The sequence below is a fragment of the Pristiophorus japonicus genome, chromosome 2 (genome assembly GCF_044704955.1).
Source record: "Pristiophorus japonicus isolate sPriJap1 chromosome 2, sPriJap1.hap1, whole genome shotgun sequence".
NCBI classification, from domain to species: Eukaryota; Metazoa; Chordata; class Chondrichthyes; family Pristiophoridae; genus Pristiophorus; species Pristiophorus japonicus.
The window spans coordinates 215380405-215452493 of NC_091978.1; the positions used below are offsets into that span (position 1 = coordinate 215380405).

General features: G+C 45.1%; 1 protein-coding gene across 1 annotated transcript; it reads left to right on the top strand.

The window, feature by feature from the left end:
- The first annotated feature begins 37454 nt into the window (after positions 1-37454).
- LOC139229792 (stanniocalcin-like) lies at positions 37455-55412 on the top strand. The gene is made up of 4 exons (XM_070861379.1): positions 37455-37599; positions 38376-38518; positions 43148-43359; positions 55127-55412. Exons 1-4 carry the CDS (start codon positions 37455-37457, stop codon positions 55410-55412), a joined length of 786 nt encoding a protein of 261 aa, XP_070717480.1.
- The last annotated feature ends 16677 nt before the right edge of the window (positions 55413-72089 follow it).

The following is a 72089-nucleotide window of genomic DNA, read 5'->3' on the forward strand; positions in this document are numbered from 1 at the left end:
CATATCCCCTCTAAACCTCCCCCCAATTACATTGAATCTATGCCCCCTGGTTGTTGACCCCTCTGCCAAGGGAAACAGGTCCTTCCTATCCACTTTATCCAGGCCCCTCATAATTTTATACAGCTCAATCAGGCCTCCCCTTAGTCTCCTCTGTTCCAAAGAAAACTGACCCAGCATCTCCAATCTTTCCTCATAGCCAAAATTCTCCAGTCCAGGCAACATTCTTGTAAATCTCCTCTGCACCCTTTCCAGTGCAATCACATCTTTCCTGTAATGTGGTGACCAGAAATGTGCACAGTACTCCAACTGCGGCCTAACTAGTGTTTTATACAGTTCAAGCATAACCTCCTTGCTCTTGTAATCCATGCCTCGACTAATAAAGGCAAGTATTCCATATGCCTTCTTAACCATCTTATCTACCTGGCCTGCTACCTTCAGGGATCTGTGGGTCTGCACTCCAAGGTACCTTTGTTCCTCTACACATTTAATGTGTAATCCCTTGCTTTGTTAGACCTTCCCAAATGCAGTACCTTATCTGGATTGAAAAGCATTTGCCACTGTTCTGTCCACCTGACCAGTACATTGATATCTTCCTGCAGTCCGCAGCTTTTGTCTTCATTATCAACCACACAGCGTATTTTAGTGTCATCTGTAAACTTCTTAATCATACCCCCAACATTTAAGTCCAAATCATTGGTATATACCACAAAAAGCAAGGGACCCAGCACTGAGCCCTGTGGAACCCCACTGAATACAGCCTTCCAGTCACAAAAACACCCATCAACCATTACCCTTTGCTTCCTGCCTCCGAGCCAAATTTGGATTCAACTTACCACTTTGCCCTGGATCACATGGGCTATTACTTTTGTGACCAGTCTGCCATGTGGGACCTTATCAAAAGCTTTGCTAAAATCCAAATACACTACATCATAAGCACTGCCCTCATCGACCCTCCTGGTTACCTCCTTGAAAAATTCAATCAGGTTAGTCAGACATGACCTTCCCTTGACAAGTCCATGCTGACTGTCCTTGATTAATCCATGTCTTTCCACATGAAGATTTATCCTGTCCCTCAGGATTTTTTTACAATAATTTTCCCACCACTGAGGTTAGGCTGACTGGCCTGTAATTACTCGGTCTATCCCTTTCTCCTTTTTGAAACAAAGGTACAACATTAGCTGTCCTCCAGTCCTCTGGCACTGCACCTGTAGCCAGAGAGGATTGGAAAATGATGGTCAGAGCCTCTGCTATTTCCTCTTTTGCTACGCTTAACAGCCTGGGATACATTTAATCTGAGCCTGGGGATTTATCCACTTTCAAAGCTGCTAAGCCGCTTAATACTTCCTTTCTCACTATGTATATCTCGTCTAATATTTCACACTCCTCCTCCCTCATTGCAAAGTCTGCATCGCCCCTCTCTTTTGTGAAAAGAGATGCAAAGTATTCATTAAGAATCCTCCCACGTCTTCCGCCTCCATACACAGATTTCCTTTATGGTCTCTATTAGGCTCCACTCTTTCTCTAGTTATCCTCTTGCTCTTAATGGGGCCGAACTTGGTGCACTCACGGCCTGTTGCCGCCTGCTGCCGCCTAGTTTTCTGGGCGATTTCCCGTCCGAGCGAGTTTGGTAGAGGCCTCCCGCCGGCAGGGAGGGAAGACCGCTGGGGACCGTCCGCATTGCGCATAAGTGTCCTCCCGCCCACCGAGCTGCCAGTTTGGTCCGGGCAGGAGTCCGCTGCAGCATGGGAAAAGACGGCCGCATGGAGGCAGGTCTAACCTCAATGGTGAGTAAGAAGACCTGCAAAAAAAGGTTAGTAAACTTTTTTTCTTCATTTTTTCCCCCCGCGATTCAGGCGGATGGGGTCCCCTGAAGATTTTCCAACGTTTTATTTTAATTTACTGAAAATTTTAATTTTTATCTGTTCGCCCTTCCCTCAATCCTCGATGGTACTTTGCGAGGATTGCATTTCCCACCAAGATTGGGAACTCCTACCCGCTGCGCCCATATTCAGGGCATAAATCGCTTTTTTGCCGCTGGGTGGTCTTTCCAGGAGTTTTTCAAGAAACTTCCGGCTTAAAGTACTGTCCGGATCTCAGCGGTCCTTTGGGCAGAACTTAGTTTCCACCAGGGTCAGGACCAATGTATTTATAAAACATCTTTGGATTTTCCTTGATTTTACGTGCCAACATTCTTTCATGCCCTCTCTTTGCTTTCCTGATATCTGTTTTAATTATATCCCTGCACTTCTTATACTCCCCTAGACTCTCTGCAGCGTTGAGTTCTCGGTATCTGTCATATGCTTCCCTTTTTTCTTTATCTTACCCTGTATGTCCCTTGACATCCAGGGGACTCTCGATTTGTTAGCCCCAACCTTTTTCTTTAAGGGAACATACTTGCTCTGTACCCTCAGCATCCCCTCCTTGAATGCCTCCCACTGCTCTGACACTGATTTACCATCAAGTAGCCGTTTCCAGTCCACTTTGGCCAAATCCCATCTCAGCTCAGCAAAATTGGCTTTACCCCAATTGAGAACTATTATTCCTGGTCTATCTTTATCCTTTTCCATAACTACCCTAAATCTTACTGAATTATGATCACGAGCACCAAAATGCTCTCCCATGGATACCCCTTCCACCTGTCCATCTTCATTCCCCAAAACCAAGCCCAGAACCGCCCCTCCCTTGTTGGGCTTGTTACATACTGGCTAAAGAAGTTCTTCTGAATGCATTTTTAGGGATTCCGCACCCTCTATACCATTCACACTACCTTTTTCCCAGCTAATATTAGGGTAGTTGAAATCCCCCGCTATTATAGCTCTATAGTTTTTGCACTTCACAGCTCACATATTTGTTCTTCTATCTCCCTCTGACTGCTGGGGGTCTATAGTACACTCCCAGTAGTGTGATCGCCCCTTTTTTGTTCTTTAATTCAATCCAATGGCCTTGTTTCATGACCCCTCTAACATATCATCCCTTCTCACAGCTGTAATTGTTTCTTTTATCAATACTGTGACCCCCTCGCCCCCTCCTGTTTTACCCCCCTCTCTATCCCGTCTGAAAACTCTGTAACCAGGAATGTTGAGCTGCCACACCTGCCCTTCTTTCAGCCATGTCTCAGTAATAGCTATAATATCGTACTCCAAAATTGTAGATGGGGTCATATTACTTAATGTTAATATTATTTAAATATTTCCTTGTCATTCATTTATAACTTAAATTATATTATTGTAGAGTAAAGATTTAACAAACACTTTGTTAGATTAAACTTCAAATGCAATGCGGCCAGTGTTCTTTTAAAGATCCCGGCTGAAAACTCGTCATGAACGACGTCACCAGACCCACTCCATCGAATTGGGCCGGGTAACTCGCTGGGCAGGCTTAATAGGCTTCATTAAGGTAAGTTAATTTTCAACAGAGGGATGGAGCCGATGGTGGGGTTGGGGCCCAACATGGCCACCACCTGCACCGGACGCGCCGACGTAAAGAAAATTCCGGCCCATGTCTTCCATTCAGGTTTTTCGCTCACATTTAGATGGAACAACAGTCAAATTTTAACACCTGGTTCTTGTAACAGCATCTGACAATTACCTATGGAAGTATCGTTTTGGTATTGCCACCCTTGCAGAACTGCAAACTGCTAGCACCACTAGAATAAGTATTGTAATGCAGCAAGAATCAGAATGACTGAGGTGATCACCCAACACTATCTAGGTAGAAACACAAATATCTGTTAAAGGCTCCAGGAATAAGTCCGGAACATTGATAGTTGCAGATAGACCCTGGTCGCCGTTTTGGAGCGTGGGCAGGAACATTAGCAGGGCCCAGGTACAGAGGAGTGGGAAGGTCGGTGCGGATGAGCGGCGAGAGGTCGTGGCGGAGGTGCGCCAGATGAGGGTACGGGGCCCAGAAGAGCCGAGGGCCCAGGGGCAGCACGGGCCAGCCCACATTACGGCAGATCCATGCAGCAGAGCAGGTCTCCAGTCGTCCTGGTTAATCCTTGCCACTGAACCAAGACCGAGCTCTGTCAAGCCCGTGTGGTGGCTGGTGTGCAACGGTCACCACACGTTAAAAAAATTCACGCACAGGCATCTTCCCCCTCTCAATTGGAGTTCAGGACTAGAACATCGGGTCCTTCATCGAAACACCTGTGGAAGCAAGTCATCCTCGTTCGAGGGACCGCCTATGATGATGATGATGACTCAAAATGTATGTACAACAAATACCTCATCCTTCCTCACAACTCCAAAACTGTGTGCAAACCTATTCTCCACAATTTAATAAGGATAATTATGGGCTTAGTTCAGAATCTTTGCATGTATTATTTTAAGCTTCACCCTCAAGGCAGATCTGTGGGTCAAATTCCACTTCTGCTGAGATATATCCACACGGTGGACCTGTGCCCATATTTTTAAGTGCAATGAACCACAATGAAACTTAAGCAGAAAGTTTATGTAATTTAGGTGCTAAATACTGTACCAGCCAAATACTTGCACAGATTTTGCAAGTTTAGATGGGGAGGTTATTATTTTAAAGGAGAACATAAATCTAGTAAGAAAAACAGAAAATGCTGGAAATCTCAGCAGGTCAGGCAGCATCTGTGGAGAGAAAGCAGAGTTAACATTTCGGGTCGACAATCTTTCGTCAGAACTCAATCCAGCAATAAATACTTTGAATGTTAATTCATCTGAGCCGAAGAAAAAAGATTCAGATACCTCTATAGGATCTCTTCTTAGATGCCTCTTTTACAGGCTGAAAAGCATGAGAGTCCGCAATTCAGTACTGCTGGAAATCTGCTGCTCCCCCCACCTTTTTGTGGCCATTAGCACCGAAATTTTTTCGTGGCTGGGCCACATCTTATTCAGCTCCAAAAGTGAACAAATGGGTTTCAGCGCTAATGAATCCTTCCAAAGTGGATTTTTCAGTGGTGTGGCTGTCTTAGTTTGAGTGTTACCACCACTGAGAAATTCAGCATGGAGGTAAGGGTTTCTAACGAGCCAGCTACCCCCTGGCCTTTTAAAGGTCAGGGTTTGCAGCAAGGCCTTGAGAGGGGAAGGAGTTTGGAAGGATGGTTGGTGTAAGAGGTACAAGGAGAGCCAACAGGTTCACTGATATGGAGCTGGAGATACTGATGGACGGTGTGGAGGACAGAAGAAGAATACTATTTCCTGACATGGGGAGACCTGGGAGACAGGCAGTACATAATGCATGGAGGGAGATTGTAGGGGAGGTGTCAGGTACCTCCATATATATGAGGACGCACCCTCCCAGGAGGGTGCTGGCCAGTCTGCACCCGGCCCTTCCAGGGTGGCGTTGGGTCGACGCCTCCTTGCTCTGGGGATCCTCCTCCTCCTGCACCTCCTCCTCCTCCTCCTCAGGTGGTACTTCTGGCTCGACCTCCAGCTGCTGTCCCCTCATGATGGACAGGTTGTGCAGGTTGTGCAGCATGCAGCAGACCACGACGATTTTGGAGATCTGTTGAGCAGAGTACTGCAAGGTGCCACCAGAGTGGTCCAGCACCTGAACCTCTGCTTAAGGATGCCTATGCATTGCTCGATGATGCACCTGATGGCACAATGAGCGTCATTGTATGCATGCTCTGGCGCTGTCCTGGGGTTCCGCAGTGGAGTGAGCAGCCAAGTGGACAAGGGATATCCCTTGTCCCCAAGCAACCAACTGCAATCCTGATTTGGGCCAGTGAAGACTGTGGGCACACTGGTCTGGCACAGAATGAACGAATCATGGCTGCTGCCTCCCTTGCCCGCTGCCTGTCTGCACGGTGCTGACGGTGATGCCTTCTCCTGCGTGCCGCCCTGCTTCTGAGCAGGTGTACCAGGTGTCGCCTTCCCAACACTCCTCCCATCCTCAGGGTGAACCCTGCCAAGCAGATCTCTGCAGCCCACAGGCCTCCACTAAAGTGTCAGACCTGAAAGTTGTACAAAAGTATATGCAAACTTCTAAGCAGCACTCAGCAGGTTGAATGGAGCCAAAACAATTAATAAAATTATTAAAAGATTAATATAGCAGATACCGTAATCTTAAATAAAAACACTAATAATTAATAAAACTATTAAAAAAGATAAATACAGTGGATACTGTAATCTTAAATAAAAATACTAAAATCAATAAACTATTTCCCTACCAAAGGGCCCCAATCGCGATAACACTCCAACGGTGTCCCGTTCGAGCACCGACTCAAGTACCTTGCGGGCTTACCTTTTTGCTGCTGAAAATCCCGGTCCTTGCCGCTTTCCAGCGGCCCGCATGCTGTAGAGCTCTCCGATGGAAAGTCTCCCTTACAGCGGCTTCACCACGCCGTTTCCAGCGGAAGTGCACAACACTCAAATTCCTCCCGCGCTTAATATGGCTCGGGGAGGGAAAATCATCCAACCACAGCGGCTGATTGATTTTATCGGTCGCCTGCCCAAACTCCACAGTATCTGGCCCTTTGGGGAAGGTGAATTTTGGCCCTTGAGTCTCTACAGTCATAACTCCCATCTTTGACTACTGTCACCAGGGGCCCGATAATAACTCGGAGCAGGAAGAGAGTGGGGGTGGGGTAGGAAGATTGGGGGAGGATTTGTGGAGGTAAGGGTTTCCTACAGGTCCTGATGAATTCAATGGCAGGACCTGTTTTAAATTATCTCAATAGGTTTCCCGCCCAACAGCATGCCAGACACACAGGCCAATTGCAGGGTATATAAAAGGTCAACTCTGTGGTTGGGGGGAACACAAACAGTGTAATAAAGACACTTCATGGATCTGGCCCTTCTCACCTCCTTTCTCTGCCAGGTTTTCTGAGTCCTGGGTAGGTTAGCATAATGGTTATGTTACTGGACTAGAATGTAGGCTTAGACTAATGATCCAGAAACATCAGCTCAAATCCCATCATGGCAATTGGGGAATTTAAATTCAGTTAATTAAATCATTCTGAAATAAAAAGCTAGTATCAGTAAATTACCGCACTGTTGTAAAAACCTATATGATTCACTAATGTCTTTGGGGAAGGAAATCTGCTGTTCTTACCTGATCTGGCGTATATGTGACTCTTAACTGCCCTCTAAAATGGCCTAGCAAGCCACTCAGTTGTATAGGGTGGCTCACCACCACCTTCTCAAGGGGAATTGTGGAGGGCAATAAATGCTGGCCTTGCCAGCAATGCCCACATGTCATTAGTTAATTTTAAAAAGGCCCACAGAAGTTAAAAATAAAACATTAGTTAAAATGGAGGCAAGCAGCCTTCTTAAAGTATTTTAGTGACTGACCCGCCTCATGAGAGCAGATTGGTCACCCACCTCCAACCTGCCTTCGTTAAAACCGTAAGTGGAAGGGTTAGAGGTGGCTTGGATCGGGTTTGTTGTATTTATGTTATTAATCCCCGCCACCCCCTCAACCACCCTAGGGGGTTAAAAGTATCCCCCAGGAATCAGCCTTTTCTCTGCATTGTCTCCAACGTTTGAATGTCTCCCTTGTTTCTCAGTGACCAGAACCAAATGCAGCAGGGACACAGGAATTGGAGAACGCCATTCAGCCCCTCGTGCCTGTTCTGCCATTCAATTAGATCTTGGATGATCTCTATGTAAACTCCATTTACCCGGCATTGCTCCATATCCCTTGATGCTTACATTACAACATACATCAAAGTACTTAATTGATTGTAAAGTGCTCCAAAGCCAATTTACTTTTCCTGAAGTTCGTTGCCCAAAAGCGAATGCAGAATTCGAAATTGGGTCTGACCAAGGCTGTATACAATGAAAGCATCACTTTCTCACTTTTGTATTCCAACTCCCTTGTGATAAATGCCAATATTCCATTAAGCCTTTTTGATTACTTTTTGCACAGGTTTTTGGTGATTTGACCATGCGGACACCCAAATTATTTTTGTTATGTATGCATGCCAACAATGTTATGATGTACTGTAACACTGAATGTACCTTCACCCTGTACACACCTTACCTGTACACCAGAGGGTGCTGCTGCTGGAGACCTAAGGGTTACCTGCAGTGTGCAGGTAACCCAGTATAAAAGGGAGCTCACCTCTTGGTGTCCTCACTCTAGGAGCTGCAATAAAGGACTACAGTCTTCACAGTTCAAGTGCCATACCCCTGCCTCGTAGAGTCATTAACAGAGTGCCTACATATACAACTGGCGACGAGGTCACGAACTACACGCACAACATGTCGAATCTCAGCAACTTCCAAAAATTCACTGATGGGGAAGATTGGGACGCCTTCGTGGAAAGGTTAGAACACTTCTTCATAGCCAACGACCTGGATGGGGACATACCGGTCACACTGGCGAACAAGCGCAGGGTAATTTTTTAAAAAATGTTTCTTCAGACTTACCATCGGGGACAGACCTCCCGCCCGCTGCCGCCCAGATTGGCAGAGTACGACTTCCATTTGCCGCCCGCCGACCTTCGAGGGACCTTCTTCATGAATATCGTGCCCAATGTACCATCCGGTACCTCGCCGGCCATCAGCGGCACTTTGGGCGGCAGTTGGGCGGGCGGAGACCTTGCTGAAAATCGGCCCCATTGACATTTACGGCACGGATGGAGGCCATTTCAGACCATCGTGTCCATGCCGACCGACAAACAGCTATCCAGTCTAATCCCACTTTCCAGCTCTTGGTCCATAGCCTTGCCGATTACAGCACTTCAAGTGCATATCCAAGCACCCCTTAAAATGTGGTGAGGGTTTCTGACCCTGCCACCCTTTCAGGCAATGAGTTCCAGAAACCCACCACCCTCTGGGTGAAGAAATTTCCTCTCATATCTCCTCTAAACCTCTTACAAATTACTTTGAATTGACGTCCCCTGGTTGTTGACCCCTCTGCCAAGGGAAATAGGTCCTTCTTATCCACTCTATCTACGTCCTTCATAATTTTATACACCTCAATAAGGTCCCCCATCAACCTCTTCTGTTCTAAGGAAAACAAACACTGCGTATTCAATCTTTCCTCATAGCTAAAATGTTCCAGACCAGGCAACATCCTTGTAAATCTCCTCTGTACCCTCTCCAGTGCAATCATATCATTCCTGTATTAATGACCAGAACTGCACACAGTACTCTAGCTGTGGCCTAACTAGTGTTTTATATAGTTTAAGCATAACCGCTCTGCGCTTGTATTCAATGCCTCGGCTAATAAAGGCAAGCATTCCATATGCCTTTTTAAGCACCTTATCTACCTGGCCTGCTTCCTTCAGGGATCTGTGGACATGCACTCCAAGGTCCCTTTGTTCCTCTACACTTCTCAGTGTCCTACCATTTGATGTGTATTCCCTTGGCTTGTTAGCCCTCCCCAAAATGCATTACCTCACACTTCTCCAGATTGAATTCCATTTGTCACTGTTCTGCCCACCTGACCAGTTAATTGAAATCCTCCTGTAGTCTGCACCTTTCTTCTTCATTATCAGCCACACAGCCGATTTTATTATCATCTGCAAACTTCTTAATCATACCCCCAACATTCAAGTCCAAATCATTGATATATACCACGAAAGCAAGAGACCTAGTATTGATCCCTGCGGAACCCCACTGCAAACATCCTTCCAGTCACAAACATACACATCAACCATTACCCTTTGCTTCCTGCCTCTGAGCCAATTTTGGATCCAACTTGCCGCTTTGCCCTGGATCCCATGGACTTTTACTTTCATAACCAGTCTGGGACCTTATCAAAAGCCTTGCTAAAATCCATATACACCACATCAAATGCACTATCCTCATCGACCCTCCGTGTTACCTCTTCAAAAAATTCAATCAATTTAGTCAGACACGATCTTCCCTTAACAAATCCATGCTAGCTGTCCTTGATTAATCTGTATCTTTCTAAATGAGGATTTATCTTGTCGCTCAGAATTTTTACCAATAATTTTCTCATCACTGAGGTTAGGCTGACTGGCCTGTAACTACTCGGTCTATCCCTTATCCCTTTTTAAACAAAGGTACAACATTAGCAGTCCTCCAGTCCTCTGGCATCACACCGTAGCCAGAGAGGATTGGAAAATGATGGTCGGAGCCTCTGCTATTTCCTCCTTTGCTTCTCTTAACAGCCTGGGATACATTTCATCTGGGTCTGGGGATTTATCCACTTTCAAAGCTGCTAAGCCCCTTAATACTTCCTCTCTCACTATGTTTAATTCATCTAATATTTCACACTTCTCCTCCCTGATTGCAATGTCTGCATCGCCCCTCTCTTTTGTGAAAACAGATGCAAAGTATTCATTCAGAACTATACCCACGTCTTCCACCCCCACACACAGATTACCTTTTTGGTCTCTAATAGGCCCCACTCTTTGTCTAGTTAGCCTCTTGCTCTTAATGTATTTATAAAACATCTTTGGGTTTTCCTTGATTTTACTTGCTAACATTTTTTTATGCTCTCTCTTTGCATTCCTAATGTCCTTTTTAATTTCACCCTGGACTTTCTATACTCCCCTAGATTTTCTGCCGTATTGAGCCCATGGTATCTGTCATAAGCCTCCCTCTTTTTCTTTATCCTATCCTGTATGTCCCTTGACAGCCAGGAGGCTCTAGATTTGTTAGTCACACACTTTTTCGTTTAGGGAACATACTTGCTCTGTACTGTCAGGATCTCTTCATTGAATGTCTCCCACTGCTCTGACACTGATTTATCTTCAATTAGGTGTTTCCAGTCCACTATGGCTAAATCACCTCTCTGCTTAGCAAAATTGGCTTTTCCCCAATTGAGAACTTTTATTGCTGGTTTATCTTTGTCCTTTTCCATAACCACATGAAATCTAACTGAATTGTGATCATTAGTCGGGAGCAGCAGCAGGAGTGGGTGGACCAGTGAGGGAAGCGGCGGCAGCGAAGCATGTCAATAAAGTCCGAGGCTCGAGGCCCAGTCCGAGCTAGTCGGGAGCAGCAGAGAGAGCGGGCGGACCTGTGAGGGAAGTGGCAGCAGCGGGGTCAAAATAAGAGAGAAGTAAAAATTAATCGAAGTGTGATATCACAGCCAAGAGGGTAAGTGAGTGCCTGGTTGATTGGTGAGAAATGTTCTTTTTCTTTATCTTTTTTCATGTTCTTAGCAGTAAGAAACCTTGTCATTGTTGCCAAATTAAGTAATGTAAGTGTTAAGACATGGAGAGCCCAGACCCATGTCAAGCTCCTCCTGTGCTATGTGTGAAGACAGGGACGCTTTCAGTGTCCCTGATGACGACATGTGCAGAAGTGCATCTTGCTGTAGTTCCTGACAGACCACATTGCGGTACTGGAGCTGAGCATGGATTTGCTCTGGAGCATCCGCGATGCTGAGGATGTCGTGAATAGCATGTTTAGTGAGTTGGTCACACTGCAGACAAAGGTTACAAAGACAGATAGGGAATGGGTGACCATCAGGAAGAGCAGTGGAAGGAAGGTAGTGCAGGGGTATCCTGCGGTCACCTCCCTCCAAAACAGATGCACCGCTTTGGGTACTGTTGGTGGAAATGACTCGTCAGGGGAAGGCAGCAGCAGCCAAGTTCATGGCACCATGGGTGGCTCTGCTGCACAGGAGGACAGGAAAACAAGTGGGAGAGCTATAATGATAGGGGATTCTATTGTAAGGGGAACAGATAGCGTTTCTGCGGCCACAATCGAGACTCCAGGATGTTATGTTGCCTCCCTGGTGCAAGGGTCAAGGATGTCTCGGAGCGGCTGCAGCACATTCTGGAAGGGGAGGGTGAACAGCCAGCTGTCGTGGTACATGTAGGAACCAAGGGTGTAGGTAAAAAACGGGATGAGGTCCGACAAGCTGAATTTAAAGAGCTAGGAGTTAATTAAAGAGTAGGACCTCAAAGGTAGTCATCTCAGGATTGCTACCAGTGCCACGTGCTAGTCAGAGTAGGAATGGCAGGATAGCTAAGATGAATACGTGGCTTGAGGAGTGGTGCAACAGGGAGGGATTCAAATTCCTGGGACATTGGAACCGGTTCTGGGGCAGGTGGGACCAGTACAAACCGGACGGTCTGCACCTGGGCAGTAGGACCGGAACCAATGTCCTAGGGGGGAGTATTTGCTAGTGATGTTCGGGAAGGGTTAAACTAATATTGCAGGGGGATGGGAACCTATGCAGGGAGACAGAGGGAAGTAAAATCGGGGCAGAAGCAAAAGATAGAAAGAAGAAATGTAAAAGTGGAGGGCAGAGAAACCCAAGGCAAAAATCAAAAAAGGCCACATTGCAGCAAAATTCTAAAAGGACAAAGTGTGTTAAAAAGACAAGCCTGAAGGCTCTGTAACTCAATGCGAGGAGTATTCATAATAAGGTGGATGAATTAACTGCGAAGGCAGCTATTAACAGATATAATGTAATTGGCATCATGGACACTTGGCTCCAGGGTGACCAAGGCTGGGAACTCAACATCCAGGGGTATTCAACATTCAGGAAGGATAGACAGAAAGGAAAAGGAGGTGGGGTAGTGTTGCTGGTTAAAGAGGAAATTAACACAATAGTAAGGAAGGACATTAGCTTGGATGATGTGAAATCTGTATGGGTAGAGCTGTGGAATACCAAAGGGCAGAAAACTCTAGTGGGAGTTGTGTACAGACCACCAAACAGTAGTAGTGAGGTTGGGGACAGCATCAAACAAGAAATTAGGGATGCATGCAATAAAGGTACAGCAGTTATCATGGGTGACTCTAATCTACATATCGATTGGGGTAACCAAACTGGTAGCAATACAGTGGAGGAGGATTTCCTGGAGTGTATTACGGATGGTTTTCTAGACCAATATGCCGAGGAACCAACTAGAGGGCTGGTCATCCTAGATTGGGTGATGTATAATGAGAAAGGACTAATTAGCAATCTTGCTGTGCAAGGCCCCTTGGGAAAGAGTGACCATAAGATGGTAGAATTCTTTATTAAGATGGAGAGTGACACAGTTAATTCAAAGACTAGGGTCCTGAACTTAAGGAAAGGTAACTTCGATGGTATGAGATGTGAATTAGCTAGAATAGACTGGCGAATGATACTTAAAGGGTTGATGGTGGATAGGCAATGGTAAACATTTAAAGATCACATGGATGAACTTCAAAATTGTACATCCCTGTCTGGAGTAAAAATAAAATGGGGAAGGTGGCTCAACCATGGCTAACAAGGGAAATTAGGGATAATGTTATATCCAAGGAAGAGGCATATAAATTGGCCAGAAAAAGCAGGAAACCTGAGGACTGGGAGAAATTTAAAATCCAGCAGAGGAAGACAAAGGGTTTAATTAGGAGCGGGAAAATAGAATATGAGAGGAAGCTTGCTGGGAACATAAAAGCTGACTGCAAAAGCTTCTATAGATATGTGAAGAGAAAAAAGATTAGTGAAGACAAACATAGCTCCCTTGCAGTCAGATTCAGGTGAATTTATAATGGAGAACAAAGAAATGGCAGACCTATTGAACAAATACTTTGGTTCTGTCTTCACTAAGGAAGACACATGATGTCATGTATCTTACATTATTATATATAACTGTATCCTAACATGCTATACATGACTGTAATAAGATATGACCTGTAACCACCAGCATACCTAACCACCAGGGGTGCACTTGCAAGAGACAGGTATATAAGGACAGGTCTCAGGCAAGTGCAGCATTCCAGAGCTGTGAAATAAAGGTGCAGGTCCAGAGTGACCTCGACTTCACTATATGCCTCGTGTGAATCTGTACTGAGGGGACAGGACTTTACACATATAACCTTCCGGAAATACTACAGGACCGAGGGTCTAGTGAGAAGGAGGAACTGAAGGAAATTCTTATTAGTCAGGAAATTGTGTTAGGGAATTTGATGGGATTGAAGGCCGATAAATCCCCAAGGCCTGATAGTCTGCATCCCAGAGTACTTAAGGAAGTGGCCCTAGAAATAGTGGATGAATTGGTGATCATTTTCCAACAGTCTATCGACTCTGGATCAGTTCCTATGGAATGAAGGGTAGCTAATGTAACACTACTTTTTAAAAAAGGAGGGAGAGAGAAAACGGTGAATTATAGACTGGTTAGCCTGACATCTGTAGTGGGGAAACAATTATTAAAGATGAAATAGCAGCGCATTTGGAAAGCGGTGATAGGATCGGTCCAAGTCAGCATGGATTTATGAAAGGGAAATCATGCTTGACAAATCTTCTAGAATTTTTTGAGTATGTAACTAGTAGAGTGAACAAGGGAGAATCAGTGGATGTGGTATATTTGGACTTTCAAAATGTTTTTGACAAGCTCCCACACAAGAGATTGATGTGCAAAATTAAAGCACATGGTATTGGAGGTAATGTATTGACGTGGATAGAGATCTGGTTGGCAGACAGGAAGCAGAGAGTAGGGATAAATGGGTCCTTCTCAGAATGGCAGGCAGTGACTAGTGGGGTGCCGCAGGGCTCAGTACTGGGACCCCAACTATTTACAATATACATCAATGATTTAGATGAAGGAATTGCGTGTAATATCTCCAAGTTTTCAGATGACACTAAGCTGGGTGGCGGTGTGAGCTGTGAGGAGGATGCTAAGATGCCGCAGGTTGACTTGGGCAGGCTAGGTGAGTGGGCAAATGCATGGCAGATGCAGTATAATGTGGATAAATGTGAGGTTATCCATTTTGGGGGCAAAAAGATGAAGGCAGAATATGATCTGAATAGCGGCAGATTAAGAAAAGGGGAGGTGCAACGAGGCCTGGGTGTCATGGTACATCAGTCCTTGAAAGTTGGCATGCAGGTACAGCAGGGGGTGAAGAAGGCAAATGGCATGTTGGCCTTCATAGCTAGGGGATTTGAGTATAGGAGCAGGGCGGTCTTACTGCAGTTGTACAGGGCCTTGGTGAGGCCTCACCTAGAATATTGTGTTCAGTTTTGGTCTCCTAATCTGAGGAAGGACATTCTTGCTATTGAGTGAGTGCAGCGAAGGTTCACCAGACTGATTCCCGGGATGGCTGGACTGACATATAAGGAGAGACTGGATTGACTGGGTCTATATTCACTGGAGTTTAGAAGAATGAGAGGGGATCTCATAGAGACAAATAAAATTCTGCTGGGACTAGACAAGTTAGATGCAGGAAGAAGGTTCCTGATATTGGGGAAGTCCAGAACCAGGGGTCACAGTCTAAGGATAAGGGGTAAGCCATTTAGGACTGAGATGAGGAGAAACTTCTTCACTCAGAGAGTTGTTAACCTGTGGAATTCTTTACCGCAGAGAATTGTTGATGCCAGTTCGTTCAAGAGGGAGTTAGCTATTGCCCTGACTGCTAAAGAGATCAAGGGGTATGGAGAGAAAGCAGGAAAGGGGTACTGAGATGAATGATCAGCCATGATCTTATTGAATGGTGGTTTAGGCTTGAAGGGCCGAATGGCCTACTCCTGCACCTATTTTCTATGTTTTTATGAAGCACCAAAATGCTCTCCCACTGCTACCCCCACCACCTGCCCAGCTTCATTCCTATAACTAAGTCCAGAGCCATCCACTCCCTTGTTGCGTTTGCTACATACTGGCTAATAAAGTTCTCCTTAATGCATTTTATGAATTCCACACCCTCTATACCTTGCACACTCATTTTATCCCAGTTAATATTAGGGGAGTTGAAACCCCCTACTATGACTGCCGTGTAATTTTTGCATTTCTCAGAAATATGTCTATGTATATGCTCTTCTGTCTCCCTCTGACTGTTTGGGGTCTATAGTACGCTCCCATCAGTGTGATCACCCCTTTTTTGTTTTTCAATTCAACCTATGTGGCCTCATTTGATGATCCTTCCAATATATCATCCCTCCTCACAGCTGTAATTGTTTCGTAATCAATACTGCGACCACTCCCTCCCCCTCCCCACCCGCCTCCTTTTTTACCCCCCTCTCTATCTAGTCTGAAAACTCTGTAACGGGCAATATTGAGCTGCCATACCTACCCGTCTTTCAGCCATGTCTCTGTAATAGCTATAATATCATACTCCCAATTGTCTATCTGTGCTCTCAGCTCATCTGCCTTATTTCCTATACTCCTTGCTTTGAAGTAAATACCATTTAGCACTGCCAAATTTCTTTGTTCTCTATTTTCTAGCCCTTGTTTCCTCTGTCTTTGAAATTTACTTTCTACTTTTCTGCTTTCCAATTTCAGCTTTGCTTCCCTCCCTACTGAATCTATTCTCAGGTTCCCATCCCTCGCCAAGCAAGTTTAAACCCTCCCCAACAGCAGAAGCAAACACCCCCGCAAGGATATTAGTCCTGGCTCTGTTGAGGTGCAACCCGTCCGCCTTGTACAGGTCCCACCTCCCCCAGAAACAGTCCCAGTGCCTCAGGAATTTAAAGCCCTCCCTTCTGCACCATCTCTCCTGCCACGTATTCATCTGTCCTATCCTTCTATTTCTGTACTCACTAGCATGTGGCACTGGGAGCAATCCGGGGATTACTACCTTTGAGTTCCTGCTTTTTAATCTCTCTCCAGTTCCCTAAAATCTGCCTGCAGGATATCATTCCTTTCTACCTTTGTCGTTAGTACCGATATGGACCACGACCTCTGGCTGTTCACCCTCTTCCCCCAGAATGCTCTGCAGCCGCTCGGTGACATTCTTGACCCTGGCACCAGGAAGGCAACATACCAGCTTGGAGTCACATCTGCAGCCGCAGAAATGCCTGACTGTTCCCCTAACTAATGAATCCCCTACCACTATTGCTCTTCCACTCTTCTTCCTATCGCCCTGTGCAGCTGAGCCACCCGTGGTGCCGTGGACTTGGCTCTTGCTGCACTCCCCAGAGGAACCATCGCCCCCACCGGTACTTAGAGCAGAATATTGCAGATACATTCAGGGGACTCCTGCACTACCTGCATTGTCCTCCTCTTCTGTCTGGTGGTCACCAACTTCCTCTCTGCCTGCACAGTCTTTAGCTGCGAGGTGACCACCTCTAGAAACGTGCTATCCACGTAGCTCTCAGCCTCGCGGATACACCGCAGTGACTCCAGCTGCCGCTCAAGCTCCGAAACCTGGAGCTCGAGTTGCTGTAACTGGTGACACTTCCTGCACATGTGGTCATCCAGGCTACGTGAAGCATCCAGGACTTCCCACATGGCACAGGATGTGCACTTTACAGAACTGTGCTGTCCTGCCATGCCAATAGTTAATTGACTATAAACTACATTATGAAATAAACTTAACATTAGAAGACAAAAAAAAAACACTCACCAGCTACTCACCAATCGCTCCTCCACAGCTCTTAGTCTCTCACCATAAAGAGAATATTCCGATTTGTCTTTCTGAGATCCAAACTGGATGACCTTACACTTCCCACATTGAACTACATCTGTCACAGTTTCGCCCACTTTGTAATTTCCTGCTCCCACCCAGACAACTTACTATGCCTCCTAACTTAGTGTCTACTGAAAACTTGTATATACAATAAATCCTTCATCCAAATCAGTAATATATGTGGTGAAAAGCTCCAGTATCGATCCTTGGGGAACACAATTTATCATATACTATTAATCAGAGAATGTTCCTTTTATCCCTACTCTGTTTCCTACTTCACTACCAAATACCAACCCATGTCACAAGGTTACTTCTAATTCCATGCGCTGTTAGTTTGCTAATGATCTCTAATGCAGAGCCTTCTGAAAGTCCACATAGACAACATCCATTGACACATGCTAGTGACCTCCTCAAAAAATCTAACTAGTTTAGTCAGACATGGTATTCTCTACACATGCTGACTCTCTGTCTCCGATGATAGATTCCAGTAACTTCTTCATTAGTGATGTTAAACTGATGGATCTGTAGTTAACTTGGGGTGGATTTTCCGGTCCTTTATGCTCCATTTTTTGCCCCGGAATGGCGGCAATGGCATCCGTGAGGTTTTCTGGGCAAGCGGTCAGCCTCCAACACCCCGTGGCGGTTTTCGGGGCCAGTTTTGCAGCTGCACAGAGCAATACCGCTCAGAAGCAGCAACGCCCCTGGTTGCAACACTAGCGTGCTTTTTATTCCTGCCCGACCCATACACCCAGCAGCACATCCCGCAGTGAATATCTGGGAAATCATGCATGGAACCTATACTGACTGCAGAGAGGCAAGTAATGCAGTCCTAAGGTAAGTGTGATTGTTTTTTCTTTTAATTTTTTTTGCAATCTATATTGTGGTGGCATGGGCTATGTATTGGGAATGTTTTTGTGGGGGTTTGTTCAGGGTTTTTTTCTCCACAGGCATCTTGCGAAGTGCTTCCGGCTGGCTCTTTAGCTCGGGATTTTCCCATGCCTGTGTACATGCCATGCCATGAGGTATACAACGCTTCCATTAGTGCTGCACTCAAGACTCAGGGCCCAATTGCCCAATTTTGATGACTGAGGCACAAACTGTTCCCGGGTGCAAACTGTTATGTATTTATGTTGACCTTATCCAAATTTAAGACTTGCCACCAGGGGGCACACCTGCGGGCGGGTAAGTGGAGCTGAGTCCACGGCCAGATCAGCCATGATCTTGTTGAATGGCGGAGCAGGCTTGAGGGGCTAGATGGCCTATTCCTGTTCCTAATTCTTATGTTCTTATGAGACCCAAGGGTCACCTGTGCACCCTTGGGCAAGCAGGTATTCCTCACTCTAGAGTCTGGAATAAAGAGACCAAGGTCACAATAGTTTGAGCTTGCGATATAGTCCTGTAGATAGATTTATTCTGAACATAACAAATTGGCGACGAGTAACGGATCACAAACTTTCACGCGGTAATGGCTGCCGTGGGGATTCTTGAGAGATTTTATGAGGGTGATGATTGGGAAGCCTTCGTTGAGCACCTTGACCAGTACTTTGTGGACAACAAATTGGACAAAGCTGAGACGGAGGCCAAGCGCAGGGCGATTCTCCTCACCGTATGTGGGTCATCAGTATATGGCCTCCTAAAAAACTTGCTGGCACCAGTCAAAATAACTGACAAATCTTATGCAGAGCCGTGTACGCTGGCTCAGGAACATCTCAAGCCAAAGGAGAGCATCTTGATGGCCAGGTACCGCTTCTACACGCACCGTCGCTCCGAGGGCCAGAACATGGAGAGTTTAGTCACCGACCTAAGACACCTTGCGGGGCAGTGTGACTTTGCAGAATCCTTGGGGGAAATGTTGCGAGACTTTTTCGTGCTGGGAATTGGCCACGAGGTCATCCTTCGCAAACTGCTGTCTGCCGAATCCCTAGATCTGAGCAAGGCCATCACGATAGCCCAAGCTTTCATATCCACGAGCGATAACACGAAACAGATATCTTCACAGAATCGAAGCTCACAGGCGAGCACCGTGCACGAAATAATGTTGGCAGCAGGCAGAATGGTACAGGGCAGGGCCCACACGGGTGCAGAGGCCAGACCTAGGCCTAGGGTGACTCAGAGTCCGCCGTAGGGCGTGAATGCGTATCAATTAGCACCATGTTGGCGCTGCAGGGGCAGCCATAGAGCTCATCAATGTAGATTCAAGCCTTATGTGTGCAAGGGCTGTGGAACAATGGGGCACCTCCAGTGAATGTGCAAACGATCTCTGACTCACCACATGGCAGAGTCAGGAGAGGACGACTGATCCAGCGAGGATCACGATGAACGAGCAGAAGAGGCAACTCAACCTGAGGATGAAGAGGAAGTATATGGGATATACCACCTTCACCACCAAAAGCCCTCCGATAATGTTAAAAGTTGAACGTAACGGCACTCCAATCTCCATGGAACTAGACACGGGGGCGAGTCAATCAGTCATGAGCCAGAAGGCTGTGGAGCGATGAAGCCAAGCGACCCGAGCTGATTCCGATTCAGGCAAAGCTGCGCACCTACACCAAGGAACTGATACCAGTTATTGGCAGTGCGGACAAAAGAGTATTCCATGAGGGAGCAGTGCATGAATTACCACTGTGGATTGTTTCAGGTGATGGGCCAAAGCTGCTTAGCAGGAGGTGGATGGGGAAGATTTGATGGAACTGGAAAGATCACTGCGCACCCTCTCTGGTGAATGAGGCCTCCCTTTCCCAGAGGCCGAGCAAACCCCCACCTCCAGCTGAACCAGGCATCAAAGTGCAGATCCATTTGCAGATTCCCGAGGCACAGGCCGCTCATCACGACTATGAGGAGGTAAAGTTCAACCGAGCAGAGGTACAGGCGCAGTACCCACAACCCGAAGCCGACGGCCCCTTTGCGATGATGGAAGAGACTCTGGCCGAAACGATCCGAATGCGTCTTCCCGACACCAAAGGCAAAATGCCTGGGGAGGAAGATCACGGCAGTCGGCATCATAGACACAGTCAAGAGGGCGTCCATACCACGGGACGAGAAGGCGTCCAGACCACGGGACAAAGGTGCGTCCAGAACACGGGACGAGAAAGCGTCCAGGCCACAGGACGAGAGAGCATCCAGACCACAGGACGAGAGAGAATCCAGACCACGGGACAAGAGAACGTCCAGACCACGGGACAAGAGACCACAGAAGGTCACCACAACAGAACGGAGGAATGTGTCGTCCAGCAAGGAAGACAACTGGGTTCGGGGCAAAGGTAAAGGGGCGGCCGCGGTGAAGGCCAGGAACCCACCACGCTCAAATAAATTGTGTGCACCATGTAACCCATGCGAGCGGTCTTTCACCGGCCAATGATGTACCATTGTAAGGGGTTGGGGGTACTGTACAACAAGCTAAAGTAGCGGGCGAACACCACCAGGCGTATATGTATCTGACAAAATACTTGTACCAAGTGATGTGTTATCACATGGGGTCGGGTATGTTATACAGCAAGCCAAAGTAGTGGGCGAACCCCAACCAGTTGTATATGTATCTAACAAAGCATCCGTAGCAAGTGAGATGTTACCGCACGAGGTCAGGAGTGTTGCGCAGCAAGCAAAAGTAGCGGGCGAGCCCCAAACAATTGAACATGTATCAAATAAGTTAAACAAAGCAGCAGCCTGTGTTCACGGGACTAAAGAGACGTACCAAAGAGTGTCCCAATGTGTGCTCGAGTCAGACAAGCTGCTCATCCCACAAGCTTGAGAGAGCAGAGGCACCATTATCGATGTGTTGTTTCGAGAATGTCTAACATTGTCTGTGCACTGTAACATGATCCGCGAACGGGCCAGTCACAGAAAGCGGCACCCATGCTCTCAGTTGGCCACCGATGCCTACCCCCGGGGTGGAAACAGTACAGCCTGCAGACTCACTCGCGATCGTGGAAGTACTAGAAAGCAAGGGGTTAACCGCAACGGCCCTCCAGCTTACGACCTGGACCAGCCAGGATCCCTGCCAAAGGCGAACTACTAGACGGGGTGTGGCAACCTATCCACCTAAAAGACGATAGACCCATCCCAACTTTGCAAAGCAAGGCAGGTGGTTACATGCAGTCGGTGGTCCGGGGCGCCCATACAATATCCCAATGTCCACGGGGACCACTAGGCCTCCCGCCACCACTGAAAGTCTTAAGGCCATTGTGGCCATCCTGGGCTTGCCAGACCTCAGGATCAGCATCCAAATCACCAAACCCAGCACCACGCGTGCCACGGTAGACTCCCTACAGACTCGGCTATCCTGGGTGTTATGCAATCACCAGACCGAATCACTCAGAACCGAGCCTTCCGCATGCCACCAGCAGAGAATGCACCAAAATTGCACGGCCCCTCCACGCAACATCAGAATAAGTGATGCAGACCATGTTCAGGGCCCCAGTCGGGCCGCTTGCACCGCATTAGCCAAGGGGGGGAATGTAGTGTATGTGATGAAAACAAAAGTGTATGTCACGGAAACGGAATGCTTGATTGCAAAACCGTGTACCGAGCTAACGAGTAAAGCAGTGGGATGAGACCAAATTGCGAACGACAGATAACGAGGAACCACACTGTAAGGACCTGGCCCCCAGCGACCCATCAACATGATCAACCTCGCCGTCAACCACAAGGACGAGCCCACCATGTCAAGACTTCAACCCAGGCGATCGACCCGGGACGCGGGGCGCCACATCGCCTCAACTTGCAAATAACTTGCACAATATAACATTGGGGGGGGGGGGGGAGTGATGTTATGTATGTATGTAGACCTTACCCAAATGTAAGACTTCCCACCAGGGGCACACCTGCGGGAGACCTAAGGGTCACCTGTGCACCCTTGGGCAAGCAGGTATAAAAGATGACTCACCATGCTGCTTCCTCACTCTAGAGTCTGAAATAAAGAGACCAAGGTCACAACAGTTTGAGCTTGCGATATATTCCTGTGGATTTATTCTGAACATAACACAAACTTTACCGCCCCAAAATCATCAAAGCCGAAAATCCAGCCTCTAGTAGCTTAAATAATGGAGTGACATTCAAAATTCTCCAATCCAAATGCACAATTCCTATATCTAGAGAGCTTTGGAAAAGTATGACTTATGCATCTTTAACTTCCTCACCTACTTCTTTAATACTCTGGGATGAAAACCACCAGATCTTGGAGATTTGTCTACCTTAAGTCCAATTATTTTCTTCATTTTTTTAAACTTATATTAAATCCACTAAGTTCCTTCCTTGACTTATTTTTAGGTTCCCTTGCACCATTGTTTCTTTGTCCTATTCCTCAAAAGTAGATATTGGGCAGTGTGAATCAATTCCAGAATGCAAGTGACTTGGGATACCCTCATGGGGATGACTGATACCACTGAACTATTGCATCTGCTTCCACCAGCCTTGTAGGCAGTGCATTCCAGATCATATAATTCACTGCATAAAAAAAATCTCCTCATCTCCCCTCTGGTTCTTGTACCAATTACTTTAAATCTGTGTCTTCTGGTTACCAACCCTCCTGCCAGTGGAAACAGTGCAAGTGGGAGTGTCCCACTCCAATACATTTAAATAATCTCTGAATAAGTTGTAAGAGAACCCAGCAGTCTAACGGACTCTGAGCACTTTTTAAACCCAGTTTAACACCACTCTGGAGTTGTACTCCATACTGTATGAGGCTGTTTCCTTCCTGGGATCTCATGCTGCTTTCCTCCAGAATCAGGTCAGCACCGACTCCAAAGTTATCCTCACTTGTGCGTACAACTTCTGTATCTTGTATAAAAGAAAAAACTATAAGTATTTATGTAGTATAGGACATGTGGAAATTACCACTCGCCCTGTCTAACAGGTTATAAAGTTCAGACATGAAACTTATGAGAAATTACACAAGACACTTAAGTGCTGCCTTTAACCTTTTATTTTCCTAAGACAGATTTAAAACCCCTAATCAATATTCGAGCAGTACACCAATAATGTTACAAGAAATAATGCACACAATGATCAGTCCAGCATTGATTGTAGGTCTCCCTTCCTGAAATGACTGGCCAGGTCACCTCCTTCCAACTGCAGCAGGCCCTCTCAAGTCGAGCTGACTGGCCAGGTTCAGCTTTCCAACTGCAGTAACAAAATCGTTTGAGCACTGTCTTTTATACAGGTTTTCTTGCTGTTCCCAGTAAATCAATCATTCAAAGACTGTGAGAAGCTTTCTTTTAATGTCTGATTCGAATTGTGTGACTTGTTAAATTTTCACGCATAACACATCCTGCGTTCATTGCTTTCATCATAGCTCACACTGTCCAATCACTCAAAGAGTTTGCAGAAGTGAGCAGAAAACCATCTGGTCAAACTCCAAGTGTTATCTTGTGTCCTGTTCCTCAGAACTTCCCAGATTTGACTCCTCCCTTTAGCCACCAAAAAGCCATTTTATGACCTTGTGGCCTCTGCATTGCAGACACAAAGTCTGCAAAATCATTTTTGAAATGAAAGGGGTTTGTTTATGCCTGTTGTCTATGACCACCCCCTGCAGCTCAACCATTTGTCCTGTACCGGTCTGCTATCACAAAGCAGCTTACAAATTCAACAGTTTATTTTAACAGCACGTCTGCTCAACAAATATCTGCTGCCTGTTAGTAAAGCACATCAAAGCTGGTTATCCATCTCCATTTCTCAGTGAAAGACAGTCTGTTACATTCACCAATTTTATTTCACTTTGAAAAACCTTATTGCCTGGCAGTGCACTTTAATATATACAAAAATTAAGAATTAAGGGTCTGTATATTCTTACAGTAGAACCTTATTATATCTCTCAGAAACATCCCAATGATCATGGTCAAATTTTTACCTGAAAAAATGGGTGGGTTTGGAGCGTGTGGGTAGTTAAATTGTTAAAAATTGGATTCCCGACCTGAACCTGCCTCCAACCCACCCACTTACGGTTTTAACGGAGGTGGGCAGCCAACCTGCTGCCAGGAGACAGGACATCAATTTAAATATTTTAATTTGGCTGGAAGCCAATTTTTTAACCTCCATTTTGTTTTTAACTGTATCCAGTCGGGGTTTTATACAATTTGTAAAACCCAGCAGTTACAGCAGGGTGGGAACTGCTGCATCCAGGAGATAAGTGGCTTTACATTTACATCCTGGATCCAGGGTCCCTGCCTAACACATTCCCTGCGATCGGAGACGCGTTCATGAGGCTTCTGATCCCCTTCCCAGACCAGCCTCCCTACCCCCATCAATGATCCTGGGGCCGGCCCGATCCTCTGGTGTCCGGCCCTTATCTCTTGCCTCCCCTCCAGCCCCGGTTCCTCTACAGCCCTGATCTCTTGCTCCCTGCCCCCACCGCCCCCCCCCCCCCATTCCTCTGGAGGCTGGCACCAGCCCCCTCGTGATCCCTCCCTCTCTTCTCTGTGCGGCCTAGGGCACAGGCCTACGGCCACAGCCAGGCAACCTCTCCATCTGGCTGGCTGCAGGTGGGAAACAGAGGCTTCAGATGCAAAGCAGGCCCTGCCATTAAAGTCGGTAGAGCCTGCAGGAAACCTGTTCATCTGGGATTCCTGCCTGCATTGGAGCCTCTCAGCCTCAACCTGCCTACCCCATGAAAATTCAGCCCCATTAATAACTTTGAATTGCAACGACTTGTTAAGTAGGCAAATGCAGCACACAAGATCCCGCAAACTCTAGCAAGCTGATTTGACTAATTAATCTGTTTTCAGATGCTTGTTCAGGAAGGAATGCTGGCGAAGGTACCAAGAATTCCCTGCCTTTCTTTGAATACTGCCTCAGTTTAGCATTTCATCCAAAGGTTGGCACCTATTGCTATGCAGCATTCCTTCAATACTGCATCAGACTGTAAGCCTAGATGATGCACTGAAGCTCGAGTGTGGAACTTATATTTTTTGATTCTGAAGCAAGAGTGCTACCAACTAAGTCTATAGTTCCTATAATCTATATTCTTTTAAATATTACAATTACTAGCAGATCTCCAGCAGCATATCTCACAATGAGTCAGAGGATACAGTACTTATAGCAATAGGGGTGTTTATGCCATAGATGTAATAACATCAGGGCCACTAACTAACAGTGACTAGGTAAGTCCAATTCCATTTTTATTAAATTATATTCTGGAAATTTTACTGGTGCTTTAGGGATTGAATTTCACAACTTTGTCCATTATTTTCTGAAAATCATAAATGAGTAGTTATTATATTTTATATATGCTAGTCCCTGGGAAACACGGAAATGTCAGAGACTTTAAACAAATATTTTGTATCAGACTTCATGGTAGAAGACACTAAAAACATCTCAATAATAATCAAGGGGCTATCGGGAGGAAGCAACTAAAAGCAATAATTATCACTAGAGAAAAAATACTTGGCAAACTAATGGGACTCGAGGTGGAGACGTCCCCTAGACCTGATGGCGTCCATCCTAGGATCTTAAAAGAAGTGGCTGCAGAGATAGTGGATGCATTGGTTGTAATTTACCAAAATTCCCTGGATTCTGGGAGGTTTCAGCGGATTGGAAAACTGCAAATGTAACAACTCTATTCAAGAAATGAGGGAGACAGAAAGCAGCAAACTATAGACCAGTTAGCCTTACATCTGTCATTTGGAAAATGCTGGAGTCCATTATTAAGGAAGTAGTAGCAGGACATTTAGAAAATCATAATACAATCAAGCAGTCAACATGGTTTTATGAAAGGGAAATCATGTTTGACAAATTTGCTAGAGTACTTTGAGGATGTAATGAGCAGGGTGGATAAAAGGGAACCAGTGGATGTAGTGTATTTGGATTTCCAGAAAGCATCCGATAAGGTGCCACACATAAAAAGTTACTGCATAAGATAAGAGCTGATAGGGTTGGGGGTTTAGCATGGATAGAGGATTGGCTAACTAACAGAAAACAGAGAGTCAAGATAAATGTATCATTTTCAGGTTAGCAAAACTGTAACTAGTGGGCTGCCATGGGATCAGTGCTGGGGTCTCAACTAATTACAATCTACAATAATGACTTGGATGAAGGGACTGAGTGTATATAGCCAAATTTGCTGATGATACAAAGATAGCTGGGAAAGCAAGTTGTGAGGAGGACACAAAGAATCTGCAAAGGGATATATGTAGGTGAAGTGAGTGGGTAAAAATTTGGCAGATGGAGTATAATGTGGGAAAATGTGAGGTTATCCACTTTGGTAGGAAGAATAAAAAGCAAATCATTATTTAAATAGAGAAAGACTACAAAATGCTGCGGTACCGAGGGATCTGGGGGTCCTTGTACATGAAACACAAAAAGTTAGCATGCAGATACAGCAAATGATTAGGAAGGCAAATGGAATGTTGGCCTTTATTGCAAGGGGATAGAGTATAAAAGTAAGGAAGTCTTGCTACAATTATACAGGGATTTGGTGAGACCACACCTGGAGTACTGTGTACAGTTTTGGTTGCCTTATTTAAGGAAGGATATACTTGCATTGGAGGCAGTTCAGAGGAGGTTCACTGGGTTGATTCCTGAGATGAAGGGGTTGTCTTATGAAGAAAGGTTAAGCAGGTTGGGCCTACACTCATTAGAGTTTAGAAGAATGAGAGGTGATCTTATTGAAACATATGAGATTCTGAGGGGGCTTGACGGGGTAGATGCAGAGAGGATGTTTCCACTCATGGGAGAATCTAGATAGGGCGGCATAGTTTCAGAATAAAGGGTCGCCCATTTAAAACGGAAATGAGGAGGAATTTCTTCTCTCAGAGGGTTGTGAATCTTTGGAATTCTCCAACCCCAGAGAGCTGTGGAGACTGGGTCATTGAATATATTTAAGATGGAAATAGACAGATTTTTGAGCTGTAGGGGAGTCAAGGGTAATGTGGAGTGGGCAGGAAAGTGGAGTTGAGGCCAAGATCAGATCAGCCATGATCTTATTGAATGGCGGAGCAGGCTCGAGGGATCAAATGGCTTACTCCTGCTCCTATTTCTTATGTTTCTTATGTTTCCATCCCTGGCTTTGCAATGGGTGGTTAAGATCAAGTGCTATCTTCAGTTCAAGCTAGCTTAGAGATGAGGATAACTGAACCAAAGCAGAAGAGGGAGAGGGGAAGGAATGTAGAAGGAGGGGAAAGGAGGAGGAGGGGAAGATGGGATGAGTAAGAGGGGAAAAAAGGTGAGTAGGAAAGGAGAGAGGGAGGGTCAACTACCTCAGCATGAGGGGAATTAGAAAATTACCTCAGGGATTAGAAGAAGGGACAGGTATCTCAGTGGATGGAGACATTGGAAAAGTTGTTAAATGGAGGGGTATGAAGCTTTTCAGAGGGAGGATGGTGGAGAATGCAGAGAAAGCAGAATGTCCAAACAAGAAAGCAATTTTGATTTAATAAAGTTAAGAAGTTACGGATTCTTTTTCAATGAAGAGCCCAATTTTGAGAACATTAATATACTTCCATTTTCAAAAAAATGATTAGGCCTGATTTAACAAAAATCAATATGCTCCAAGAAATTTTTAAAAACTAATAAGCACTGATTTAAAAAAAATAATTTACCCTTATTTTAAAAAGATCAATGTGCTCCAATTTAAGTAAAAAATAATATGCCCTGGTTTTTAATAGTTCCCAATTTTTACCTTTCTGCACAGGCCATGTGAGTTTCAGAGGGCAAGAAAAGTCCAGGCCAAGAATAGACATATTTTCGATTGCCAGTTAACAGGGTAAGCAATGGGTGCAGTGAGTGATGTCGGCAGTAAGAAAAGTGAGGCCACAGGCGGCGGGTGGAGAATGGGGAAAGAACATGAACCATTTTCTCAACTGCAGGTCCTGTAGAGAAAAAATATATTGCAACGTTTTAAAGAAATAGATATTCAAATTCAAATTCAAAAACCCACCTAAAGAAAATGATTAAGGTCTATAGGCACAGGTGATGTAACAGAGGGGTGACAGACAGAGATGCTACACAGTACCACCAATGGTGGGAAGCCTGGAACTACATGCTGAACACAATTATTGATTGATTTATGATATTACAAGCAGCTGCAAGTGAAGGGCATGATGCCTATCTGCTGCCAGGATATGGGATATTTCAATGTGGCTGAAAAAGAATTTGGAAAGAGAGGGGAAAGATCCAGTTGTTGTAGTCCATGTCGGGACCAATGACATAGGCAAGAAAATGGAGGAGGTTCTGCTGTATCAGGAGTTAGGAGCCAAATTAAAAAGCAGGATGTCAAGGGTGGTAATCTCAAGATTATTACCTGAGCCACGTACTAATTGGCATAGGGACAAACAGATCAGAAAGCTGAACACATGGCTAAAGGAATGGTGTGGGAAGGAGGTGTTCCATTTCATGGGAATCTGGCACCAATAGTGGCACAGAAGGGAGCTTTACCATTGGTGCATGCTGCATCTTTACTGGACTGGGACCAAGGTTCTAGCGGAAAGGATAAATAGAGTGATATAAGGACTTTAAACTAATAAATGGGGGAGGGGGGACTGTCAAAAATAGTAAAAATTATAGTTTAAAATTTGTTTTTAAAGGGTCACAAACAGTGATATAGATACCACAAGTGAAAGGAATATTAAATAACTAAAGTAGCTACAGCAGGAGCGACAAATAAGAAACCTGTTAAGTTAAACGGTGTGAGAAAGGCAGCATCAGGGCAGCACAGGTTAGGGTTTCTTTCCTAAATAAGCATTTTATATTCTAACGCATGGAGTATAAGAAATAAATTGAGTGAATTAGAGGTTCAAATTCATATGACATGGTGGCCATTTGAAAAAAAAAATGTTTTATTCGGTCATGGGATATGGGCATCACTGGCAAGGCCAGCATTTATTGCCCATCCCTAATTACCCTTGAGAAGATGGTGGTGAGCTGCCTTCTTGAACTGCTGCAGTCCGTGTGGTGAAGGTACTCCCGCAGTGCTGTTAGGGAGGGAGTTCCAAGATTTTTACCCAACGACAATGAAGGAATGGTGAAATACTTCCATGTCAGGATGGTCTAAGCTTGTTATGATTAGGAGTTAAATATTGCAGATTATAAGATCTTTAGAAGGGATAGGGAAACTGGGAGGAGGGGTAGGTAGCTTTATTGATGGAAGATACTATTACAACATTAGTAAGAGAGGGTATAGGTAAGGGGAAGCAATCGACGGAGACTCTATGGTTAGAATTGAGGAATAAATGAATGAAACTGTAATGGAGGTTGTGTACAACAGTGGTTCTGAACCTATTTTGGTTGAAGGACCTCATTTCAAATGGCTTAGTAATCACTGACCCTCCATTTAAATTATTATTGCCCCCATATATTGATACTGTACCAGGATTTTCTGACAATGAATTGCAATATAGCGATGGTGACATTTACAAAATGGGAATCCCTCAAGTATTTATGTTTAAAATGACTGATTTTAAAGCATTGATTTTTTACAAATACAAAAGCATTTGTTACTCAGGGCCCGAAATTGGTGGCCTTACCACCCACTGCCACTGGTTGCCACCAAGTATTGTAGCCGCTCTCCCCTCGGTGACAGATTCCTCCAGGTCTGCATCCGGCAGGAGGGGAGTACCGCCGGGAGCGACCTGCTGACAGCCTCTGGTGGCTGTGTAAGTGACCTCCCGCCCATCAAGCAGGCATATTGGTGTGGGCAGGCGTCGGCAGCAGCAGGGGGCTTGGAGGCAGATCTAACCCCGACGGTAAGTAACAAGACCTGCAAAAAAAGGTTAGTGATCATTTTAAAGTTTTTTTTCTTTCTATTTGTATGGGGTCCCCTGAAGGTGTTCCGGTGATTTTTTTTTTGTGAAGATTTTTATTTTTCAGTGTTCCCCCCTTTCCTCCCTGGGCTAAACTCAATCTGTGGCGGCACTTTGGCGAGGATCGCATTTGCCGTCGAGAGCTCCTGCCCACTGCCACCCAGATTGACGGCGTAAGCCGTCATTTTGCCGCCGGGCTGTTATGCCATCTCTTTTTGAGGGACCTTCCTGGCAAAGTACTGCCCGGTCTCTCGGCAGCCATCAGCTATCGTTTGGGCGGCACTTGGGCGGGCCTTCGCTTCCACCAAGTTCGGGCTCTCAGTGTATTCAAGAGCTGCCCAGGTTATTATGTCATATTTGCTCCTTGGCTGCCGCTTGACCATGGACAGACAGCTCTAATATAATGTATGTCCGATTTATAGAATGATACAGCTTAGAAGGAGGTCATTCGGCCCATCATGCCTGTGCCAGCTCTTTGAAAGAGCTCTCCAATTAGTCCTACACCCCTTACTCTTTCCCCATAGCCCTGCAAATGTTTCCTTTTCAAGTATTTATCCAATTCCCTTTTGAAAGTTACTATTGAATCTGCTTCTGCCACCCTTTCACAATGCTTCACAATTGAGTACTCACAATATCCAAGTGCTGCTGCAGTCTGGATGGGATCTTTGTTTACAGATGATCAGTTCCTCTCCGAACAGCTGGCCCTGTGCTTTTCCGCCTCTGACTCCTGTTGCTGGAAGTGGCATTACGGCCGCTGCTGGCCCCAGTCTTTTTCTCTCCCTCCTTCTCCTCTTCTTCCTGCAGTGCACAGCCGCTGTTGGCCCCCAGTCTTTTACTCTCCCTCCTTCTCCTCATCTTCCTGCAGTGCACAGCCGCTGCTAGCCCCAGTCTTTTACCCTCCCTCCTTCTCCTCTTCTTCCTGCAGTGCACAGCCTGTGCTGGCCCCCAGTCTTTTTCCCTCCCTCTTTCTCCTCTTCTTCCTGCAGTGCACAGCTGCTGCTGCCACCGCCATGGTAACCATTCACCACACTTTTCAGCAGTGCCCTGCTGCTCCGCTCCAGCTCGCTCTCCATCACCGATTGGGGTCTTTTTCGCAGACCCCCTAGAAGGTCCACGGTTTAGGAACCACTGGTCTACAGGCCTCCTGATAACAGCAATGAGGTGGCAAAATGTATTATTTCTGAGATTAGAGAAGCTTGTAGCAAAAGCAACATTTTTTTAATGGGGCACTTTCATTTTCAGATAGATTGCAATGAGCAGAGTAGTTAAAATTAGGAATCTGGTGAATTTCCTGAGTGCATTCAAGATAGTTTTCTGGAGCAATATGTTCTAGAATCAGCAAGAGGACAGGCCATACTAGATTAGGAATGAGTAATGAGCCAGACTTAGTTAATGATCTAACAGTGAGGGAACATTTATCTAACAGTGATCATAATATGATCGAATTCAATGTTAGGTTTGAAAAGGAGAAACTTAACACAATTACTAAGATTCTAGATTTTGGTAAGGTTAACTGTAATGGGATGAGACAGAGACTGATGGCAGCAAACTGGTTAAAACTGTAATAAAAACAGAAAGTGCTGGAAGTACTCATCAGGTCAGGCAGTATATGTGAAGAGAGAAACAGTTAACGTTTAGGTCGATGATCTTTTATCAGAACTGGAAAAAGTTAGATTTTAAGCAAGTGCAGGGGCAGGGAAAGGAGGGAGGGAGGAAAGAACAAAAGGAAAGGTCTGTGATAAGATGCAAGAGAGGCGAGACTAAATGACAAAAGGTATGAAAGTACAAAGCAAAAGGAGATTGTAATGGGACAAGTAAAGAAGCAAAAAATGAGTCTAGAAGAGGTGTGAATGGTTAAAACTATTATTGGATAAAACTACAGATGAAGAGTGGGAGGTGTTCAAAAAAGAAGTGAGCTTAATACAGGACAAATAAGGGGGACGAGCCCTATTTACCAAATAAAACAGCCATCTTCAATAAAAAGGTGACAGATAACATAAAACTAAAGGAAAGAGCCCATAAAAGTGCAAAGAATAACATAAATCCAGAGGGCTAGGAGAGATATAAAGAACAGCAAATGAAAATAAAGATAGTAAGAGCTGCAAAAGGAATGTGAATTGAAACTTCGAGGGATATCAAGGTTAACATAAAAATGTTTTACAATTATATTAGAAGAAAAAGGGTTGTCAAGTGTGATGTGGGCCCTTTAAAAATGCAGATAATATTGAAAATAAAAATAAGGAAATGATTTGTTGAATAATTCCTTTGAGTCAGTCTTCACAGTAAAGCAAGAGGATAATATATCTGACATTCTTAATAATGAATCAAGGACTGGAACTCACTGAATGTAAGCAAGAAAATGGTATTAGAAAATAAAATGGCACAAAAAGCTGACAAATCCCCAGGAGCTGATGGTTTCCACCCCAGAGTTTTAAAGGTAGGTGAGGAAATTTCAGCTGTTTAGCCGTAATCGTACAAAGGTCTCTCGATTCAGAAATTGTCTCTTTAGATTGGAAAATTGCAAATGTAACTTCATTATTTGAGAAAAAACAGAAAATTATAGATCTGTTAGTCTAACATCTGTTTTGGGAAGTTATTGGAATCTATAGTTAAGGACAGAGTGACCGAGAACCTGGAGAAATTGGAGCTGATTTGAGAGAGTCAATATAGACTTGCAAAGGATGGCTCACATTTAACAAAACTAACTGCATTTTTTTAAAGAAGTAACTAAAGTAGTAGAAAAGGCAGTGTCTATGGATGCAGATTGTATGGACTTCCAAAAGGCATTCAATAAGATTCCACATAAGAGACTGTTAGCTAAAGTTAAAGCTCATGGAATTGAAAGAAATTAATCATTTGGTTAGGAAATTGGTTAAGCAGTAGATGACAGAGAGCAGGAATAATGGGTATGTACTCAAATTGGAAGTAGGTAACAACAAATGGATCAGATCTAAGCTCTGCAGTCCTGACACATCCAGTCATGAATGGTGGTGGACCATTAAACACCTAACTGGAGGAGGAGGCTCCATGAATATCCCCATCTTCAATGATGGCACAGTCCAGCACATGGGTGCAAAAAACAAGGCTGAAACGTTTGCAAGCACCTTCAGCCAGAAATGCAGAGTGGATGATCCATCTCGGCCTCCTCCTGAGGTCCCACCATCACAGAAGCCAGTCTTCAGCCAATTCGATTCACTCCACGTGATATTAAGAAATGGCTGAGCACACTGGATACAGCAAAGGCTATGGGTCCCGGCTGTGGCTCCAGAATTAGCCTCTAGCCAAGCTGTTCCAGTACAGCTATGACACTGGCGTCTACCCGATAATGCCGAAAACTGCTCAGTTATGTCCTGTCCACAAAAAGCAGGACAAATCCAATCCTACCAATTACCACCCCATTTGTCTACTCTCAATCTTCAGCAAAGTGATGGAAGGCGTCATCAACAGTGCTACCACGTGGCACTTACTCACCAATAATCTGCTCACTGATGCTCAGCTTGAGTTCTGCCATGATCGCTTGGCTTCAGACCTTATTACAGCCTTGGTCCAAACATGGACAAAAGAGCGGAATTCCAAAGGTGAGGTGAGAGTGATTCCCCTTGATATCAAGGCAGCATTTGACTGAGTGTGGCATCAAGGATCCCTAGTAAAATTGAAATCAATGAGAATTAATGGGAAAACTCTCCACTGGCTGGTGTCATACCTAGCACAAAGGAAGATGGTTGTGGTTTTTGGAAGCCAATCATCTCAGCCCCAGGACATCGCTACAGGAATTCCTCAGGGCAGTGCCCTAGGCCCAACCATCTTCAGCTGCTTCATCAATGATCTTCTCTCCATCATAAGGTCAGAAGTGGAGATGTTCACTAATAATTGCACAGTGTTCAGTTCTAGTTGCAATTCCTGAGATAATGAAGCAGTCCATGCCCGCATGCAGCAAGACCTGGACGACATTCAGGCTTGGGTTGATAAGTCACAAGTAACAATCATGCCACACAAGTGCCAGGCAATGACTATCTCCAACAAGGGAGAGGCTACCCACTGCCCCTTGACATTCAACAGCATTACCATTGCTGAATTTCTCTACCATCAACATCCTGGGGTGTGTGGGTGTGGGGGTGGGGGGGGCGGGGGGAGGAGGGGGGTGGTGGTGTGGGCGTGTCACCATTGACCACAAACTTAACTAGACCAGCCACGTAAATACTGTGGCTACAAGAGCAGGTCAGAAGGTGGGTATTCTGTGGTGAATATTATTCAAATCGTGAAAAGCTAGGGACAGTGGAGGTCCAAAGTGATATAGGGGTCCATATACACAGATCAGTAAAATGTAGTAGTCAGGTATTAATCACAAAATAATCAAAAAGGCTAATGGAATGTTTACCTTTATAACTGGAGGGCTAGAATACAAAAGGGAGGATGCTTTGCTGCAGCTATACAAAGCCCTGTTTACACCACATCTGGAGTACTGTGTACAGATCCAGGCACCGCACCTTAGAAAGGATATATTACCCATAGAAGGAATACAGCGCAGATTTACCAGAATGTTAACAGGGCTCCAAGTGTTAGATTATGAGGAGAGAGTACCCTGGAATATAGAAGGTGAAGGGATGATTTGAATGAAGTTTTTAAGATTTTGAAAGGAATTGATAGGGTAGATCGAGAGAAACTTTTTCCGCTGATGGGGGAGTCCAGGCCAAGGGGACATAACTTTAAAATCAGAGCCAGGCCATTCAGGAGAGAAGTTAGAAAATACTTTTTCACGCAAAGGATGGTTTAAGTGTGGAACTGTCTCCCACAAAAAGCAGGAGATGCTAGCTCAATTAATAATTTGAAATCTGAGATTGATCGATCTTTGCTAGGCAAGCGTATAAAAGGATATGGAGCCAAGCCAGAATGATGGAGTTAAGATATAGATCAGCCATGATCTAATTGAATGGTGGAACAGAATCGAGGAGCTGAATGCTTACTCCTGTTCCTAAGTTCCCATTACAGGTCAGTAGTCAGATTAGCATTGAAAATTATTAAAGCACCACCTACTTGCAATATAAGAAACATCATAGGAAGCACCACCTCTACCTGTGGACATTTTAACATGGGAATCCCCACAGGAATGTTTATATAGCATTTTTCAATAGAATGCACAAATATATGCATCAATTTTAATATAGTTTTATAAATTTTATCTGAATAAACCTTTTGAAATGTATCTTCTATTTTCTCTTCAAATATAATTTCAAAAACCAACCAAATAGATTTTGTTTGGGACTGAGAGAGAAGTATTCTATCATTTGGCTTCCTTAAATGCTACTGACTTATCCTGGAAAATTGTGCACCCTGCACATGCTCAAGACTACAGGAAATGCCTTGAGATAACAGGCAAATATATCCAATTCAAGCCTTGGTTTTGGGGAGGGAGAGGTCGAAGCCTTCAAATAGAAACTTTAATGAAGGCAGTAAACGACACAAACATAACTGACTGGGTAAATTAAATTATTTTGTGATAAAGTATTTTTGTGTTTAAAACCTTGAATATTAAATAATGTCAATTGCTGAAAATGGCAGTTGAACACTTTGAATGATTTAAAAACAGAAAATGCTGGAAATAGACGAGGGGTCATCAACCCGAAATGTTATCTCTCTTGCTCTCCACAGATGCTGCCTGACCCGCTATTTCCAGCACTTTTTGTTTTTATTTCAGATTCAGCATCTGCAGTATTTTGCTTATTTGAATGATTTAATTGATTCATAGTGACAAAATGTTTACATACGGTTTCCCCATTATGAAATATTTGTATACAAAATCCCATTGTAATTGTTTAAAATGTAAGTTTGTATTATGAATGTTAACATAAAGTGTGAGAGGAACTAACGTTTGTGGACAGGAAATACAGGCCATGCACAAGATTTTTAATATATAGATAGTGGTAAAGTTTATATCCCGCGAATGAATGCTGGTTTCTATAAAGAAAGAAATTGCATTTCTTTCTATAGCACCACGGCTTGTCCTCAGAGCATCTTGTTGTGTTTCACACCCAATGAATTCTTTCAAAATAGTTCATAGAACCAAAAAGGACACTCATCTATCCCCAAAATTATTTCATCTTAACAAATTATTTAAGGTTGGAATTTGCTAGTAATTAGCTCAAAGTGATGACCAGATTGACCAGCTGGTATATTCAGACCTTCCAACCCGAGGGAAATACTTTATGAGGATAACAGTCATGGTGAGAGATGTACATAGTTTTATATAAGAGAGGGGGAAATCTCTCAAAGCGCTTCACAGAGCCGTGATCAAAAAAAAACAAAGAAACCGGCGGTGGATCCAAGGACTGCTTTACGCCATGGACTGTCCCAAAATCTTGGTTTCTTCAGTTTCATACACAATGTGTCAGTAAAGTACAAAAGTTAGGTGTACATGTAAACATGGCTATTGTTTAGACAGGCAGAGTAAAACTAAATGGTCTCAACTACATTCGAGAAAAGAGAAAATCAAAATACACCGCAGAACTGTTGCACCTCATAATATCGCTGAGTGGGCACCGCACGGACTGGCGTGCATAGTGGATACAGAAAAATTTTATTATTTCATTTGATAAGTTTCCTTTTGATTTTGATTTAGGTGTTAATTAGCTGTGCTCCTCTGAAAAAGGGGTACTTTTGTTGATGATACTGGGGCAACCTAATGTCCCCTTAAGGGTTTCAATTAGAGGAGGCATAACATTCCTGAAAAGACGTGCAAGCCAGTGTCATCCTTCGGGATCATTTAAAAAAGGAATCAAATTCCAGGGGCACATGTGAATGTCCTGTTGATGATGCTGGTTTTTTTAAGGTATACAATAGTTCACCTTGGCAGCCAGTCTGAGCGCCAGCTGTTGCTAGCTGGGATTTGCTGGCAGGTGGGTGGGGAAGAGCCACAGTTTAAGGCCCTTCCGCCACGGTAAACCCAGGGGCTGGAATCAGTATAAAACTTCTTTCGAGCTGTACTTGTAAACCTTTGTATACATAGAGCACCATGATCTGAAAACACCTATGTAGTGCCATGTATAATGCAAGTTCTGCAACTGTTTAGTAATATATATTGTAAAGAAATGTAACTGTACCCTCACCTTTTCCATGTACTGTATAGTGGCACATGTAACGTAATTTGATGATTGTATTACAATGTATCCTGGATTGTACTGAATTGTACCCTGAAATGTAAAGCAAGCAAATGTATTGAACTGAACTGCCGTCAGCATCCAAACGTATTGTATGGAATTGCTGACCGCATGCAAATGTACTGAACTGCTTTCCAATGTATTGTGCAAATTTTTATATGAATAAAGTATATATTTTGAAATTTTAAAAAGTCTCTAGCGGTGGTGGCGCCCTGCTCCTCCTCCTCGTACTATTTCGCATTCTCCCTCCCACCTTTCCGCACGTGATTGTTTTTTTTTGAGGGGGGCGGAGGAAAAAGAAAACTCAATCTTAACCTGCTACCGCTTCAAGGCGTTCCGAGGTAGCCTGCCTTGCCGTGGAGATGGAAGGTTCGCTGTCGCTGCTGCTTTTCCTGCTCCGGCTTCAGGTGGCTGCTGGCGAGCTCTGGGACGTGACTGAGCCGGTCGCGGAGAGACAGTCCGGCGGGGCTGCCCAGGGGAAGCTGCGACTGTACGCGCAGCGTGCAGGTGAGCTCCTGGGGCTGCTGGACAGGACGCTGAACCTGGGTGGGGAGGGAGAGGAGCTGAAAGGTGGACTAGACAATCTGCTTACTCGGCTCTACCACTTTTGCGTCAGTGTTCCAGTATTTCTGCAGGCTTGGGAAAATCTTGTTCACTTGCAACTATCCCGTCTCCTATCTGTCCTTTCCTCTGCCCGCCGTTTTTCCCTCTCCTCCGCCTGCCCGCCCTTCATTTTACTAGTTAGCTCTTCGCATCGTGAGCCTGTCGCTCTAATTAGAGCAGCTCCTTAACTTCAGTAATCTCTTTATTCCATTTTAACAAACTGAGCACGGACTTGTTGCATACAATAGCGTGATAATCACATTCCTATACCCGCTTGATGGGTATGCTGATTTGAGGTTGAATCGACCTGATTCGTGTCGCTCATTTGTGGCATACAAATTAGTTCTCTATTTAATTCACATTTACACCTCAATTTTCACTTTTACTGATGCTGAGGTCCAAGTACTTGTATTTGTGATCTAACAAAGACTACATCTTGGATTTTGTATTCCTGTACACGTCGTCATGGAAGATTCAAATGTTTGTATGGAAGACAAAGAAACTCTGAATATTGCGGTAGCATTAACACCTATTTGCAGTTCAGGTCTCTGGTATAAATTGCTTGAGCGGCTTTTTGCATTTGTACCAAATATTTTTGTCACCGAGAATTGCTCTTGCACCATTACTCATCAAATATACTGATATCATTAGGAAACTATTGTACTTTCTATTTCCAACAGTTGAAATAAATAACTGTTTGCGCAATGCTCCAGATGTGGGATGTGATGCTTTTGAATGCTTGGAAAACAGCACCTGTGAACTACATAACCTGTATGGTATCTGCAGACTCTTTCTTCAGAATGCAGGAAGTTTTAATGCACAGGTAATTGCTATTTTTAAAACTTTTACCGTGTTAAAGTTTATTGTTTTCCTTTTAAAGCAGACAGCATGATTAAAGTACCCTATTTTAGTATCTAACTTTTACGGGGTCAAGTTGAACAGAGTAATTTTTTTGATTGGAGTGTTAAGAGGAATGTTGCTGCTTGGAAGTGTTTGGATTTATGGAGCAAGGAAGAGAACTGCAGTGGTAGTTTTAATAGTCATGCAGATTTTAAAAAAAATGCTGCTATTCCACCTTGTACTGATCATGAGAATATAAATAAGAGGCCATTTGGGTCTGCTCTGCTGTGGCTGATTCACCTTCCTGCAATATTCCATGATGCCCTTGGATATCTAAAAATCTGTGTATACTCAATGATGAGCATCAAAGCTCTCTAAGGTAGAGCATTGCAAAGATTCACAACCGTTTGAGTGAAGAACATTTCCCTCGTATCAGTCGTAAATGGCTGACTCCTTCTGAAACTGTGACCTCCTAGTTCTAGATTCCCCAGCCAATGGAAACTTCCTCTGAGTATCTACCTCTTGTAAGAATTTTATGTTAATGAAATCTCTCCCTTGTTCATCTAAACTCTAGAATATAGTCCTGGTCTATTCCATTTCTCATGGGATAATCCCCTCATTCCAGGAATCTGTCTAGTGAACCTTTTTGTTGCACTCTTTTTAGGATAAGTATATCATTCCTTTGGTAAGGAGATGAAACCTGCCCAGTATGCCAGGTGTGGTCCCACCAAGGCCCTATACAACTGTAGTAGACTTTTCTACTCTTGTACTTCAATCCCTTTTTGTAATAAAGACTAGCCTTCCATTTGCTTGCTCTGGCTGTATGTTGGGGGGAGGGAGGAGGCAGGGAGAGAAAAGCAGTTATTATGCACTTCAATTAGAGATTGACAATGTTTACTGCAACCAAATAAGCCTTATTTTACACCTCTTGTATGGATTAACTTCCTTTACTGGAAGGAAGAAAACTAGGTCTTGTGTATTTAATTAAAAAAAAACCCTCCATGCCCACTAACAAAACAGACTTTGTTTTGAGTCTTGGAGTTTATGGAAAAATTAGTAACCTTGTGGTGGGAGATATTGAACATTTGTAAAAGGTGCATTAGTTCCCTGGTGCAATTACCCAGATTGGCTGAGTCCCTTTTTTTTTAAGGTTAGACTCTGACTAATAGAAGCTTGTACAATAATGGGACTAGATTGTGTTTGTGGACCAATTATTTCAACTAGCTAGGTTGGAGAGGACAAGGATGTCACTTGCAAGGGCAGATCTAGGGTAGAGTTGGGCAGTGGACCTGTAGAATAGGTTGCTGGCTTGTGCAGTGAACACTAATTCGCTGTATTCCTTCCAGAGCTGGACCTATTCCTGGATAGAGTGGAGGTCACCTTGTAGAAGAGGTAGGTATCCTGTAATGTGATTTCCTGGAGCAGTTTCAATAACCTAAAGGAACCAGAGACTTTTTCCCTCTAATTTCCTTGGGTTTATATTAAGATTCTGGGTGGGCAGGAAGTATCTGTATTGTGATGCATAAGGCATCACCACTATATGGGACAGGTTAGATAGACCAGCGTCTTTTCCTGTCTTTCCAGCATCCTGTCAACAGATGGATATAGTTAATACAAGTCAACACTTTCAGAAATCTCAATTCTTGCATGTGAAGGTTTAAAAAAAAAACTGGCAGTACAATCTTTTTTTAAATGTGGCTAAAAGGACTACTTTTGGAATTTTTAACCTGTCTTAATAACTGAAAAGTGGTGTTTCCTATTTGAAATTTTAGCTAGGTTAATTCTAAGTTTGAGTAACTCTTACCAGATTTTTAAAAGCACTCATTGGAACATCTTTACATGGAACAACGATGGATGGTGAGCAATCAAAAATTCAGGGGAGGGAAAGAAGAGACTAATACCATATTTTATTTGAAGGAAGGAGATGGGTAGCAAAGTGAGTTTGGATACAAATGTTTCCTAGTAAAGGGTAAATTAGGCCATGGAGGGATTCATCACACTGCTTGTCTGCTGTCCAGTACTCGATGAGCAGAAATTTCCTCCAACTAAATATTGAAGACGAAAGCAATTGTCTTTAGTTCCTGCCACAAACTGCTCCCTAGGCACCAACTCCATCCTGCTCCCTGCCTGCTGTCTGAGGCTGAACCACACAGTTCACAACCTTGTCTTCTTTGACACCAAGATGAGCTTCTGACCACATCTGCCCCAAGACCACCTACTGCCACCTCCATAATATTGCCTGACTCCACCGATGCCTCGGCTCCTCTGTTGCTGAAACTATCATTCATGCCTTGTTACCACTAAACTCCAATGCGTTCCTGGCTGGCCTTGCAGCTTCCACCCTTTGTAAACTTGAGCTCATCCAAGACTCTGCTGCCCATATCCTAACTGGCATTTAACTTTCTCCAGGTCTGTTCACCACTTGTGTTCACTGACCTATATTGGCTCCTGGTCCAGCAACTCATGAATTTAAAATTCTCATTCTTGGTTTCAAATCTCTCCATGGCCTTGCCCCTCATATCTCAACTCTTACAACCCTTTGCGGTTTCCACACTTCACTCTCACTCCAGGAACTTGAGCACAAATCTAGGCTGACACTAAGAGAGTGCTCCACTGTCTGAGGTGCTGTCTTTCACATGTGATAAAACGAGGCCCCATCTGCTCTCGGGTGGATGTAACTGATCCCATGGCACTATTTCAAAGAGCAGGGGAGTCATCCCTGGTGTCCTGGCCAATATTTATCTGGTCATTATCATATTGCTGTTTGTGGAAGCTTGCTTGTGTGCAAATTGGCTGCCACATTTCCTACATTACAACAGTGACTATACTCCAAGTGCTTTGAGACATCTGGTGGTCGTGAGGCACTATATATAAAAGTAAGCTTATTTTTCTCAAATTCTGGCTTCTTGCACATCCTCAATTTTAATTGCTCCATCTTTGGTGGCTGTTCAGCTGCCTAGGCCCTAAACCCTGGCATTTCTTCCCTAAATCTCTGCCTCTCTACCCCTCGATGCTCCTTAAAACCTACCTTTTTTGACCAAGCTTTTGGTCATTGTCTAATATCTCGTGTGGCTTGGTGTCAAATTTTAGTTATCACTCCTGTGAAGTGCTTCAGGACACTTTACTGCATTAAAGGTGCTATATACATGGTTATGAATATGTATCTAGATACTGGCAGTAGTGTAGCTGGATGGGTGAATTCAAGGTTGGCTGTGAAAAGACTCTGGTTTCAGAGTACAAGAGCTGGGAACACCTGCAAGGAGACCATATGCAAACTTAATTATTTGATGTGATTCAACAGCAGTGGGTAACCTTCATGTAGATTTTTGTATGACCAATCTTTTATCTGTCTGCACTGTCTCACGCCCACCGAATACTGGCAGTGAAACTTAATATGAGGTGCAGGAACATCCTGTGTGTCTTTTTTCTTATCCTTTCCTGCCCCTGTATGGGAAAGTGATTAGAGCTCAGATAGGTATGTTCATCTGCAATGTGGCTGAAATCAATAACTTGCTGCCCATAGAAGCATGGCTGTGAGCTTGTACTTGTCATGCTGTTTTTTCTTCATTGCTTCTAAATTATGAATCAAAAGACATTTTTTTTCCCCCTCATTTAATAAAATATAGGCATGTTTAACAATTGGCTTCTGATAACTGGTTATCAATGTTAAGTCTGTTTCTTTTCTATCTTTAGGGAAGAATGTAATTTAAAAATGGGTCAATGGCAACATTCCCCCAAGCTGCATAGCCACACATCAATCAAGAGGTCCTGCACAGGCTGCTCACTGGCTATTGCTGGAAGATACAGTGCATGTGTGGCCAGGCAGCAAATTTAAAGGGACTGTGCATTAATAGAAAATGGAGGGGACTTTGGCCAATGGTTCAACTTCCAACTTGTGCTTGCTATCACCCAAAATGGGGTTTATACCACCTTGTCTTTTATATTTGGGAATGTAGCTGCTGCTAACTTACACTTTTGGAGACTTTTTGGCACCCACGTGCACAATTGAAGTGGGTCTTCAGCATTTCAAATTTAGGGGCACTGGATTGTTGGCTTTCCAAAATGATGGTGCCTTTATCAAATCAACATAAAGGCCAAGGTCTCAGCTTTGGGGGCAAATTACACTAGTTTCTGCTCACTCACTTGCACATCAGCAATGTGAAACCTTTCATGAACCAGCACACAACTCAATTTTGCATTAAATATTTTTTGATGTATTTGAGTCGTAACCTATTGCATACAGGGGTCATCACAAAATAAGCATTTTTATTCAATGTCTAGTCCATCACCTGTAAGTAACCTGATTTTAAATAACTGAAAATTAAATAAAAGATCCATTTGCTAGTTATATTGGTGTACAGTAGTTTCTGTAAGTAAAACCTTTTTGTAAAGGTGCCTATTGTCCTTGCATCAAAAATCCCAGCTTGCTCAAGAGCCTCCTCAGACCTCCAAGTTGGTGCAGATTAGCAGAAATTTGCAATGGTGATTGATTTTGATTTTGGGCATTACCTCTTTAGTTGGCAAAGCAAACCTTGCTGTGATAGTGAGTGTATTAGTTTGTCTCAATTGTTTTAAAGTGCACTAGTTAAAATTTTTCCCCATCTCCTTCCAGGGAAAGCAATTTATCAAGGATTTCCTGAAGTGTAATGCTATTGGGATTAAATCCAGATTCAGCTGCAGTATTCGCAGATGTCCTGCAATACAGGAGATCCTTTCTGAACTGCAAGAGGCTTGTTACCAGAAGCATAACATCTGTGCTGTAGCAAATGACAACGTAGATGCTTTTGTAGAAATGATTAATCTACATGATGTGCTATTAAATGGGTGAGTATATAATGGGTTTCTGGTTTGGATACTAACTTTTGTTGCACTTATGAATGATAAGGTAAGCAAGTGAGCTGTAATGCTTCTTGGATTGTGTAAGATTGTAATAATTCTCAGTTTTTCATCTGTAATCTTCCCAAGTTTTCTGCACCTAAAAGCCTTTTCAGTATTGCATGCAAAGCATTTTTTTCAATTGTTTCTGAATATGATGCTGAAAACATTCTACTGGTCAGGCACAATGTCCGAAGGCATGTACAAAGTGTAAAAAGGCTGCAGTTTATTTTAAAAAAATTAAATCAAATACAGGCAGAAAGAAGCCTGCAGTCAACTGACTTTTTCCCTCCATTCAGTTCAGTAAAGGAAGTGGGGTCTATACTGAATACTATTCAGTTAAGCTAGGCTAGTTAGCTCCTCGCCTGTTATGCCTTTGTGATCATGGCTGGTCTGTGACCTAACTCCATGTACCTGCCTTTGCACCATATCCCTTGATTGCTTTAGTTAACAGATCTATCCATCTCTGACAACTGATCTAGCATCAACAGAAGTTTGCAGAAGAGTTCCTAACTTCTGCCACCCTTTGTGAAGTGTTTCCTAACTTCACTGCTGACAGATCTAGCAACTTTCTAGGCTATGCTCCCGAACTAGTGGAAATCACTTCTCCCTCTCTATCTACCCTCCCAGTTCCCCTTCAGATCGTAAACTTTGAACAAATCATTAACTTTCTAAGTCCCAGGGAATACAACCCTAGCTTGTATAATCTCCTTTTGGATTCCAAATAATTCTGGTAAACCTACCCACAATATCCTTAAGGTGTGGTGCATAGAAATGACTGCAGTACTCCAGCTGTGGTCTAACTACAGTTTTGATTAGCTGTTAACTTCTACCCATTTGTATTCTACTCCTAGATGTAAAACCCAGCATTACATTGGCCTTTTCAATGTTCTGTGTACTGTCCATGACATTTCATAGGAATGGGGCATTTGATTGCTAAAAGCCAATGCACATAATGAAAGTTAGTGATTGACCAGTTTACCCCATTTGGAGAAGTCCAGCAAAATTATACCAAGTCAATTCTGAAAGACTAAAGTGATATAGCCTGCAAAAGGTTGAATTATTACATGCATCAGCCTCAATTATCTTGCACAATCCTAGAGAAAGTTTGACACTTAATATTGTAATGGTGCCCTTCATGAATTGGAGATTTGGAAATGTAATCTCCATATTGCTAATGCAAATAGAAACATTGTAAAAGTGGGTCATGCTATACCCTTTTATATTATAAAGCAAAATGATTTGACGAAGTTGCTTTTAAAACTAGTTCATACAACTATAAACAATGTGGAAAATGTTCAAGTCTGGCAGCATCTGTGGAGGGGACAGTTGACATTTAGAACTGACTTTTTTGTTGGAACTGGAATGTTAAATGTAACAGGGTTTAAGGAAGAGGTCTGAGTGTAAGGCAGAAGTGATACATGACAGGGATGAGTGCAAGGCAAAAAAGGTGGTGGGTCTAGAAGAGCTGTAAATGGCAAAAGTATAGGAGCAGTAGTTATGATCTGAAATTGTTGCTGAGTCCTTCCTAATGAAAATGTATTGAAACTTTTCAATTTAATATACGGTTTGCTGCTCATAAGGCCTCCTACATTGGGAGACGAAACACTGGGTGATCACTGCTGAACAACTGGTCTGCAAGCATGACACCAGCCCCCACACCCCCCAAGCTTTTGGTTGCTTGTCCATTTTAATTCTCCACCCCACTCCCACTCTGACCTTTCTGTCCTCTGCCTCCTACACTATTCCAATGATGATTAGGCACTTTACTGCCTTCTGGACTGCCATAGATTTCAGATCATTAATCACTGCTTGCACTTTTTTGGACAGCAGGTGTTGGTAATTCTGCTGTTGCCATTTACAGGTCCTCTAGACCCACCTTTGTTACCAGCATTTTGCCTTGCACTTTCATCCCTATCACTTAAATCACTCCTACCCTCTCTTTTTTGTTCTTTCCTCCCCTTCTCCAGCCTCTGCTTGCTTAACATTTTCCAGTTCTGACAAAAGTCACAGACCTGAAACATTAACTTTCTCTCTTCAGATACTGCCTGGCCTGAGTATTTCCAGCATCTGCAGTATTTTGCCTTTCAGACAAAAATGGAAGCAATTTGAACAAAACACTTTTTCTTTCCTTAATTAAAACTGTCACAGCTATCCAGTTTTAGTTTCTTTACATGGTGGGTAATGGAGGCCTTTGGAAAGCTTCAGAGGGGCCACTAGATTGAGGCATAGGCTCTTCAAGCCAGATGGACTAGGGCACAGCATTAAGTTACATAAACAGAACTAGTTTAGACATGCTAGAGGGTACTTCTCCAATGAATTGTAAACCTCTAGAACAAGTTGCCAGCACATACAATGTAGACTTGCATTCAAAAGGAGCTGGTGAAGTGCCTCACTGGCCAACATGTCTGCATATTGGCAGAAGGTAGCTCATTGGGGGTTGCTGTGGTCTTCTGGAATTTGGTTAGGATGTGCTCAGATTTTTGCCCTTCAATCAATTCCATGGGTGGATGAGGGTGCTGGTGTACTGAGATTGTGCAATACCAGCGTAGGACAGCTGCCACCTGTGTGCTGCAGCAACAAAACTACTGGGTAACACCCAGCAGTTAAGTATTTTTAAAAATGTGTCCAATCATCTCTGTGCAGACTTGGAACCCTGAATGCCAAGAGATGATATAAACTATTGAAATTAACTAAGCAGCTTGGCATTAAGAATAGCAAATCAAAAAAATTAATCTTGACATTTGCCTCATTTTGAATAAATTCAGCATTTGCTTTAGACAATCAGTTGTTCCAGGCTGAGAGGCTGATACTGGAAAGCAGTGCTGACTGCAAAAATGTTCAGATTTGAAATGGCAAAAATGCATTTAATTCAGCTTGGACTAGATTTGAGTCTCAACACCAAGTTTGCATATTCTACAACTGAAGATTTCTACAGTTGACATTCCAAGAGAGTACTTGTCATGTTGAGCTTTTAATTGCGGTTTACTCCTTTGTAATTTGAATTTGAATTTTCTTGCACAAAAAAACAGACCATTGTATGGAAAAACATTTTTTTAACAGGAGTGAACAGTAAAACTGGCCGCTTGGATATTCCAGTGCTCCTTAAAAGATGGACCCTCTTTCTGAATTTGAAACTGTAGTGAATCTTGAGCTGTTCCAATAAATGCTAAGACTTTGGCTAGATAAGTGACAATTTTTAAAAAGGTAGAGGCATGTACCATTTGTCATGTATGTATTACTCTTTATTGGGAGGTGAATAACTAGTGCCAATTCCATGAAAGGCCCCAGTCCCCGGTATTGCACATCTACCATGATCTTCAGCTTTTCTTCTGCTAAAATGCTCAAATCAAACTAGCTTACTTTGGGACAGCAGCTAGAATCCATTATTTTCTCAATTCTTTGCCAGTGACCAAGCAATAAGTATGAACTAAAGTGATTGTATTGATACATAGCCAATTTGAAATGTGTCCCCTGCAGTAAAGGGGAGGAAGGAGAATTTGTTTCCTGTATAAATTTTACAGTAAATTTAAGATGTTGCAGAATTGTGCAAGTGCAATGTACCCTTTTGTGAATTCTTGTACTGATGAATGTTAGTGCTCTTTCATTTCCTCCCATTTCTCAACTAATACCATTGTTGAGCCTTCCAGATCAAATATAGCATGGCTCGAAGCAGAATTAATTCTGGTGTACAAAAATCTTGGAGCTTTATTTTTTTATTTGTTCATGGCACGTGGGTGCCATTGGCAAGGCCAGCATTTATTTCCCTTGAAGGTGGTGCTGAGCCACCTTGAACCACTGCAGTCCATGTTGTGAAGGTACAATCTATGCTGTTTGGGAGGATGGTCCAAGATTATCACCCTGTGAGAATGAAGGAAGTGATATACTTCTGAAGTCAGGATGGTGTGACTTGGAGAATATGGAGGTGATGGTGTTCCTGTGCGCCTGCTGCCCTTGTCCTTCTAGGTGGTAGAGGTCGTGGGTTTGGGAGGTGCTGCTGAAGTCTTGGCGAGTTGCTGCAGTGCATCTTGTAGATGGTACACACTGCAGCCACTATGTCTGTGGTGAGGGGAGTGAATGGCACCCCATCCATCACCTTAAACAATCAAACAGGCTATTTTGTCCTGGATGGTGAGCTTCTTGAGTATTGGAGCTGCAGTCATCCAGGCAAGTGGAGAGTATTCCATCGCACTCCTAACTTGTGCCTTGTAGATGGTGGAAAGGCTTTGGAGTCAGGTAAGACACTCGCTGCAGAATACCCAGCCTCTGACTTGCTCTTGTTGCCACAGTATTTGTGGCTGGTCCAGTTAAGTTTCTGGTCAATGGTGACCCCAGATGTTGATGGAGGATTCTGCATTGTTAATACCATTGAATGTCAAGGGGTAGTGGTTAGACTCACTTGTTGGAGATAGTCATTGCCAGACACTTGTGTGGTGCAAATATTACTTGCCACTTATCAGCCCAAGCCTGAATCTCATCCTGGCCTTTCAGCATGTGGACATGGACTGCTCCAGTGAGTGAGTAGTTGCAAATGGCACTGAACACTGCAATTATCAGCAAACATCCCCACTTCTGACATGATGAAGGGAAGGTCATTGCTGAAGATGGTTTTGCCTAAGACACTGCGCTGAGGAACTCCTGAAGCAATGTCCTGAGGCTATGACTGAGCTCCAATTACCACAACCATTTTTTCCTTTTGGTATGATTCCAGCCAGTGGAGAGTTTTCGCTTCCTTCCCGCTCCCGCCCCCGATTCCCATTGACTTCAGTTTTACTAGGCTCTTTGATGTTGCACTCCGTCAAATGCTGTCGTGAAATCAAAGGCAGTCACTCTTTCCTTACTTCTGGATTTCAGCTCTTTTGTCCATGTTTGGACCAAGGCTGTAATGAGGTCTGGAGCCAAGTGGTCCTGGCAGAACCCAAACTGAACATCGATAAGTGCTGCTTGATGGCACTGTTGACACCTTCCATCACTTTGCTAATGGAGAATAGACTGATGGGGCAGTAATTGGCCAGATTGAATTTGTTCTGCTTGTGGACAGGACATACCTGAGCAGTTTTCCCCATTGTCTGATGGATACCAATGTTGTAGCTGTACTGTAACAGCTTAGCTAGGGGCACAGCAACAGCACAACAGCCAGATGTTGTTGCCCATAGCCTTTGCTTTATACAATGTGCTCAGTCATTTATCACGTGGAGTGAATCAAATTGGCTGAGAACAGGCTACTGTTATGGGTGACCTCAGGAGGAGGCCTATATGGATCATCCACTCGGCACTTATGGCTGAAGATGGTTGTAAATGTTTCAGCCTTGTCTTTTGCGTTCGTGTGCTAGACTCCACCATCCATGAGGATGGGGATATTCATGGAGCCACCTCCTCCCATTAGTTGTGGTCCACCATTCACAACTATGTGGCAGGACTAGAGCTTTAATCTGATTGTGGGATTGCTTAGCCTTGTCTAGCCTGCTGCTTCTGCTTTTAGCATGCATGTAGCCCTGTGTTGCAGCTTCCCCAGATTGGCACCTCTAGGTACACCTGGTGCTGCTGCTGGCATGCTCTTCTGCACTCATTGAATGAGGGTTGGTCCCCTGGCTTAATGGTAATGCCAGGCCATGAGGTTACATATTGTGGTGGAACTCAATTCTGCTGCTGATGGCCCACAGTGCGTCATGGATGCCCAGTTTTGAGCTGCTAGATCTGTTCTGAATCTATCCCATTTAGCATGGTAGTGTCACACAACACAATGGTGCCCTCACTGAAGATAGGACTTCATCGCCACTGTTACCAATGCTGCCCTGGACAGATTTATCCAACAGGTAGATTGGTGAGGACTAAGTCAAATAGGTTTTTTGCATGTGTTGGTTCTCTTTCCACCTGCTGCAGGCCCAGTCTGACAGCTGTCCTTCAGGACTCTGCCAGCTCACAGTGTAAGAAGTGTGCAAAACGTTATAACATATACATATAAATATATTAGACACACACACACACACACACACACACACACACACACAGAGGCAGTACTAGCATTCTTTATGATGGACATTTAAATACCCCACCCAGAGTAGATTCTGTGCCCTTGCTACACACAGTGCTTCTTCCAAGTAGTGTTCAACATTGAGTACTGATTCATCAGCTGCAACCCTTTGCAGTCGTGAAGGATTGTTGTACTTGCTGTACCAGCCATCTTTAGGGTAACCCATGGCAGTGTATTGTGGTTTTCTCTATGCATGGCCTTTGTAGATTTAGCCTTCCGTATCTACTACATTCAAAATAGACTAAGTGTACAAAGGCTGTAAATAGAAACAAATTGTCCTATTTTAGCCCAAAATGATAGTTGGAAATTTCCTCCTGTTGGCTGTCAATCATTTGAAAGGATTTGAGTGCTTTTGACTAGGTGAATAAATGTTAGTGCAAAACTGCAAAATGTGTCAGAAATCAGCAATGTCTGGTACAGGAAGTACTAAAATTCACCGGTTGCTCCTCCAGATTGGGGGTTTAGACAGAATGTTGCGCACTAGAGCTTTATAAAGTTATAGGGCCCAAGTTTCAAGCCGCGTCTAGAACGGCGCAGTCCCGACCTGGACGCCCGTTTTTCGCGCCACAAAATGCGCCTAAAAAAACCCTCCGTATTCTCCACCTCCCTGCAGGTCCTCTGGCCCTCCGCAGCAGGAGCTGTAGGGGGACGGAGCCAGGTCCCTGCGCTGAAAACAGTGCAGGGACCTCTGCACATGCGCGCTACAGTGGGCACGCAAGTGCAGTAGCTCCAGGCGCCTGAAACTGTGTGGGAGGGGCCCGAAGCACGCAGTCCCTAGCCCTGGCCGAATGGCCTCACTGGGGCTGCGTGAATAAGGCTCCTCCCACGGCCAGCTCCTGCTTCCTCCCAACTCCTGCTCCCGCTCCTGCTTCACCCCCCCGGACCCCCGACTGGACCCGACCTGACTGCCGCTCCCGCTCCCCCCCCCCCGACTGGACCCGACCCGACTGCCGCTCCCGCTCGCCCCCCCTGACTGGACCCGACCCGACTCCCGCTCCCGCTCCCCCCCCCCCCCCCGACTGGAACCGACCCGTCCCGCTCCCGCTCCCCCCCCACCCAACGGGACCCGACTGCTGCTCCCGCTCCCGCTCCCCCCCGACTGGACCTGACCCGACTGCCACTCCCACTCTAGCTCCCCCCCCCCCCCCCCCGACTGGACCCGACCCGACTCCCGCTCCCCCCCCCCCCCCCCCCCCCCCCCGGACTGGACCCGACTGCTGCTCCCGCTCCGCTCCCCCCCGACTGGACCCGACCCGTCCCGTCCCGCTCCCGCTCCCCCCCGACGGGACCCGACTGCCGCTCTCGCTCCCCCCCGACTGGACCTGACCCGACTGCCACTCCCGCTCTAGCTCCCCCCCCCCCCCCCCCCGACTGGACCCGACCCGACTCCCGCTCCCCCCCCCCCCGACTGGACCCGACTGCTGCTCCCGCTCCGCTCCCCCCCGACTGGACCCGACCCGTCCCGCTCCCGCTCCCCCCCGACGGGACCCGACTGCCGCTCCCGCTCCCCCCTGACTGGACCTGACCCGACTGCCACTCCCGCTCTAGCTCCCCCCCCCCCCCCCCCGACTGGACCCGACCCGACTCCCGCTCCCCCCCCCCCCCGACTGGACCCGACTGCTGCTCCCGCTCCGCTCCCCCCCGACTGGACCCGACCCGTCCCGCTCCCGCTCCCCCCCGACGGGACCCGACTGCCGCTCCCGCTCCCCCCTGACTGGACCTGACCCGACTGCCACTCCCGCTCTAGCTCCCCCCCCTCCCCCCCCCCCCCCCCCCCCCCCGACTGGACCCGACCCGACTCCCGCTCTCCCCCCGCCCCCCCCCCCCCCCCCCCGACTGGACCCGACTGCTGCTCCCGCTCCGCTCCCCCCCGACTGGACCCGACCCGTCCCGCTCCCGCTCCCCCCCGACGGGACCCGACTGCCGCTCCCGCTCCCCCCCCCGACTGGACTGGACCCGACCCGACCCGACTGCCGCTCCCGCTGCTGCTCCCCCCCCCCCCGACTGGATCTGACCCGACTGCTGCTCCCACTCCCGCTCCCCCCCGACTGGACCCGACCCGACCGCCGCTCCCGCTCCCGCTCCCCCCCCGACTGGACCCGACCCGACCCGACCCGACTGCTGCTCCCGCTCCCGCTCTCCCCCGACCCGACTGCCGCTCCCGCTCTCCCCCGACCCGACTGCCGCTCCCGCTCTCCCCCGAACCGACTGCCGCTCCCGCTCTCCCCCGACCCGACTGCCGCTCCCGCTCTCCCCCGACCCGACTGCCGCTCCCGCTCTCCCCCGACCCGACTGCCGCTCCCGCTCCCGCTTCCCCCCCGACTGGACCCGACCCGACTCCCGCCCCCGGACTGGATCCGACCTGACCTCCCCCTCCCCGACCTGACCTCCCCCTCCCTGCCTCCCTCCCTCTTCCCCCTCTCCCTCCCTCCCTCTCCCTCCCCCCCCTGCCGACCCGAACCGAACCTCCCGACCCGACCCGACTCGACCCAACGCCACCTACCTGTAAATCTGGTGCTGGGGACGGGTCCTGCCCGAAGTCTCGGGCCCGGCCCGTTCAGCCTTCGGTCCCGACGGCAAACCTGTGCCTGAAAGGCCTGCCTGAAGCACTTTCACACAGGTAGGAACATGGTTTATTTAATCTTTTCTTTGCTTATAAATTTTTATTCAGGTTGGATTTATTTGTATAATATTTGTATAAGTATAACTAAGGATTTATTGTAGAATTTAATGACTTCCCTTCCCCCCCGCCCCCACCCACCTCGTTCCCGACGCCTAATTTGTAACCTGTGCCTGATTTTTTAATATGTAGACAAGGTTTTTTCAAGCGTACAAAAATCTTCACTTACTCCATTCTAAGTTAGTTTGGAGTACGTTTTCACTGTGGAAACTTTCAAATCAGGCGTCAGTGGCTGGACACGCCCCCTTTTGGAAAAAAAAATTCTGTTCCAAAGTGAAACTGTTCTACCTGACTAGAACTGCAGAAAACTAAATGTGGAGAATTCCGATTTGTAAGATACTCCGTTCTACACCAGTTGCTCGTAAAAAATCAGGAGCAAATCATGTGGAAACTTGGGGCCATAGAATCTGAACATTCTTGTTGCTAACACCAATCTGTATAGCTTCTATTGCAGAGGCTTATTTTTACATATCTCCTCCATTTGAATTGGTCATCTTGCCAATGGTATGTGCAGTATGTTGTAATTTCATCAAATTATGCCTTTAAATTTTCTTTGAGAAAGAGTTAGTGTTAAGCTAGCAACTCCTTGCATTGCACGATTGTGGTCCTGCACTTAGCAGCTCAATCACAGTACAAATAAACTTGGCCATAGTCTCAACTGCAGCACAAAGAAACTTGTGATGGTCTTTATAATTACATTTGTGTAGATACAGTAACTAAAGCTTGCAAGGTTCTTGAATGTTTGTGGTTTTCAGTGCACCAGTAAATATTTTGGCATGCCTTAGTCTTTGGTTGTTACTGGGCCAATGATCCAAGCCAATCTTTAAACTAGTATGTGTAGGAAAGACTTAAACTTCTCGTTCCTGAAGGGGGAAAAGACAACTAGGCTGTCTTGCTTTCAGCATGTAGCGAAGTGCAGGAATGAGATACAAGGCTATGCTTGTATAATAGTCTTCAAGTCAATAGAGACAAAAGTATACAAAATTAATGTTAGTCCTCTAGATCAGATGTAGTATAACAGCCTATTTGACAGAATTAACAGGATGGGGAAATAGAGGCAATCTGGATGCTGCTGTTGGATTGAGACCTGTGGTATTTGATGTAGTTGGGGCCATTGTAAATGGAATGCAAAAGGATTTAAATCTATTGGAGCATCTCAAATGCCACTGTCTATAGATACAAGTTTTTTTTGTATTTGCTAAGATTGTGCAATATGCAAATTAATTTAGTGTAGAAGTTGGTCATATTCCAATGATGGGCTGCCAATCTTGTACAAGTGGTATCAAAAAGACAGTTTAGCTGAAAAGTTGGCATGTGCAGAATGCAAAGTAGTAAAGAGAAATTATGCATTTTCAAGCATGAGTATGTTGGGAGTCCAAATGGATTTGCAGTCACTAATATTTTTTTTAAAATCTGCCTTTCTGTCATGCTCTTGCTGAATTTCTGTCTCCTTCCTCTCATCATGGTCTGTGGGACACCTTTAACTCATACAAGTGATTTCGAATTAGTGAATAGTTACAAGATGTAGTTTCAGATGACTGGTAAGTGACCTGCTTGCAACAGGTAACTTTGGACCTACAGTTCCCAAAGCTCTCAACCACTGGGGTTTTCTTTGCTGGGTCTGTTGTAGACAATTGAGATTGATTGATTGCTATGAATTGTGAACAATGATGGCAGGAGAGTTCATTGTTCTAGATGGTGTTGAGTCAGCTGTGGCTCAGTGGGCAGCAACCTCGCCTCTGAGTCAGAAGATTGAGGTTCAAATCCCACTCCAGGAACTTGAGCGCACAAACCTGGGCTGACACTCCACTGAAGTACTGAGGGAGTGCTGCACTGTCGGAGGTGTCGTCTTTCAGATGAGACGTTAAACTGAGGCCCCGTCTGATCTCTCGGGTAGACAAAAAAAAAAGATCTAGATGGTGTTGAGCTGCTTAGTGTTGCAGCTGCATCCATCCAGGTGACATGAGTATTCCATCACACTTTGGAACCTTGTCAAGAAGCCACAGCCACTTGTGGCCTACCTCTGCTTTGTCCTTGTAACTATCATAGCTAATTCAGTTGTAATTGATGATGGGGGTTCAGTGATAACCAAGCTGTTGAAGGTCAGGAGGTGGTGGGCTTTTTCCTGGTTGGTCATTGCCCTTTTATACACAGTGCAAATGTGACTTGTCAACTCAAGCCTGGATGTTGTCATCCAGGTCTTAGAGGCTGGTATGGATGTTTCTTGAAGTTGTGAATGGAGTTAAATGCTCGAATCATCAAACAGCTCCACTCCTGACTATGACTTGAAGCTAATTGATAAAGCAGCCAAAGATGATTGAGGAAATCCTAATCTGGGATTGCTGGCCTGACAGCTGCTGTTGTCGTCCTGCATGATTAGCTCCTGAGAATTTTCCCATTGACCTCAGTTTTGCTAGGACTCCTTGATGCTATACTCAGTAAAAATGCTGCTGTGGTCTCAACAGCTGTACTCGCCTGCTCTTCCATTTAACTAGTGCCTGGATGGCAACAGACCTTCTAGAGGACCCTTTGGGAATGTGTTGACTACTTTCAACTGTCTTGTAAAATGTTGATGAATCAAAAGACTGTTTGGGTTGTAGCTAGTTTAATGCCAATGGCTGTTTCCACATTAAGTAAATAAATGCCTTGAATTGCCAAAGAGGATCGTGTTCCTTGAAGCAAAAGGGCACTAACCTTCCAGATATTTAATTTCTACCTCTGATATTTGAATATGGTACAAAATGGGGAATGTTATTGAGTAGCTCAAGTAAGTTCAGTTGCACTGGGATTTTTCTGGAGCAGATTTTGCCATTAGTTAGAAATGGCAGCACTGTAGAAAAGGAACATGCCCGTTAGACACTGATTAAATCTAGTGGTACTATTGCCTTCCAATAGACAATTGTGTGCTTCGAGTGTATAGTTAAATGCTGTGCAAAGAAATTAACTCTTATAAATGTAGTAGTTTCTAGCTGTCCAAATATTTTTTTTTTTTTTTTACACAGGGCATACTTGGAATTTGTAAAAGTCTTATTTGACTGTGATACTGGTATTGCTGATGCCATAAGGAGAAGCATACACTCTCGCTTTGGTTCAAAGCTTGGTATTTTGAGGCGAATGTTACAAGATGATTCCTGCAACATAGCAGAGAAAGCGATGTTAGTAGGTGAAAATCCACCACTTGGATCCACTGTGGAACCCCAGGTCAGTAGAAAAGGAAGTGTTGACGACATTACATCTAGAGACAAATATTGGAATCAGAAAAATGAGCCTAGATATAGATTTCTGTAATTGTGTACAGTTCTATTTACCAGCTAAACAGTTTTGGTGCTTGTGATTTGTTCAACAGTATTACAGCACCTACCTGACATCAACATTGCTGTTGTATACAGTAGTTCATAGTTCAAATTTCAAATTTGTTTCCTTTTTAAGTGTAATGCAAAAGGCAACTTCACAACTGGATGATCAGAATACTCCTGTGTAGTTAACATTTCATTCTTGATTACTCGCTTGAAAAGTACTAATCTTTGTTGGCAAGGGAGTGGATTTAAAAATGAACTGTCTGTAAACATATAATGGCTTTGGTTGTTCAGTACAAATCAACTTGTGTATGTGGAGCTGGCAAAGATGTAAATAGTTGTAAAATGGATTTTTGCTTGTATGCACCTTTGATCCATTAAACCTACTTAATGGCATTTGTTTCATTTTTCCTTTCAATCTAGCTGTTTGCAATCCATTACATGCTGTGTACAAAGATTTAGTCTTCTTTGAGTCTTTGCTAGTTTGATGCTTTCTATTGGCCAAAATGCACCCCTAAATAGTATTTTAATCTCCCTTAGGCAGAGAAATAAGAGGGCATTTTGTATGAACATTCAAATATTGTAGATTTTTTTTTCCAGTTAATTATATTGCATTTTAAGTTTCAAGGATGCTCTTTCAGCCAATTTAGAGGCTGGTGGTAATCCACTTAATATAGGTTCACTTTTAGTATAAAGCAAGAATTTCCATAGGTAGAGCACATACATCATACAATGAATGATATTCCTTTCCTCCCTTGCTCTGGTCTTGAGCAATCAAGTGAATTAATCCCATCTCTTGATACTTTTTTAAAATGACAATTCAGAGGTATGCAAAAGTGGTCTAGTGTACCTGGTCTCTGGCATCTTCCTGCAGCAACATAGCTGAGATTGTATATCATTTCCACATTTGTAGTCTATTCTCCATACATATTTTGGGGGGGTTCCTAATCCTCCAAGTTCATTACCTGTTGGCTGGTATCGCAACTAGGTGTGGTTAAAATGCAATATGCTTGCATGTAGTAAGGATGGCTTATAGTGCAATTGGGACTGAATGCCTGTCTCCCAGCTCTTTACCATTCCCTACAAGGGAGCTTTTTAGATGTTTACAAATTATATGGTCCCTTTGGTCAGTTGTGGCTGTCTGCTGATCCTCACATCTCCTGGACACTCATTGCAATCTAAATAGTTAAGTGTCCATCTTCTAATTGCTGGTTTTTGAAATTACTCCAAAAAACAATTTACCTTTACCTGTTAAATATTGACTACAAGTGACCACTCTGCCTATTGTGCTAGCAAGCCATTGGATTATGGTTAGTAATCCAAGCCGTGTGCTCTTAATGCCCAAACATACAATTTCAGTAGTCATCACTACATCAGCAATGGAAAGCCTGCCACTTTTTTCTGCCGTTCTGGGGTGCAGAGGCTAGTTTCCTGACTGAAGATAGCTAAAGGAACACAGGTTAATGGATCAAATGGTTATCTCCTTGGTCTGTTTGGCTTGGATAACACTTGGTGTTCTAACTTGGCCATCAAGGAGTTGGATAATTGCTGATTAGCCAGTAACATGCCTGACATTTTTGTTTCAAAAGTATAATGATGCTCAGGATCTAAACTGGGTTTTAGAAGCTAAGGTAGAGAAACTGTTTTGTAATGCACTTTCATTGCCTGCATTTTCCTCCATTAATGCCATGTATCTTTCCATTGGAGATCTGCCAACAGCCTTACCTCTGCTACAAGCTCCCATTAACCATCAATGTAGGATGCCAAGAAACTTGGCATCTAAATGCCAATTAACATCTGTCTGGGCCAGGTACATTCAGTACCGAGGTGGTATTAAATGTTCTTGTCTCGCATGCCTCAATTTGAGATGGACTAAATTATGTCAAGTGCTTATTGAAGGAGGCTTGTTACGATCAGCTGAGTGAATCAATTGTCAACACACCTGCATTTTTCAGGAGGTTGCAAAAGTAGCAATTTCTCATGGGAGCAGTACTATTTTCCAAACTTGGGTGTTCCCCCTGAGGCATTTTTGTAAATACTGGCAGCATGCTAAATATGGGAAATGTTGAGCTGACTTGTTTGGATTAACTACACCTATTAATGTTTGAAATTAAAAATAGATCTTTTATGCAAAATATTTCCACATAGTCCCACTCCAGGGAATTGAGCACATAAATTTAGACTGACAACTCAGTGCTGAGGGAGTACTGCACTGAGTTGAGGAATTTAGGATGAGTCATTAAACAGACATCTCTCAGGTTAAAGATCACTTAAAAGATCCCATGGCACTATTTTGAAGAGATAGGAGTTATCCCTGGTGTCCTAGCCAATATTCCTCAATCAACCTAACACAAAATACAGATTATCTGGCCATTGCTGTTTGTGGGAGTTGGCTGTGTGCATGTGGGCTACTGTGTTTCTCACATTGCAACAGTGACTACACTTCAAAAAATTACTTCATTGGCTGTAAAGAGCTTTGAAGATGTCAGGTGGTCATGAAAGGTGCTATATAACTGCAAGTCTTAACTTTCAGGAGATGTAATGTGCTTTTTTTTAAACCTGGCTGTATTAAATACAGAAGTTTAACTATTAAATATCCAAGTATCAAATGCAAGGTGTCAAACCTGTTTTTTTTTAAAAGCCATATCCTTGGTGAAATAGCTTAGTTAGCATAATCTGTTAACTTAGTAATTTTACAACGCTTTTTGAAAATGATATGCTTGAGGTGAGGGGTGTTGGGAAATGAAACAATTTGGGAAGCCAGCAGCCACATCAATGACTGTCCCTGTAGATTTAGCATGGTTAAATGCAAAGTAAAGCTTCTAATCTGCCTCAACAATGTGCCAAGGCCCCAACCTTACCATTGCAGCCATGGTGCTATTCCATGATATTTTACAATTTCCCTTCACAGCAATCCTGTGGTTTGAATGCCAGTTTGTGTAACAAATGAGTATACTGATTTCCCTGCTGAAGTGTTGAGTATGTGTAGGTCCCTTTTGAAAATATTGTAGAGTTCACAAATATTTAACGTGTAAATTAATGAGTACTTTCTTTACATACAATCTACAGTAGGATTAAAATGCTGTGCTTAGAATGAGTTTAAAAATAGAATGCGTGAACTCAATTGGGTGATGGACCAAGGAATGAACTGGATTTTAATGACTTCAGCTTTGCACATATGAACTTCAGACATATGACAAATCACCAATCAAGAAGGCTAACCAAATAGCTGGACACTTGGCAGGCATGTGGTTTAGTTGTAACCAGATAATCTAGTCTTACTAGAAGAAAAAACTTTCTTTATTGAGTCTACATTACAGACCACCATATAATAGAAAGGAGATGGAGGAAATTATATAGACCAATTTTTTAAAAAAATGCAGGAATATGATTATAATGGGTGACTACTTTATGCAGTATCTTGGATAATGAGATTTCTAAACTGCATCCAGCACTGCTATTTAAATCCATATTTTTGTTTAGTGCAGCAAGGAAAGAGGCTGTACGGGATCTAGTTCTAGGAAATTACAAGGCTAGTAGGTAAATGTAAGATTAGAGCAATATCTAGGAAATGGAAAACATAATTAGGCTCAGTATTTTTTTTTAAATTGCTAAGTACTGTGACTGTTCCTTTTCAAGTGAAAAATGGGACTGGCCCACGTGAGACCATTCACAAGCGATGGAAAACTTTCAATTCAAACCAGAGATGATGTACAGAAAACATATTACAACAAAGTGATCCAGCAAAAGCTGGAGTACCATGGATGAGTCAGAGAAAATATCAGATAATAATCAGCACAAAGGGAGGCTATGCTTGTGCTGGCTCTTGAACAAGATATCCAATTAATTCTGCTCCCCTCCTCTGTTCTTTTCCCATAGTCCTGTAGTGTTTTTTTTTTCCTTTTCAAGTATTTACCCAATTTCATTTTCAATATTATGAATCTACTTGCCCATTTTAGGCAGTGCATTTTCGGTTACAAATCAGTGCATTGGTGGTGGGGGAGAAATTAAATCTCATTGGCACTGGTTCTTTTGCCAATTACCTTTTTTTAAATCTGTGCTCTGGTTATTGGCTCATCTGCCACTGGGCACAGTTTCTCAAATCTCCTCTTAACCATCTCTGCTAGGAGAACAATCCCAGTGTCTTCAGACTCTCCACATCCCTGGTACCAGTCCAGTGCATCCCCTCTGCACCTTCTCTAAGCCCTGACAGGTTTAGACAGGTTAGATGCAGGAAGAATGTTCCCAATGTTGGAAGTCCAGAACCAGGGGTCACAGTCTAAGGATAAGGGGTAAGCCATTTAGGACCGAGATGAGGAGAAACTTCTTCACCCAGAGAGTGGTGAACCTGTGGAATTCTCTACCACAGGAAGTTGTTGAGGCCAATTCACTAAATATATTCAAAAAGGAGTTAGATGTAGTCCTTACCACTAGGGGGATCAAGGGGTATGGCGAGAAAGCAGGAATGGGGTACTAAAGTTGCATGTTCAGCCATGAACTCATTGAATGGCGGTGCAGGCTCGAAGAGCCGAATGGCCTACTCCTGCACCTATTTTCTATGTTTCTATATTGTTCCTAAATGGAGTGCTCAGAATTGAACGTACTACTCCAACTGAGGTCTAACTAATGTTTTATAAAGGTTTAGCATAACTTCCTTCCTTGCATTTGTACTCTAGTCCTGTATTAATAAAGCCAATGATCCTGTGTTTCAATAGACTTCTCAACTTGGCCTGCTACCTTCAACTATTTGTGTGTATGCACCACCAGGTGTCTCTGTTCCTGCATGCCCTTTTAATCATTTAGTTTATATTGTCTCTCTCCTCCATACTTTCTACCAATATGTATCACTTCACACTTCTCTACACTAGTCTGTCTTGATACTATCCTAAAGGTAAAATGTTGTGGATGCTGACTCACACATATAAACAGAACACGCTGGAAATACACAGCAAGTCAGATAGCATCTATAGAGAGAAATAGTTAACTTTTTGGGTCTGTGACCTTTTTTCAGAACTAGATGTTAGATGCAAAAGGTTTTAAGTACAGAGGGCAGGAAATGGGATGAAAGGCATAGAATTTATAGAAATTTACATACAGGAGACCATTCAACCCATGTCTGTGCCGGCTGAAAAGAGCAATCCAGTCTAATCCCACTTTCCAGCTCTTGGTCTGTAGCGGTGTAGCGTACAGCACTTTAAGTGCATATCTAAGTACTTTTTAAAAGTGATGAGCGTTTCTGCCTCTACCACCCTTTCAGGCAGTGAGTTCCAGACCCTCTGGCTGAAAAACACAATCCTCAACATCCCTTTAATCCTTCTACCAATTACTTTAAATCAATGCCCACTGGATATTGACCCCTCTGGTAGGGAAAATAGGTCCCTCCTGTTATGTATGTAACCAGCATTCTACTGCCAGCAGAGGGCGTATCTGTTGGGAGCTTATATGCAGTGCTCCCAGCATCCCTTGGAAGCACTGTATATAAGCAGGTCTCTCATGCTGTACCAACACTCTGGAGTTAGAATAAAGAGACTAAGGTCACACTTACTCATGTCTACAGTACTCAATCACATTAATTTATTCTGGACATAACACCTCCTATCCACTCTATCTAAGCCATCATAATTTTATACATCTCAATCAAGTCTCCCCTCAGCCTCCTCTGTTCTAAAGGGCACAGCCACAGCCTATCCAATCTTTCTGCATAGCTAAAACACTCCCATCCTGGCAACATCCTCGTAAATCTCCTCTCTAATGTAATCACATCTTTCCTGTAATGGGGTGACCAGAACTGTATACAGTACTCTAGCAGTGACCTAACTAATGTTTTATACAGAACAAGTGTAACCTCCCTGCTCTTATATTCTATGCCTCAGCTAATAAAGGAAAGTGTCCTGTATGCCTTCTGTAATGTATTTGCTTCAGTGGGTTCTTTGCTTAAGAATTCATAGCAACACATAGGTTTAACAATTAGTTCTTAATACCATTGTTAATAAACCAATCACAGTACACATTACTAGTTCATCCACTTTGCTCACAACTGCATGCCTCATCGTGGATGACCTAGACCCAACTGACTGGGATTTTATTGAGTCTTGTGAACATCATGTGATTGGCTAAGCCACTCACGATGCAACAGTTCTACAACTATTTTAAATAAAACAATAAAGCCGAGTGCCCTTTATTAAAGGGGCACTAAAATCCACAAATTAAAAAATAAAACATATTGAACATTAAACGGTCCAATTAAAATTTGGTTGCTGGGGGTGATGATAAACTTCAGTCCCTCCAGTGCCCATCTCTTATGTTTAGAGAGCACTCTATTGGGGGCCCTCACCTCCTCGGGTTGACAAGACGGTGCGCCATGGTGTGTCCGGGCGACAGACGAGGATGGTAAAATAGGTGTGCATGAGCAACCAGAACTGAAAGACATGGAGGTGATTGCCTGGAGGTGGATCAAGTTTTGAGGCGCAGGCTCTCAAGGGAGGTTTTGGGGCTTAGCGCTGGTGAGGAATTCTGTCTGGACGGGGGTCAGTTTGGATGAGATCACCCCACATGCTTGAGCCTCCTCAACACACTTAGTGCAGTTAGGGCCCAGTACAACAGCTCTACAACTATTTTAATGTAAAACCTTAAATCAAGTGCCCCCTTATTAAAGGGGCACCAGAACTGACAAATTAACAAATTCAACTTTTGAAAAACAACGGTCAAATTAAAATTTGGTTGCCGGGGATTATGATGCAATCCAGTCCCTCCATTACCCACTTCTCACGGAAGGCTGCAAGTGTACTGGTAGACACCGTTTGCTTCATCTCCAGGGACACCCTGGCGCAAACATAGCCGTGGCAGAGAGGCAAGCAGTCGAGCTGAATAACCCACTTGACCGCTCGCTGCCTGGACTGGTTAATGGCCACATTGGCCAGGCCCAAGAGCAGTCCGACCTGTCCGCTCCCCTCCGCACCGGATGCCCAAAGATCAGGAGTGTGGAACTGAAGTGCAGCCAAATATTGAGGAGCAGCCCCCTCAAATAATGGAAGAGGGGCTGCAACCTCACACAATGAACATACACAAGAACAACAAGGCATTGGGAGCAGATGGAATCCCTGTTGAGGCACCAAAGTATGGCGGAGAGGCACTATTGGCATGAATGCATGACCTCATCTCTCATCTGGAAGGAGGAGAGCATACCGGGAGATCTCAGAGATGCAGTAATCATGACCATCTTTAAAAGAGGGGACATTTCTGACTGCGGCAACTACAGAGGAATCTCCTTGTTGTCAGCCACTGGGAAAGTTATCGCTAGAATCCTCCTCAATCGTCTTTTCCCTGTGTTTGAGGACCTCCTCACAGAGTCACAGTGCAGATTCCATCCACTACGGGGTACAACGGACATGATCTTTACGGTTCCCCGCTGGAGTGGAACTAAACTATGGAACCAGTGGGAACCTGTTCAATCTTCGTCACCTCCAGGCCATATCCAAGACCGTCCCATCCTCTGTCGTCGAGCTACAGTTAGCAGAAGACGCTTGCGTCTGCGCACATTCAGAGGCTGAACTCCAAGTCATCGTCAACTTCTTCACCGAGGCGTACGAAAGCATAGCCTTACACTAAACATCTGTAAGACAAAGTTTCTCCACCAACCGGACAGCACTGCCCCCGAGTCATCAAGATTCACGGCGTGGCACTGGACAACGTGGACCACTTTCCATACCTCGGGAGGCTATTATCAGCAAGGGCAGACATCGATGACGAGGTCCAACACCGCCTCCAGTGTGCCAGCGCAACCTTCGGCCATCTGAGGAAGAGAGTGTTCGAAGATCACGCCCTCAAATCTGGCACCAAGCTTATGGTCAACAGGGCTGTAGTGATACCCACCCTCCTGTATGGCTCAAAAACATGGAACATATACAGTAGACACCTCAAATCGCTGGAGAAATACACCAACGATGTCTCCGCAAATCCCATGGGAGGACAGACGCACCAACGTCAGTGTTCTCAATCAGACCAACATCCCGAGAAGTGAAGCACCGATCACACTCGACCAGTTCCGTTGGGCGGGCCACAATGTTCGCATGCCCGACTCGAGACTCCCAAAGCAGGAGCTCTACTCGGACCTCCTACATGGCAAGCGAGCCCTAGATGGGCAGAGGAAACGTTTCAAGGACACTATCAAGGAGGCTTTGAGGAAGTGCAATATCCCCACCAACACCTGGGAATCCCTGGCCAAAGACTGCCCTAAGTGGAGGAAGAGCATCCGGGAAGGTGCTGAGCTCCTCAAGTCTCATCGCTGAGAGCATGCAGCAAACAAGTGCAGGCAGCGGAAGGAGCGTGCGGCAAACCAGACTCCCCACCCATCCTTTCCTCCAACGACTGTCTGCTCACCTGTGACAGAGACTGTAATTCCTGTATTGGACTGTTCAGTCACCTGAGAACTCCTTTTTAGAGTGGAAGCTAGTCTTCCTCGATTTCAAGGGACTGCCTATGATGATGATGACACGGAACACGGAATCCTCCAGACTGCAGAAATTGCAGGTGGCATGGGAGTCCGTGGACCGACTCAAAAATGTATTGCATGGCACTTCCCCCTGCAACATCCTCCAGGCCAAGTACCCAATAAATAAAGGGAAGACTCCCAAGTAGGGAGCACTCAATTGGGGATCACCGCCTTCTCCTGCCAGCATGGAATGTCCGGACCACAGCCGAGGGTGGCAAAATGGAGGATGTGCAAGAGCAGCCGTTACAGGGACACCCTCCGCACAGAACTGAAAGGCACGGAGGGGATTTCCCAGAGACGGCTCAAGTTGTGAGGAGCTGGGTCCTAAGGGAAGTTTCGGGGGTCAGTTCGGATGGGATCGCCCCACGTGCTTGAGCCCCCTTGACACACCAAGTGGAGTCGGGCCCAATACAACAGCTTTACAACTATTTTAGTTGCACCTGTAAATCAAATATAAATCAGATGCCCTCTTATTAATGGGGCACTACAACCGACAATTTAAACAAATTAAACTTGAAACGGTCAAATTAAAATTTGGTTGCCAGGGGTGATGCACTCCAGTCCCTCCAGCGCCCACCTCTCACGGAAGGCCATGAGCATACCGGTGGACACCGCGTGCTCCCTCTCCAGGGACACTCTGGCTCGCATGTAATCGCGGAAGAGAGGCAGGCAGTCCGGCTGAACGACCCCGTCAACTGCCCGCTGCCTTGACCGGTTGGTGGCCACCTTGGCCATACCCAGGAGCAGTCCTTTGAGGAGGCCCTCCGACCTGCCCACTACCCTCTGCTCAGGGTGCCCAAAGATCAGGAGCGTGGACTGAAATGCAACCAGAATTTAAGGAGTAGGCCCTTCAAGTAATGGAATAGGGGCTGCAACCTCGCACATTTAACATAAATATGGAACACGGACTCCACCAGACCACAGAAATTGCAGGCGGCCTGGGAGTCCATGAACCGACTTAAAAAACGATTGCATGGGACTGGTCCATGCAACACTCTCCAGGCTAAGTCCCCAATAAATAAAGGGAGGACTCCCGCATAGAGAGCAATCCATTGAGGACCCACGCCTCCTCTGGACAGCAAGATGGTGCGCGCCATGGCGTGTCTGCATGGCAGACGAGGATGGTAAAGTGGAGAGTGTGCAAGAGCGGCCCGTGCAGGAAACTCCTCCACGCAGAACTGAAAGGCACGGAGGGGACTTCCCAGAGAAGGTTCAAGTTGTGATGCGCCGGCTCCCGAGGGAGGTTTTGGGGCTTGGCGCCAATAAGGAATTCTGTCCGGACGGGGGTCAGTACGGATGGGATCGCTCCATGTGCTAAAACATCCTCGACATACCTAACGGAGTCAGGGCGCAGTGCCGTTTTTAGCGGCTCGATGATATTGGCTGCGCGCCGGGATAGGCGCCGTGCCAGCTCTTCAGGCGCCATCCAGCCCATTCCTCCTCCTTCGAGTAGGTCCCTGACCCTGCTCACCTTGCCAAACACAGCCTGCCAGCTAAAACTGCGGTCGTGGAGGTATGGATTCATGAGCAGCGGCTCCCGAAGGACAGACGCCACTCCAGACGGGGGAGAACTGCGCTTGGTGGAGACTCTGTTCCAGACCCTGATGAGTTCCTGGTAAAAGACAGGCAGCCCTCGCATGGCGGTCCGGATACCCCCCAGGTTCACAAACAGGAGCTGCATGTCATAATACAACAGCTCTACAACTATTTTTGTAGGAACTTTAAATCAAGTATCCCCTTTTGTGAGGGCACTAGAACCCGCAAATGTCCAAATTAACATGCGAACTCTACCAAATTAAATTAAAATTCTGTTCCCCGGGTTGAAAATGCACTCCAGTCCCTCTGGCGCCCACCTCTCGCAGAAGGCCGCAAGCATACCGATGGTCACCGCGTGTTCCATCTCCAGGGACACCCTGGCTCAGATATAACCGCGGAAGAGAGGCAGGCAGTCGGGCTGAATGACCCCCTCAACCGCTGCCCTAACCGGTTGCTATCCACCTTGGCCATGCCCAGGAGCAGTCCGACGAGGAAGCATTCCAGCCTGCCCACTCCCCTCTGCACAGGATGCCCAAAGATCAGGAATGTGGAACTGAAGTGCAACCGGAAATTGAGAAGCAGCCCCTTCAAATATTGGAAGAGGGGCTGCAATCTCACACATTTAACATATACATGGAACACGGACTTCTCTAGACAGCAGGAATTACAGGCGGCCTGGGAGCCCGTGAACCGACTTAAAAATTTATTGCATGGGATAAGAAAGGGAAGATAGACTATGAAAGTAAACTAACGCAAAATATAAAAACAGATAGCAAAAGTTTCTATAAAAAGGAAAATGGTGGCTAAAGTAAATGTTTGTCCCTTTGAGGACGAGACCTGGGAATTAGTAATGGGGGACATGGAGATGGCAGAAACTCTGAACAAATATTTTGTATCGGTCGTTACGGTAGAGGACACTAACAATATTCCAACAGTGGATAGTCTAGGGGCTATGGGGGACTTAACACAATCACAATCACAAAGGAGGTGGAACTCAGTAAGATAATGGGACTAAAGGCTGATAAATCCTCTGGACCAGATGGCTTGCCTCCTAGGGTCTTAAGAGAAGTAGCGAAAGGGATTATGGATGCATTGGTTATAATTTACCAAAATTCCTTGGATTCTGGGGAGGTCCTAGCAGATTGGAAAACTGCAAAGGTAATGCCCTTATTTAAAAAAGGAGGCAGACAAAAAGCAGGAAACTATGGACCAGTTAGCCTAACGTCTGAAAATGTTGGAGTCCATTATTAAAGAAGCAGTAGTGGGACATTTGGAAATGCGAAATTCGGTCAGGCAGAGTCAGAATGGATCTATGAAGGGGAAGTCATGTTTGACAAATTTGCTGGAGTTCCTTGAGGATGTAACAAACGGTGGATAAAGGGGAACCAGTGGATGTGATGTATTTGGACTTCCAGAAGGCATTTGACAAGGTACCACATAAAAGGTTATTGCACGAGATAAAAGTTCACAGGATTGGGGGTAATATATTAGCATGGATAGAGGATTGGCTAACTAACAGAAAACAGCGAGTCGGGATAAATGGGTCCTTTTCCGGTTGGCAACCAGTACCTGGTGGGGTGCCGCAGGGATCAGTGCTGGGACCCCAACTATTTACAATCTACATTAACGACTTGGAAGAAGGGACTGAGTGTAACGTAGCCAAGTTTGCTGACGATACAAAGATGGGAGGAAAAGCAATGTGTGAGGAGGACACAAAAAATCTGCAAAAGGACATAGACAGTGGACAAAATTTGGCAGATGGAGTATAATGTTGGAAAGTATGAGGTCATGCACTTAGGCAGAAAAAAAATCAAAGAGCAAGTTATTATTTAAATGGAGAAAGATTGCAAAGTGCCGCAGTACTGTGGGAACTGGCGGTACTTGTACATGAAACACAAAAGGATAGTATGCAGGTACAGCAAGTGATCAGGAAAGCCAATGGTCTCTTGGCCTTTATTGCAAAGAGGATGGAGTATAAAAGCAGGGAAGTCTTAATACAGCTATATAAGGTATTGATGAGGCCACACCTGGAATACTGCGTGCAGTTTTGGTTTCCATATTTACGAAAGGATATACTTGCTTTGGAGGCAGCTCAGAGAGGATTCACTAGGTTGATTCTGGGGAGAGGGGATTGACTTATGAGGAAAGGTTGAGTAGGTTGGGCATCTACTCACTGGAATTCAGAAGAATGAGAGTTGATCTTATCGAGATACATAAGATTATGAGGGGGCTTGACAGGGTGGATGCAGAGAGGATGTTTCCACTGATGAGGGAGACTCAAACTGGAGGGCATGATCTTAGAATAAGGGGCCGCCCATTTAAAACTGAGATGAGGAGAAATTTCTTCTCTCAGAGGATTGTGAATCTGTGGAATTCACTGCCTCAGAGAGCTGTGGAAGCTGGGACATTGAATAAATTTAAGAAATTGATGGTTTCTTAATTGATAAGGGGATAAGGGGTTATGGGGAGCGGGCAGGGAAGTGGAGCTGAAACAATGATCGGATCAGCCATGATCTTATTTAATGGTGGAACAGGTTCGCGGGACCATATGGCCGACTCCTGTTCTTATTTCTTATGTTCTTATGTTGACTGCTCCGTGCAACACCTCCAGGCCAAGTCCCTAATAAATAAAGGGAGGAATCCCGCATAGACAGCACTCCATTGGGGACTCCCGCCTCCTCTGGACGGCAAGATGGTGCGCCATGGCGTGTATGGATGGCAGACAAGGATGGCAACGTGGAGAGTGTGCAAGAATCCTCTCTGCGCAGAACTGAAAGGCATGGAGGGGATTTCCCAGAGGAGGCTCAAGCTGTGAGGTGCCGGCTCCCATGGGAAGTTTCAGGGTTTGGCGCTGATAAGGAATTCCGTCCGGACAGGGGTCAGTTTGGACAGGATCTCCCCACGTGCTTGAGCTTCCTCGACACACCTAATGGAGTCAGGGCCCAGAGCTGTTTTTAGTGACTGGATGGCATTGACCGCGCGCCAAACGTCGGCCCAGGATAGGCGCGTGCCGGCTCCTCTGGCACCACCCAGCCCGCTCCTCCGCCATCGAGCAGGTCCCTGACCCTGGCCACCTTGCCGAACACAGCCCTCTCATCTGCCTGCCACCTAAAACCGCGGTCGTGGAGGTACGGATTCCTGAGCAGCGGCTCCTGCAGGACAGCTTCCACTCCAGACGGGGGAGAGCTGCACTTGGTGGCGACTCTGTTCCAAACCCTGATGAGTTCCTGGTAAAAGACAGGCAGTCCCCGCATGGTGGTCCTGACGCCCCCCAGGCTCACAAACAGGAGCTGCGTGTCATCATGCAACAGCTCTACAACTATTTTGTTGTATCTGTAAAACAATAAAACGTTAAATCAAATGCCCCTGATGGGGCACTAAAACTGACAAACTTAAACAATTTAAACTTTAGACATTACTTGGTTCAAATTAAAATTTGATTGCCGGGGATGATGATGCACTCCAGTCCCTCCGGTGCCCACCTCTCACGGAAGACCGCGAGCGTACCGGTGGACACTGCGTGCTCCATCTCCAGGGACAACTGTGGAAGAGAAGCAGGCAGTCGGGCTGAATGACCCCCTCGATTGCCCGTGGTCTGGAACGAGCGATGGCCCCTTTGGCCATGGCCAGGAACAGTCCTACGAGGAGGCCTTCCGACCTGCTCACTCCCCTCGGCACAGGATGCCCAAAGATCAGGAGTGTGGGACTGAAGTGCAACCAGAATTTGAGGAGCAGACCCTTCAAATATTGGAAGAGGGGCTGCAACCTCACACATTCAACATATACATAGAACACGGACTCCTCTAGACCGCAGAAATTGCAGGCGGCCTGCAAGCCGGTGAACTGACTTAAAAACTTATTGCACGGACTGCACCGTGCAATACCCTCCAGGCCAACTCCCCAATAAATAAAGGGAGGACTCCCGTGTAGCAAGCACTCCATTGGGGACATCCGCCTCCTCCGGACGGCAAGATGGTGCGACATGGCGTGTCCGGGCGGCAGACGAGGATGGCAACGTGGAAAGTGTGCAAGAGCAGCCCGTACAGAAATCCTCTCTGCGCAGAACTGAAAGGCACGAAGGGGATTTCCCGGAGGAGGCTCAAGTTGTGAGGCGCCAGTTTCTGAGGAAGGTTTCGGGGCTTGACGCCAATGAGGAATTCCATCCGGACGGAAGTCAGTTCGGATGGGATCTCCCCACGTGCTTGAGCCTTCTTGACACACCTAACGGAGTCAGAGCCCAGTGCTGTTTTTAGCGACTCAATGGCATTAGCCACACGCCGGATGTCGGCCCGGGAGCTGTGCCAGCTCCTTTGGCACCATCCAGCCCACTCCTCCGCCATGGAGCAGGTACTTGACCTTGGTCATCTTGCCAAACACAGCCCTCTCATACGTCTGCCACCTAAAACCATTGTCGTGGAGGTAGGGATTCCTGAGCAGCGGCTCCTGAAGTACAGCCGCCACTCCAGACGGGAGAGTTGCGCTTGGTGGCGACTCTGTGTCATGTATGTATGCTTGGGTTTACTAGCCACCAGGTGGCGCCACTGTCAGTGGTCATTGGGCTGTGCGCACGTATGTGTGGCCCAGATATAAAAGGCCAGCCATCTTGTAATGTAATCACTTTGGGCCCTAATAAAGTACTGTAAACAAGATAGTATCATCGTTTGGCAGAGCTGCATATGGCAGGGCCTACCCGACTGCGTACACGAAACCTGTGGCTGCTCAAAGTCCGCCAACGGGAATGAATTCGATATCACCATGTTGGTGTTGTGGGGGAAATCATCGGCATCATCGGTGTCGTTTTGTGTAAAGAGAAAGGACTAATTAGCAACCTTGTTGTGCGAGGCCCCTTGGGGAAGAGTGACAATAATATGTTAGAATTCTTTATTAAGATGGAGAGAGTGACACAGTTAATTCAGAGACTAGGGTCCTGAACTTAAGGAAAGATAACTTTGATGGTTTGAGGCGTGAATTGGCTAGAATAGACTGGCAAATGATACTTAAAGGGTTGACGGTGGATAGGCAATGGCAAACATTTAAAGATCACATGGATGAACTTCAGCAATTGTACATCCCTGTCTGGAGTAAAATTAAAACGGGGAAGGTGGCTCAACTGTGGCTAACAAGGGAAATTAAGGATAGTGTTAATCCAAGGAAGAGGCATATAAATTGGGTAGAAAAAGCAGCAGACCTGAGGACTGGGAGAAATTTAGAATTCAGCAGAGGAGGACAAAGGGTTTAATTAGGAGGGGGAAAATAGAGTACAAGAGGAAACTTGCTGGGAACATAAAAACTGACTGCAAAAGCTTCTATAGATATGTGAAGAGAAAAAGATTAGTGAAGACAAACGTAGGTCCCTTGCACTCAGATTCAGGTGAATTTATAATGGGGAACAAAGAAATGGCAGACCAGTTGAACAAATATTTTGGTTCTGTCTTCACGAAAGGAGACACAAATAACCTTCCGGAAATACTCGGGGACCGAGGGTCGAGTGAGAAGGAGGAACTGAAGGAGCTCCTTATTAGGCGGGAAATTGTGTGAGGGAAATTGATGGGATTGAAGGCCGATAATTATCCAGGGCTGGTAGTCTGCATCTCAGAGTACTTAAGGAAGTGGCCCTAGAAATAGTGGATGCATTGGTGATCATTTTCCAACAGTCTATCGACTTTGGATCAGTTCCTATGGACTGGAAGGTAGCTAATGTAACACCACTTTTTAAAAAAGGAGGGAGAGAGAAAACGGGTTATTATAGACTGGTTAGCCTGACATCAGTAATGGGGAAAATGTTGGAATCAATTTTTAAAGATGAAATAGCAGCACATTTGGAAAGCAGTGACAGGATCGGTCCAAGTCAGCATGGATTTATGAAAGGGAAATCATGCTTGACCTCTTCTAGAATTTTTTGAGGATGTAACTAGTAGAGTGGACAAGGGAGAACCAGTGGATGTGGTACATTTGGACTTTCAAAAGGCTTATGACAAGGTCCCACACAAGAGATTGGTGTGCAAAATTAAAGCACATAGTATTGGGGGTAATGTACTGACATGATAGAAAACTGGTTGGCAGACAGGAAGCAGAGAGTTGGGATAAACGGGTGCTTTTCAGAATGCCAAGCAGTGACTAGTGGAGTCCCGCATGTCTCAGTGCTGGGACCCCAGCTATTTACAATATACATTAATAAGTTAGATGAAGGAATTGAGCGTAATATCTCCAAGTTTGCCGATGACACTAAACTGGGTGGTGGTGTGAGCTGTGAGGAGGACGTTAAGAGGCTGCAGGGTGACTTGGACAGGTTAGGTGAGTGTGCAAATGCATGGTAGATGCAGTATAATGTAGATAAATGTGAGGTTATCCACTTTGGTGGCAAAAACACGAAGGCAGAATATTTTCTGAATGGCGGAAGATTAGGAAAAGGGGAGATGCAATGAGACCTGGGTGTCATGGTACATCAGTCATTGAAAGTTGGCATGCAGGTACAGCAGGCGGTGAAGAAGGTAAATGGTATGTTGACCTTCATAGCTAGGGGATTTGAGTATAAGAGCAGGGAGGTTTTACTGCAGTTGTACAGGGCCATGGTGAGGTCTCACGTGGAATATTGTGTTCAGTTTTGGTCTCCTAATCTGAGGAAGGACATTCTTGCTATTG

Bases quoted from the DNA above. Each gene is read 5' to 3' on its own strand.
- LOC139229792 (XM_070861379.1), top strand. From the start codon at position 37,455: ATGGAAGGTTCGCTGTCGCTGCTGCTTTTCCTGCTCCGGCTTCAGGTG. The intron at 38,519-43,147 runs GTAATTGCTATT...ATCTCCTTCCAG, and splicing joins CAGGAAGTTTTAATGCACAG to GGAAAGCAATTTATCAAGGA. The intron at 43,360-55,126 runs GTGAGTATATAA...TTTTTTACACAG, and splicing joins CATGATGTGCTATTAAATGG to GGCATACTTGGAATTTGTAA.